Genomic DNA, 72,089 nt, shown 5'->3' with positions numbered 1-72,089 from the left:
GTGCAAGCTTTGGACAAGTTCACACAGAAACAAACACATACACTAGGTTTATTTCTGAATGGCACCTAAGGAGAATATATAGGAACCCTCTTTATCAGGACAGGAGCCAAGGTCTCTTACCATTTGTGCTGCTGTTTTCTTTAGAACAGCTGGCAGGGTCTCTCTGGTTATGTTCTTAATGACATGATGAAGGCCCTTCATCTGGGGGACAGAGGAGAGTTTTAAGTATAGTATGGGTTGGATCTATATCAAATTATTTCTGAGTTCTCACCAACAGCAATTTGAGTTTAGGTGCTTAGAAATAGGTCTCACTAAGGGAGATTCTCCAGCCACACTCATCACTGTCTATGCCAATGATGCTGAGGACAGGGTGAAAAATCCACAGAGGCCAACAGCTCTCGAGGATGCCTAGGTAGGAACGTCCCATCCACCATGGCAGGGATCATAGTGAAGACTTTGTAGAGAGCTGCGAAGTGCCGTGCCTTAAAGATGGCACTGGTTTCTGCCTTCCACCTTCCCGATGGTGGTAAACAAATCCTTATTTGGCTAAGCCTGTTCAGCTTGCTTGCTTCCATATAAGAGCGACCTATCTGCAGGGTCCACATGGCTCACTAGGGTTGGTCAGCGCAAGGGGATTTAAGCCTGTGCGGGCATTTCCCCAGGGTTGCCAAAAGAAGATTATTCAAGGATCCTGATTAAACTGCTAGAAGAAGATCTCCCCTAAGTTGCGTTTTCCTTGCTGGTGGAGGTTGGGCGCGACAAGACCTATGGTACTGAAGATCAATCATAATATTCTGATGCCCACTGAATACCTACACTATTTCTTCATTTCCTATCTTATCTCAGGATGCAATGTTCATTTCAGAAGAAACTGGATATGAACATTAGCCTATCTTGTTCTTTTTGGTGTACTAAAAGGACACCAAACCATGGGTATCAGCTAACTGGTTTGAACAGTAAGTACTGGCAATCCCACATTCTGGTGACCAGATCCTCCAAAGTACACAATTCTCCCAACCTGGTTGATAGCCAGAATCTGTGCTTCAGTCTTCTTTCGTAGGCAGTGTACCAGGGTCTCTGAGTCCTTGGCCTCACATTTTGATAGGTTGGTCACTGTCTGTAAATGGAACAGGTAATGGTTGGCTCATCCCTACCATCAGGGAGCAGAATTTCCTTGATTTCAAGTAGATGCCTTTAACCCCAAATACCACATCCTACTGTTTGTTGTGCATGAAAGGTCTTAAGTGGAGGTGACAAATGGGGCATGGACTGTTTTGCCTGCATATTTGTTTTGTTGTTATTGTTGTTGTTTTTCTTTCTGTGTGTGTGGTGTTTGTAGGCACACAATGGGAATGGTGAAGGTCAGAGAAGACCCTTGGTATTACATGTTACCTTACCTGCTATTTGCATATTTCTGCACCAGTTTAGCTGGACTATGACATTCCAGGGATTCATTTGTCTCTGCTTCCCATCTTTCCATAGGAGCACTGGGTTAACTGTGTTACCACATCTAGAATTATGTGGGCTCTGGGGATTTGCTGTGGGACCTCATACTTGCACAGCAAGAATTTTTACCATCTGATCCTTTCTACCAATCCATGTGTCCTGATTAGCCTTTTTTTTTGATCAGCTTGACACAACCCCTGCTAATATTTAAAGAGGACATTTAAAATGCCTTATCAGATTGGCCTGTAGGCAAATCCAGGAAGTTTCTTAATAAATGAGTGATGCAGGAGGGCCCATATTACTGTAGACAGTGCCACCATGGGCAGGAGTCCTGGGCTATATAAGAAAGCAAACTGAGGAAGCCAATGGTGACAAGTCAGTCAGCAGTGTTGCTCCTGGCCCCTGCTTCAGCACTGGCCTCCAGATATTTGGCTGAATGCCCAATTTGACTTCCCTTCATGATGGATTATGAACTGGAAGCTGCTGGGCATAGCTTTGTTTTCATATAATACACTCAGCATACATAAAGCAAAAGGGGGGGGATTCTAAATTTTATACCTCTCAGAAATCACTGGGAAAAAACCTATTTCCCATGATCCTTGTTTTCCCCACTTAACAGAATAACAGAGAACCACAGGCAAGGACTGAAGCATCAAAGTAGGCGCTGGTGCTGTGAAGGCACTCACTGTGTAGACCACCTCGGACTTCTCAGAGATAAGGTCAGGCAGCAGGGCCACTCCACTCTGCATAATGGCTCCATGGAAGAGTCCTTTGGACATGGGGGACACACTTGTGCCTCCTGCTGACCCACCAAAAATATTGACCCAGCCAAGTTTGCCTCCAAAGTAGGTGATATTCTGTTGGACCCAGTGTAGGGCAACCACTTGGTCCAGGTAACCCCAGTTGCCTCTGACATACTCGTCTCCAGTGTTGTGAAGTAATCACAGGGCCGTCCATATTCTACTTAGACACCATTGTCCATATGAGTCCCAGTATTTCCTGAAATAGCCAAGGATACCCAAACAATACTGGATAGAGACAATAACTATTTCCTCAGTAGCTGCCAGTATGGATCTATCATTCATGGAAACCATTCCCATTACCAGAGAACCACCATGGATCCACACCATCACCTGGAGATATCCACACAGATGCCAGGAGGTTGACACAAAGTCCAAGCTCAACTGCTAGATTATCAACTGCTTTTTCCTGTGTGCAGGTCGACTTACACACAGATCTCAGGATCTCAGGACACAGTCCACAGATAGGGTACTCTAGGCCTATCAACACATATTCATTCCACTTTTTTTCTTTTATTATTATTATTTCTTATTTTACTTATTGATCCCAGTTCCCTCTCCATCCCATCCTCCCATACCCCTGAACCCCTTGCCCACCCTCTCCATAGGAAGGGTGATGCCTTCCAGGAGGGATCATCAAAATCTCTCAAGTCCTTTGGAGTAGGGTCTAGGCCCTCCCCCATGTCTCTCGGTCAACAGAGTATCCCTCTATGGGGAATGTGTCCTTTCATGCACCAGGAATACATCCTGGTTCCACTGTCAGAAGTCCCTTAGATTGCCCAGGCCTTCTAATTGAGACCCATGTTCAGGGGGTCTGAGTTGGTCCAATGCTTGTTTCTCAGCTATCAGTCTGGGGGTCCATGAGCTCCTCTTTCATTTCCACTTTTCAACAGGAAGCCTCATGGATTAATGGCTCTAGATTAAAGTAATCTGATCATCAGTCTCAAACACATCAAAGTGTAGAAAATAGGATTGTCTCCATGAGTGTCTTTTTTTTTCTTTCTGATCACTAATCAGAAGGGACATCAGATACCATTGGTACAGCAGATAACCTGCAACTAGACATTTTCATGATGTCAATATGCAGCCCTTGAGCACTCTCCATAGTGGTTCTGACAGGTTCAAGTTGGTAGAATTCCTGGTTTAACCAAAGACCTAGAGCCTCTTACCTCTACAGCCCCATGGCTCTGAGTCATACACCCTGGTTTAAGCAGTTCACCAAGGCTGAGATTACTTGTTTTTTTTTTTTTTTGCTTTTGTATAATTATCAATCCCTTTTTATTTACTTTACATATCAACTATAGTTTCCCCTCTATCCTCTCCTCCTGTTTCGTCCTTCACACCTCTCTTTTATCCCACCCCTCATCCACTCCTCCTCTGTCTCCACTCACATGGGGTATGGCATCCATTGGGAATGGGCAAACCAAGCTCCTCCACCCTGCATCAAGGCTGAACAAGGTATCCCACCATAAGGAATCTATTCCAAAGAACCAGCTAAAGCACCAGGGACAGGTCCTAGTCCCAATGCTAGGTGCCCCACAAAAGGCTAAACTACACTGCTGTCACTCAGGTGTAGAGGGCTCAGGCCAGACCCATGTCAGCTCCCTAGTTACCCATCTAAAATCTGTGAGTTCCCACAAGCTCAGGCCAGCTGTCTCTCTGTTTTCCCATCATGATTTTGACCACCCACACTTGTTCATGTAATTCCTCAGCTGTGGATCTCTAAATCTACTTCCATGAGATGATCTTCTGGAACCAGATAATAAAGGTCTCAACTACAGAAAAACTCATAATTTCTTTGTCTCTTCCAATCTTCCAGAGAAAGAAATATCCTCTTCTTCAGCTGATCACAGCCTGACACTCACAGGTAAGTTAGAACTTTTGTGGGCATGAGCTAGTGTGTAGATGTTGAGATACAAGCAGTCCTCAGACATAGAAGTAGGAGGCACCATCAGATTCATCTTCTTTGAAATTTCTGACTTCATCATATCAGTCTGAAGACACCTGGAAAAAACGAAAGACAGTTAGTCCAAGATAAGTGATGATCAAACCTAAATCTTAGTTTGCATTTTCTCTCAGCCACCTTCAGCTACTACTCTCCATGATGCACTGGCAACATATGTAAAAATGTGAATGGAGCAAGATTTTAGGGAAGACTCTGGTTGGATAGTAATACCCTGAGAGCTAGTATGACTGTCTTCCTGTACTGATGTTCATCACTTCTGCACTATTTAAATCTTGGTGTGGTGGTTAGTTTTGGCTGTTGATTGACACACTGTGGAATCACCTGGGAAATGAATTTTAATGAGTGTATTTCTAGATCAGTGGTTTTCAACCTTCCTATTGCTGTGGCACTTTAATACAGTTCCTCATGTTGTGGTGACTCCTAACCATGAAGTTATATTGTTGCTACTTCATAACTATAATTTTTCTAGTGTAATCAATAGTACTGCAAACATCTGTTATGCAAGATATCTGATATGTTACCCCTGGGGAGTTGTGACCCAGAGGTTGAGCACCACTGGCCTGGATCCTGTTGGTCTGTTAGTGCCTGTGACAAATTATCTTGATAATCATTGAGACAGGAGTACCTGCCTGTTGCATGAAGCACCATTCCCTGGGGAGGCGCTTCTGAATTATATATGAATGGAGAAAGTAAGTGAACCATTAGTAGGCATGTGTGTGTCTGTAGTGATTATAAGTAAAGCCCTTATATCCAGGTTTAAGCAAAATGTATAGTAAAGCCTTTGTGTCTGACTTTGAGAGAAATGTTTCAGCAAAGCCCTTTGCTATGTTTGGGCTAACAGGTAGAGGCTGAGAAATAGTTTTGAGACTGTTTAAACCTTGAAGAAATGTTGTTTCTCTGGAGTCTGCACTTGGTGCTACATGAGAGCTGCACCAACCTTGGTCCTAAGACTGTCCTGGCAGACCTGGAGTTCTTCATTTGATTATGGGTTGCAATACTCAAAAGGGCCTTGTGTAGTTTTGTATGTATTGGTTGCTCTTATGGGCAGCAAGAGCAAGATGATTTTGGTAGTTGGAACCTTTCCTGGCCCCAATAACTTTGTGTATGTTTGAATAAAATAACTAGAGTGAGGAAGCTGAGTGGTAGTCTTTTCCAAAAAGGCTGTACCTCTCAGCTCCTTCAGAAAATGAAAGCTTAACCTTCTGGTGAGCTTCTCTCTCTACTGTGGAACCTATAAGACTACATCAAACAATGTGTGGCCTTCAAGCTCTATTCCTGATTATGGATGTGATGTGATCAGCTCCTTGAGTTTCTGCCTCATGGTTTTCTGTCTATAGTTGATTATAAAATGAAATTGCCACCCATTCTAAAATCTTTCTTCACTATGTTGCTTTTATTAGTGTACTTTATCACAGCAACAGAAAACAAGCTAAGACATCGAGATATCGGGGTGGTGGGCCCACATAAGAACTATAGGAATGAATGGACAATACCATAGGGTAGTGACATATTCTTCATCTCAGTTCTAGACTTTCAAATTACCTCTTTCTTCCACATCGTCTCTTCATAATGAAAGCATGTGTAGCTGTTCCTTAATCAGTGGCACCTGGACAATGGATGGTCACAGCGACTGGACTGTAAAGAATGGACTCATTCTCTGCTTCTCACTGCAGTACCTGGAGCTAAATCCCTACAGGTGTCAAGCTCTCATCTAGGAGCCTGGTGCAGTTCTTCTCTAATCCTTAGCACAGTCATTGAGAAATGCTCTAGAGATTGTCCTTAGCACAGACAGAAAGCCGCTATAGAGCTGAGATGGAGAGAACACTGCAGTGTGGCCTAGAGATCAGGCTTGAGGTGCCCTGGGTAGCAGAACTTACATGGCTGGATAGGAGGTCCTGTCTCTCACACCACTCCATGGCTCAGGGGGCTCAGGTAGTGCAAATAGCAGTGGTCTTACAGGTGGCTTGGCGAAGGGAATTCCCAGGAAGGTATGGACATCAACATTACTGCCTTTCACATGGACAAGGCTTTCTCTAATCTGTCCTGTGTGTGTTCCTGATGGGGCTGACTGAGTCCTGGCCTGTAAGTGGGGAGATGCCATCAGCTGTCATAACTCTTAGGAATTCCTACCTCATTGTCACCATGGTACATAGGGAAAGTAACCAGGGTCCTCTCAGTACAGCTCTGGGATGTGGAGATATGGCCTTCTGCATTGCCTACAGCCAGAATCTTTGTCCATTGGCCCTGTTGAGAATTGACAGGGCACTTCTCTAGTCTACAAGGAGACAGGCTCATAACTACTTGACATTATGAAGAAATTATTATCATTGTCCAAGGTTAGTAGGAGCTCTAGGCACAGCCACACACTGAGGAAGGACATGTCTCTCCTGTTCTTCTGTCCCTGCTGGCTCCTCAGTACATAGCAACCTTACACATCTCTAACTCCCCCTGTGCCACATGGCCCATCCTGTGGGCTTTGGAGGGGGCATTAGAAGGTGCAGTTACTAACTCTCATCTGTCATCTCTACCAGCTCCTCTATTCCTGGTGCCTTCCCTCCCACCAGCTCAGCCTCTGACAGCAGAACTGGGCAGTTATGACCTGGTCTGTTCTGCTCACTTAGTCTCACCATGCACATGGAGGAGGAGAAGCAGGAGCCCACAGGACACAGCATACAGCCAGCCATGAAGTCCATCGAGTGTCATGGTTGAATCCCAGGCCTGAGTCTGTGCTGCTACAAGATGACAGTCTCACAATAACAGGAAACAGAACAGGTAGGCCTTGCCCAGGCAGAAATTTGTAGCTTTTAGGGTGTAGGTGTGGAAATTTGGTTGAGTTCAGCAAAGTTCCTATTGTTAGAGAACTGATAAGGTAAAAGCCACAGAGAGCTAATAGTCAGCAGGCAGGGCAAAGCCATCTCTGTGATTTCTGCCCCTTCTCTGGTCTCTTGGATAGACCCAGTATGGCACCTAAAGTCCTTCTGGAGTGCCAGGATCCCTGTCCTTGAACATGGAGTCACCATAGTGCAAGGACAAGGACTCTGGCTGTGATTTTCCTCCTTACGATTCCTCTGTGCTGTCCAGACTCAGGGAGTATTGAGTCCCCCCTCAGGGTTCCTTGTTCTTAAGGGTATAAGAAGGGCCCCTCCCTGTTAGGTTATGCTGGGTTCTCTGAAAGGCACTGAAATTCTGGCTTCCCTGCCTGTGTGTGAAATACTTAGGCCTTAGTTTAATTATCCTCCACCTTCCTAATGCCATGGCCCTTTAATACAGTTCCTTATGTTGTGGTAACCACCAAAGATAAAACTTTTTGTTACTACTTCATAACTATAATTGTGCTACTGTTGTGAATCAGAATGTAAATATCTATGCAGGATATCTGTTATACTACCCCTTCAAAAAATGTTCTTCAACCCCAAAAGTGGCCATGACCACACAGGTTGAGAGCCACTGCCCTAATGGAAATCCCAGGCCTCACCTCTCCTGCACTCAAAGGAAGGTCTTTTCTGTCTGCCCAGCTCCTGAGCCCAGCAGAAACTCCTCCTCAACTCTCTGTTTCCTGTGTTGATGGCACAGGTTTGTCTTATGTAGGGCAATTGAGAGCATCAGGATCTAGAAAATAAGGGAATGAGCCCTTTAATGACATTGAGAAAATAATTTAGAGGATCACAGAGGCTATTTATCACCCTTGTATAGTACAGCATAATATAAGAGAAAAAAATTAATAGCAGGCTACAAAAAGTTTAGAGAAAAAAATCAAAAACAAAGTCACAATATAAATTAATAATGTGGGAGATGAAGGAGAATTACTGTTTCCCAGATACAAAAAATTTACAGGTATCTGTGAAAGTTAGAAATCTCCTTCTATACATGGACAGGTACTCAGGGAAACAGGGATAGGATGCCCTGAAATTTCTGAAACTTCTGATGCTTCCATCCCACTTCCAGGACACATCTCACGGTCAAACATATTCACAGATGTCCTGCGTATGAAACATGAACCTCATAGTGTCTCCAGGCCCTGGGGGATGAGGAGAAATTTAAACATGCTCCAACACACACACACACACACACACACACACACACACACACACACACACACACCATCATCTGTGCCAGCACTGACATGAGGGCTGCTGAGGGAAGCAGAGCTGTGTCCTGCACACAAAGTGCCAGCCTGCTGTGGTGGGGACCAGGAAATAAGGAGATGACACAAAGTCACCCAAGGACCTAAGAAACCTACATCCTCTATGTCTGGATGAAGGTGTTTGGACACCATGTGATTGCTATCTCTTCTTTACCTCAGAAAATGCCTGCTTTGGGTGCTGTTCAGTCTTAAGCTGTCCTGATTCTCTCTGCCTGGGAGTGCAGGGAAGTGACCAGTGAGAGCATCCTTCTGCTCTATGTGCCATCCCTACCAGCTCCCCACTCTCTGGCAGCTCCCCTCTCACACTACCATATTCTGACATTGTAGAATTTGGCAGACCTGATGAGCTGCATCAAGAAAAGTTAAAAGTCCCAAATGGGACCAGCGAATCTTCTGTTGCAGCCCTCCTCCATCCAACCCACATGAATCCGCATCTTTGGTGCCACCTTGGTGGATGAGGCCAGGGCAGCAACCACTCACAGTGACTTTTCAACATCTTTCTGAGTCTATGTGCTCATGCTGCCCCTGTGGCTTGCTGCCTAGAAACAATGGTCTACCAGACAGCATCTTTGTTCAAGTATCTCACCAAGAGCACATGGCTGTGATGACTGACAGTTATTTCAATAGTCAGAGCCTATGGAAATGGTCCTTCTTAGAGCCTGCCTGTACCCTCAAAGCTTTATCTTCAAAGAAAACCTCTCCATAAAACTCTGTGTAATGGAACAAAATGTCCTTCTGGCTGGAAGCTAAAAAGCCACACTCCAGAACAGGAGTCATTGGTGAAAATCAAATTAGGTGAACATATTTCTTCCCTTTCTGCCTTTTGTTTTTGTTTTGAGGCAATATATTGTATGTAGTACATACTGACCTATTATCTCAGCTTCTCAGGTTCGGGGTTTACAGGTATGTTACAAAACATGCACCTAATACATCCCTTCTAAGTAATCTAAGGCATCATCTATAAATTCCCATCACTTGGATCTTCTGTGGATGACAGATCAGAATGGACAGAAGAGGACAGGTACACTCCATGCCTCTTACAGTTGTCACCAACTCTGAGCCCAGAAGTCCAGACAAAGAATACTATAAAGAGTAGCCATGAGTGAGTCAGGCAAGTCTTCCTGCATGGAGAACCCTGGCGACCTCCCAGAGCCTGGTGACCCACAGCAGGGGTCACAGGTGAGGTGAGTTCAGTGGTTATGACTGGGAGACTCAGGAAGAGGTCAACAAAGTTTACACTATCAGATTGCAGAGGCCCAGGAGGAGGTTAAGGTGTTCATACTAGGAAAGTGCAAGTGTTAAACACACACACACACACCCTGGGCATGAAGCCATTCTGGCTGAACTTCAGATAAGAGCCTGAGAGTTGCTGATAAGCCCAGAGCACACAAGCCCTTTGCTCTGGAATCCAACCTGCCCTTACCCCAGGGTAGGGACATGATGAAGGGAACCCAGGGACCATTAAGGTCAACTGAGGCATGTGGGGCACCAGGAGCTTCTGTTTGCAGCAATAACTTTGTGCCTTTTGAAGGCTGACAAACCACTGTTCTTTCCTAGGGTGTGACAAACTAAGAGATATCTGGCAGCATGAATGTTTTATATTATTATTATCCAAAAGTCCAGGATCAGCTACATCTACAAAATCACTGAGGGAAAAGATCCATCTGCTCCTCTATCCCCTTACCTGCATGCAGGTCCAGCACAACTCAGATCACCTACTACTGGGCTGGAACCTCAGTATGAGTGACCTCCTCCTGTGATGCTTTGCTTGGAAGAAGACTGCTCTGTAGATTTTGGTAGGGGCCCTTGGAGTCAGTTCTCTCCTTCCATAATGTGGGTTCTGGGGTTGAACTCTGGCCACCAGCTTGGAGGCAGGGATCTTTATCTGCTGAGTCATTTCACAGGTCCTGGTAAGGGAATATGGAGACACATGTTTCCTACAATGTCTTTGTCTATGAGTTACCCCCTTTCTGAAGTCTCAGGAGCTGACTCTGCAGAATTTATCAGGTTTATCTAAGGTTCCCTATGTGCCCCGTAAGAGTCTTGCTGTACCATTCCCTATAGAGGGGTACTATTTCAGCCCAGATACATGGAGGATGGCCTAGGCCCTCCCACAGATGATGTGACAGACTTTGATAATCCCCAATGGAAGGCCTCACTATCCTTGGGGAGTGGGTAGGGGATTGGTTGGGGGGTCGGTGGGGGTTGTGGGAGTAGGGGAAGGAGAGAGTAACTGGGGAGGGGGATTGACATGTAACACAAGATTGCTTCTTAAAAAAAAAAAAAGAGTCTTGCTCTGCAAATCCTGCAGCAGAGGGAGATTAAGGATTGTAGGAGCCAGAGGGCTCAAAGACACCACAAGTAAACCCACACAATGAAATAACCTGATTTCTCAGGAGGCCTTAGAGACTGAACCAACAACCAGGGAGCCTGCATGGGATTTACCTAGGCCTTCTTCATATATGTGACAGTTGTGAAGCTTTGTCTTCTTGTGGGACTTCTAGCAGTGGGAGCATGGGCTGTCTCTCATCATTCTTTTGCAGACTTTTGGGACCCTTGTCCTCATATTAGATCACGTTGCCCAGCCTTACTACAAGAGAGGTACTTATCTTAGTGCAACTTGACATGCCATGTTTTATTGACATCCATGGGAGGCCTGCCTTTTTATGAATGGAAACACAGACGAGGAGTGGATGGATTGTGGGAAGAAGGGGGAGATGTAAGGAAGAGATTGGGAGGAGAGGAGAGACAGGAAACTGACATCAGAATATAAAATGAATGAATAAATAACTAAATAGGTAATTTAAAAAAATCCTAAAAGTAAAACTAGTAATAAAAATAAAATGGATTTAGAAAACAAAAAGAGCCTTGTCTAGAGTGAGGAGAAGAAGCAGGAGCCCATAGACCACAGCACTTAACCAATTAGTAGTTAGTCTGGAGTGATGGACTCCCACACTTGAGTCTGCTTTAGTTTGTGTAATAGCAAGGTACACTGTGGGCCATTGACAGGAACAGAGTAGGGGGACCTTGCTCAGATAGGAATTTGGATCCAAAGTGGAGTAGGTGGAGTGTATACTGGAACTGGACAAGGTCATTGAACTGAACTGAGAAGGCAGAGGTTCCTTGTACCCACAGGAGACAGTGGGAAACAGATATGGCCAAGGTAGTTCCACCATTCCTGTTTCACCTTTAGCCTCTGTGGAAGGCACAGCAGGGCTCCCAAGTTCCTTCCAAGATACCAGCAACCCTCCCTTTTACCTGGAGTTACCACGTTCACAGCCCGTTCAGTAACAAGCCCACCACAGGTGCTGGGATGGAAAGGAGGCTGCAGAAAGGTGTAACTGAATAAAAGCAGGAGGGCTTCTCTAGGAGATGCATGCTGGGATGTCACAGGTGGACAATGGGACACAGCTCTGAGAAAGGTGACATGGATAAAAGAGAATTGCATGTGCATGCCCACCCCCTGAAAACTCTCCCTGCTTCCAGGACTTATGGTTTCCTGAGTCCACATTCAGGATCCCTCATTCATTGCAGTTGTGATTTCAAATCTACATAATACCCTCCATGCTCAAACACAGCTGTTTCATTGAAACACACTGCAAATTTGGCACCTCTGAAGTACATATCCCCTACTACTCCATCTCTATACTGCCTTACTCCATGGCTGGCTCAACAAATATTCAATGGGGATATCCTGGTTCTAGTGCTGGCACTAGTTAGACTTTCAGTGCCTATAATATAGGTTTCTCTGTGCAGCTTCAGAATCAAAGAATCCTGCGGGTTACATCCAAGATTACATACAGATCAGAAGCAGCTTCCTCCTAGCCCAGCCTGACTTTCTGGAGGGTGTGGTGTGGGGATCAGTGTCAGACAGTCTGGGATACCATTTGAGGATCAGTCTTGCCTTCACCTTTCCAGTCCCCAATATTCTTGGGTACTCACACAGCCTGGCACAGCAGAACTTTCTCCTTTCTCCTTGCATGCCACAGCGATGGTTGTCTTGCCTCCTCCAATCAGCAAAGTTTACTGTCATTTCGCTGTAGGCCCTCCAATGACCTCTTATCTAATTTGTTGTCTCCAGCCTTGCTGGTAGATGTTCTCTCTACTCTGAATTTTCTGATGCAGGGAATTGGTAGTCTGTGGGGCTGAGACACACCCTGAGAGATGCTCCCATCTCTGGATAAAGGCAACATCTCTTCCATTTTCTGGATACCCTGGTGCTTCTTTCAAAGCTGGACTCTGTCTTCATGTTAAGGGGAAATGTCATCTATCATTTACAGAACATAATTCAAAGGATATGCATTGAAGATTTCCCAGATAAACTATTCCTTTGTGCATTTCTGTGTGTATGGAGTGGTTGTGGAAATTTCCATATACATAAATAATCAATGGACAACAACAACAAAAAATATAGTTCTTTTGCAGCCCCAACCTCAACACTTGAAATACTTATGGACATGCCCAAATAAGATCTGTTTCATATTTTGAGGCACCACTTATGAACAAATAAGTAGTAGATAAACCAATAAGTAGTTTTGAATACCAATTATGGTGATATTTAATTTGCAGATGTAGTCGGTGGATACATTATCAGGTTTTGATAGCTTTATTAGTTGATTCAGGGACCTTAGGTTTATTCTAAAATAAATAATAAACAAGCCTTTAAGTGCTTATTCTGAAATTTTCTATGCTTCATACTTATATATTGAAGCCCAGTGACCAATGTGATGATATTAATGATTTGGGATCTTTAGCCTGTGGCCTTTGTAGGGTAAAAGGACCATCCAAACAAACCCACTTTGGCCATGACACCAGAGTCAACTCTGCCCCTGACCAACTGAAACACAAAACCAACCAATCACTGAGCCCTATAATTCTGAACTAAGAGCCAGTGAAAGAAATACACCTAGAATTTGTAACTGGACCCAGTGAATGCAACACTTTATCCCTGAACCCAGAACCAAAACAAACATAACACTTTGACTTCGAAACTAGTCCCCCCCCCCCCCGCAAAAAAAGACACACTTTGTCCCTAGAATCAGAGCCAGTGAAAGAAACACATTTTGCCCTAAAATCAGAGCCATCTCTGCCCCTGATCCATTATACTAACCAATCCTTGAGCAGGAAAACTAACCAATCCCTGAGCAGAAATACTTCTCCCTGGGAAAACTCCACACCTAAGAAGCTCTATATACACTCTTCTGCCTGTTCAGTTGCTGACTGTCCTTTCCCACCCTGACAGAGGCAGCCACCCTCCTGGACACCTCTTTCCCAAATAAATCACTTTTTCAAAAGCAACTTGAGTGAAGAATGTCATTCACCTGCACAGAATAGAAGAACTTGCTGAGATGTTCTCTTAGGGGGAACGAGCAGAAAAACCTTGTTGTGATGTTCCCTTAGAGGGGCTGAGCTGAACAGAAAACCAGAAGAAACTTGATGAGATGTACTCTTAGTGGGTGCAGCTGTAATGACTCTCTAGGAGAGGGGCAGGATTGCTATATCTTGTGGGGAGACCATCCCCCACAGCACCCCAGCCTCAGGTATCCTGGTTTGTAGACAAGTCAGGATACCTTTCTCTTCAGGGCTGAAATGTCCTGTTGTGGCTCGTGGTAGCCTGGCTTCCAGATAAGTCAGAACTCTTTTGCAGCCCCAGAGCTCTCACAGGTACATTTTGGTGCTGAAACCAGGCACTCACACTCACCTGCAGCCATGTCCTAAGCACAATTGTCTCTTCTGACTGGGGACCAAACAGCAGCAATGTTTGAGCCAGAGTTAATCTTCACCACATAGTAAATATGCTGGCGTCATAACCCTGAACTTCATGGTCACCAACACTGGGTGCAAAATTCTGTTTATAACACACACAGCTCATGCTTCATATTCATACATGTACATGTTATACTCATATATTTTCAGATACAGCATCTGTATAGATCAGATTTACTTGAGCTCATGAAAACTTCCGGCCTCATCTCCCTAGTGTTTGGGACTACATCCATCACAGCACTGAGAATGCAGCTAATGATAACTTATTTATGGTATAGGGGATTTATTAAGACACCGGGGCTGTGATTAATGAGTTAGGTGTTCCATAAGCCACTTACAAATATGAGAAATAAGGGATTTGCTGAGAGATAGACATGGGACATTGACACTCACCTCCTCTGGTGTAGTCAATATTCTCTAAGATTCCTGATTCATGTGAAAAGTCATATTGTTTCACACAACACATTCATCAAAGCAACCAAAACCATCCACCCTACCTCTTGGGAATGTGGGTATCATGTTCTCTAACTGCTTCCTGTTGTCTAAGGATAATGGCATCTTTAGGGGACCCTGAGAAAATAAGATAATGGTCAGTCCTGGATGTACTTGTTTAGTCTTGGTGTGGTGGGAAAATATAGTACTTATCTGAAGTGTGGCTGGAGTAGTGTATGAGGCTGGACTATCTCAGCTCGTGCTTTGAAATTGTTCTGAATGCAGAATTTTGAGGAAACTGTAACAGAGGTATTCTGACAGGCTAGATCATCTGGGCTAATTATATTGTCTTTATTGCTATCTGGTTTTTTTTTTCTGAAAACACACAAGCTTTTAAAAGTAACATTTTTATCTGTATTAATACAAGAATGGAATGTGTGGTGTGCACAAGCCAGGTAAAGATAATTTTTTTGTTTTATGTTTGAGCAGGTAAAAGGCATCTTATCCTTTATTAATCTGCTTGGACTATACAAACAAACTGTAATATAAATATTTTATATATTCATTTGAAAGGATAGCATGTAATAATAAGTCATAAGAACTCTGCAGCCAACAAGATTTATCATGTCTCATCCAATCCCAGAGTTATTCCCATGCAGAGGAATCAGCATATATGTCATCTGTCCTATAGACTTTTTTGGTTTCTTTTTTTAATGCCTAGAGCCAACATTTTTAGGAGGTCTCCCCCAATCAATCTGATCTCCATTAATTTTGAAGAGAACCATAACTTATTGTCCTTCCCCCAAAAAGCACAACCTCTCCCCCAATGCAACATATTTTCTGATTTTTGTTTTGAAGTTAAGACTATTTTTTAGCCCACCGGGAAGATCCTTGACCCCTAAAGCAGGGCCTCTGCTAAAAAAAGAGGCCTCAGCTGGAGAGTGCCAGTCCCCAGTGAAATCCGACTATCTGTGCAGAAACTTCCCCAGTATCAGCCCAGCCTTTGTCCTCTTCTGCCAGCCATTGGCTAGAGGTGAGTCTGGGCCCAATTGGGGCGGCCTCTCCCCTACAACCTCCCCCCCCCCTGAACTCCCTGGGTTGGCCCCTGATCCCACTGCTCCTGTATCCTGTCCCCATCGAGAGCACCCTTGGAGCTCTGATACACCCCCACACATCCCCACCGAGAGCCTGCCACCCCTACCCTGTGCCCGACCCTACCCACTGTCCCACTGCTCTGGTTGAGCACTGGGACAGAGGGTGGAGCCAACAGTCCACCCTACTTCGGGGACTTCTCAGAGCAATTCTGAACAAAGGAGACCTGCCTATCCATTCAGGATCACCTGTAATTTCCACGTGCTTGGTCTCTGACCACACCTCCAGTACTCTGCTGGAGTCCTGGGCCCCTCCCAGACACCCGCCTATCTCTGCAGGACCATTCTGAGTTCCTGCAGGCATCTTCTACTGGATCCTCATCCCTGATCTCATCCCTGGGTCCCTGTCTGCAGAGAGACCTCCTATAGAGCTTGGACCACCCAGAGCTACAGATATTGAATCTCTGACCCACATAAGCCCACCGGGGAAGTACCATAGAGAAAGACAGAGACCCCACCAACACCTACTGGAAGAAACTATGGAAAGACAGCAATACAAGAAAACACCTAACAACAGAAAGACAAGCATGACACCACCAGAATCTAGGGAATCTACACCAAATAGAACGGAACAGAACAACAAAGCAGATGAAGCAGAAGGGAACTACTTAAAAATTACCGTCATAAAAATAGAGGCCCTTAAAGAAGATGTGAGAAAATCCCTTAAAGAAATGGAGGAAAAAACAAACAAAAAAGTGGAAGAAATGAATAAATTCCTTAAGGAAATTAAAGTACAGAAAGCCAAGAAAAAACAATTAATCAGGTGAAGGAAACAGTTCAAGACTTGAAAACTGAAATAGAGAAAATAAAGGCAACACAAACTGAAGGAATGCTGGAAATAGAAAAACTGGGCAAATGATTGGGAACTACAGACACAAGCATAACCAACAGAATTCAACAGATGGAAGAAAGAATCTCAGGCGCAGAAGATAAACTAGAAGAAATAGATTCATCAACCAAAGAAAATCATAAATCCAACACATCCTTAACACAAAACATCCAGGAAATGTGGGACACCATGAAAAGGCCAAATCTAAGACTAATAGGCATAGAGGAAGGTGAGGAAGCCCAGTTCAAAGGTGCCGAAAACATATGCAACAAAATCATGGAGGAAAACTTTCCAAATCTGAAGAAGGACATGCCCATGAAAGTACAAGAAGCATACCGAACACCAATTAGGCAGGACCAAAGAAAAAAGACCCCTCGACATATAATAATCAAAACACATAGCATACAGAATAAAGAAAGAATATTAAGAGCAGTGAAGGAAAAAGGACAGGTAACATATAAAGGTAGACCTATCAAAATTACACCTGACTTCTCCATGGAAACCCTCAAGGCCAGAAGGTCCTGGATAGATGTTCTAAAAGTATTAAGAGAGCACGGATGCCAGCCTAGGCTACTATATCCAGCAAAACTCTCAATCACTGTAGATGGAGAAAACAAGATATTTAATGACAAGACCAGATTTCCCCAATATGTATCTACAAATCCAGCACTACAGAAAGTATTGGAAGGAAAACTCCAACCCAAGGAAGGTAACAACGCCCACAAAAATGTACACAACGGATAATCTAACTACACCAGAACCCAAGGGTAAAGCAGAACAAATATATTCACAATATCACTGCCAACAACAAACCTAAAACAAACAAGCATCAACAATCAATGGTCCTTACTCAACCTCAACATTAATGGTCTTAACTCACCTATAAAAAGACACAGGCTAACAGAATGGATACGAAGACAGAATCCATCCTTCTGCTGCATACAAGAAACACATCTAAGCTTCAAAATAGACATTACCTCTGGGTAAAGGGTTGGGAAAAGATTTTCCAATCAAATGGACCCAAGCAGCAAGCAGGCGTAGCTATCCTAATATCTAACAAGTTAGACTTCAAACCAAAATTAATCAAATGAGATGAAGACGGTCATTTCATCTTCATTGCAAGAGAAATCCATCAACACAAAGTCTCAGTTCTGAACATCTATGCCCCTAATACAAAGTCACCCACATTAGTAAAAGAAACACTACTAAAACTCAAAGCTCATATAAAACCTCACATACTTATAGTGGGAGACTTCAGTATACCACTCTCAACACTAGACAGGACCACAAATCAGAAACTTAACAAAGAAACAAAAGAACTAACACAAGTTATGTCTCAACTGGGGTTAACAGACATCTATAGAACATTCCATCCAAAGACAAAAGAATATACCTTCTTCTCTGCTCCACATGGAACCTTCTCTAAAATCGACCACATACTAGGTGACATAACAAACCTCAACAGATACAAGAGAATAGGAATAGTCCCCTGTATCTTATCAGACCACCATGCTTTAAAACTGGAATTCAACAACAACACAAATAGCAGAAAACCTGCAAACTCATGGAAAGTGAACAATGCACAATTGCACCACTCCTGGGTCAAAGAAGAAATAAAGAAAGAAATTAAGGACTTTCTAATATTCAAAGAGAATGAGGATACAACATACCCGAACTTATGGGACACCTTGAAAGCAGTGCTACGAGGGAAGTTCATTGCACTAAGTGATCATATGAAGAAAACAGAGGATAGTCACATATGAAAATTAACAGCCCAACTGAAAGTCTTAGAACAGAGAGAAGCGAACTCACCCTGCAGGAATAGACGCCAGGAAATAATCAAGTTGAGGGCTGAAATCAACAAAATAGAAACCAGGAAAACAATACAAAAAAATCAATGCAACAAAGAGTTGGTTTTTTGAGAAAATCAACAAGATAGACAAACCTTTATCCAAACTAACGAAAAAGCAGAGAGAGAACATGCAAATTAACAAAATCAGAAAGGAAACGGGGAACATAACAACAGACACAGAGGAAATCCAGACAATTTTCAGGTCATACTTTGAAAATCTGTATTCCACAAAAATTGAAAATTCAAAGGAAATGGACAAATTTCTGGAAAACTATCACTTACCAAAATTAAATCAAGAACAGACAAACAACTTAAATAGACCTAAAACCCGCAATGAAATAGAAGCACTCATCGAAAGCCTTACAACCAAAAAAAGTTCAGGGCAAGATGGATTCAGTGCAGATTTCTACCAGACATTCAAGGAAGTACTAATACTACTACTCCTCAACCTGTTCCACAAAATAGAAACAGAAGGTTCATTGCCAAACTCTTTTTATGGGGCCACAATAACCTTGGTACCGAAGCCTCACAAAGACACAACTAAAAAAGAAAACTACAGACCAATTTCCCTGGTGAACATCGATGCAAAAATACTCAATAAAATACTGGCAAACAGAATTCAAGAATACATCAGAGAAATCATCCACCATGACCAAGTAGGCTTCATCCCTGGAATGCAGGGATGGTTTAACATACAAAAATCTATCAACGTGATCTACCATATAAACAAACTGAAAAAGAAAAACCATATGATTATCTCCCTAGATGCTGAAAAAACTTCGATAAAATTCAACACCCTTTCATGATAAAGGACTTGGAGAGGTCAGATAACAGGAACATACCTAAACATAATAAGAGCAATATACAGCAAACCAACTGCCAACATCAAACTGAATGGAGAGAAACTTAAGCCAATTCCTCTAAAATCAGGAACAAGACAAGGCTGCCCTCTCTCTCCATATCTCTTCAATACTGTACTAGAAGTTCTAGCTAATGCTATAAGACAACAAAAGGAGATCAAGGGGATCCAAATTGGAAAGGAAGAAGTCAAACTGTCTCTATTTGCAGATGATATGATAGTTTACATAAGCGACCCAATAAATTCTACCAGGGAACTCCTACGGCTGATAAACACCTTCAGCAAACTAGCAGGATACAAGATAAACTCAAAAAAATCAGTAGCCCTACTTTTTTCAGATGACAAAGAGACAGAGAAAGAAATCAGAGAAACACTACCCTTTACAATAGCCACAAGCAACATAAAGTATCTTGGTGTAATGCTTACCAAACATTTAAAAGACCTATATAACAATAAATTTGTGGCTTTAAAGAAAGAAATTAAAGAAGATACCAGAAAATGGAAAGATCTCCCATGTTTCTTGGATAGGTAGGATGAACATAGTAAAAATGGCTATCTTGCCAAAAGTAATCTACCATTAAATGCAATCCCCATTAAAATCCCAGCACAATTCTTCACTGACCTTGAAAGGATAATAATCAACTTTATATGGAAAAACAAAAGACCCAGGATAGCCAAAATAACCCTATACAATAAAAGAACTTCAGGAGACATCACCATTCCTGACTTTAAGCTCTACTACAGAGCTATAGTCCTGAAAACAGCCTGGTATTGGCATAAAAATAGACAGGTAGACCAATGGAATTGAATTGAAAATCCTGATATTAACCCACACACCTATGAACACCTGATTTTCGACAAAACAGCTAAAATGATGCAATGGGGTGAAGACAGCATCTTCAACAAATTGTGCTGGCACAATTGGATGAGGGTGTGTAGAAGACTGCAGATAGACCCATGTCTGTCGCCATGCACAAAACTCAAGTCCAAATGGATCAAAGACCTCAACACCAATCCAGCCACATTGAACCTCTTAGAAGAGAAAGTAGGAGGTACCCTTGAACAAATTGGTATAGGAGACTACTTCCTGAACATAACTCCAGGGGCACAGACACTGAGAGAAACAAGTAATAAATGGGACCTCTTCAAACTTAGAAGCTTCTGTAAGGCAGAGGACACAGTGGACAAGACCAAACGTCAGCTCACAGACTGGAAAAAGATTTTCACCAATCCTATATTCGACAAAGGGCTGATCTCCAAAATATACAAAGAACTCAAGAAACTAGTCAACAAAACACCAAATAACCCTATTTTAAAAATGGGGTACAGAACTGAAGAAAGAATTCTCAATAGAGGAAATCAAAAAGGCTGAAAGACACTTAAAAAAATGCTCCACATCCTTAGCTATCAGGGAAATGCAAATGAAAACAACTTTGATATACCATCTTACTCCTGCCAGAATGGCTAAAATTAGAAACACCAATGATGACTCATGCTGGAGAGGATGTGGTGAAATGGGAACACTTCTCCACTGCTGGTAGGAGTGCAAACTCATACAGCCATTTTGGAGATCAGTATGGCGGTTCCTCAGGAAAATGGGAATTGGTTTACCACAGGACCCCTTCTTAGGTATATACCCAAAGGATCCACATCCATGCAACAAAGACATCTGTTCAACTATGTTCATAGCAGCACTATTTGTAATAGCAAGAACCTGGAAGCAACCTAGATGCCCCTCAATTGAAGAATGGTTAATGAAGATGTGGCACATCTACACAATGGAATACTACTCTGCAGAAAAAAATAATGGTATCTTGAAATTCTCAGACAAGTGGATGGCACTTGAAGAAACCATCCTGAAGGAGGTAACCCAGTCACAAAAATAGGAACATAGTATGTACTCACTCATATATGGATTTTAGACCTAGAACAAAGGATCACCAGCCTATAATTCATACCACCAGAGGAACTAGGATACAAGGTGTATTCTAAGAGATTCATATAAAGTCCCTCACAGAACCAGGAAGGGACAAGTCCCCCAGAGCTCAGGGGAAGTGGGTGGGGGCAGGGAATGGAGAGAGAAGTAGGAGAAAACGAGGGGGAGGAAAGGAAAACATGTGCGACCAGGGAGATTGAGCCTGGTTAGGAATAGAAGACAGGAGAGAGAGAGAGAGAGAGAGAGAGAGAGAGAGAGAGAGAGAGAGAGGGAGGGAGGGAGGGAGGGAGGGAGGGAGGGAGGGAGGGAGGGAGGGAGGGCAGGGGGGGGGGGGGGGGGGGGGGGGGGGGGGGGGGGGGGGAGAGAGAGAAGGAGAACATAAATGAGGGAGCCAATATTGGTTTGAAGATAACATTGAACACAAAGAAAGGTCTAGAGAACTACAAGACTGCTTCCAACTAACAATTTGAACTTCCGTGGAAAGGCTACCATAAATGCCCTTCCCAGAGAGTGAGATCAACAACTAACTTATCCATGGAGCCCTCAACTAATGCCTGTTGGAATCAGGAGCAAACATCCATACATAAACATTGAGTCGAAGTAGAATCCAGATGCAGATGGAGAGGAAAAGACCATGTGGCAGAAACATGTAGAGACAGCTTACCTGAACAAGGAGGAGCTAAAGGGCCCCCAGACTGATAGCTGGGAAGCCAGCATGGGACTGACTCAGGCCCCCCTGAATATGGGTCTCAGCCAGAAGGACTGAGCAGTCTAAGGGACCCCAGACAGTGGAGCCAGGATGTATCCCTGGTGCACAAAAGGACCTTGTGAACATATCCCCCATGGAGGGAGAACTGCCTTAGTCCCTACTTCACATGACCTATCAGATCTACATGACCCCAACTGGATGGCATTCCCCTACATATGGAATTGGGGTGGGGGGATGGGAGGGGAGGCTGGTTAGTGTGCATGTGAGAGGGCAAAGAGGGTAAAAGTGTAGGAGGGAGGGAGGGAGGAAGGGGGGAGAGGGAGCTGGGATCAACATATAAAATAATAAATTAAATTAAAAAAATGCTTTGACTCCAAAAAAAAAAAAAAAGACTTTTTCCTAGTATATAGGTTGGTTTAATCCAGCAGTTTCCATAATTCAATGTTACCCAGAAGCTATTGTTTTTTGTATACTAGAATTTAAAAAATCAATGTTCGCAAATATTATATAGGATCCAGATACCCTGGATATTTCCAAGTTTTATGTGGTTTATTTTTTATATTGCTTTACACTCTCTTTAAAGGCTCCATTATTTTTAAACTATTCATTTTTTTTTCTGTCAATATCTATTTTTTTTTTTTACTGTATTTGTTTATAGGTTTTCTCAATCTGTACTGCTTTACTGTGTACCTTAAATGTTCTCTGGCTGTGAGACAAATCTGAAAGTCCATGCCAGGCACTGCTTGGCTCAGCTTAGTGCATGGCACTGGCACAAGGTGTTGGTGGCCGGCTCCAGCTGTAAAGCAGCCGCTGGGAGCTGTGCCCCTGTACACTGCTGAGCACCAGACTGCCTGAAACACTGCAGGAGTAGGAAGGAACATCCAGCTCCTTTACCAGAATTTTTCTTAGCTTTCTCAGGCCCTATGTTTGGATACTTGAGCCTCCACTTTGGAAGTCATATGTAGTTGAACTTTCGTTTGTGCTGCCAGATCAAAATAATGACACAGAGACTTACAAATTATGAAAGCTCAGCATTAGCTTGGGCTTATCCCACTAGCTCTTATAAGTTAAATTAAATCAATTATTTAATTAAATAAATTAAATTAATCTGCTTTTATTAATCTGTGCTTTACCAGGTGCTTTTTACCTTTCTTTCCTTTTGTATGTCCTACTTTCCTCCATGTCTCATTGCTCTCTCTCCTGTACCTCATTCTTTCTTCCTACTTCCTCTCTCTGCCTAGAAGTTCCATCTATATCTAATGCCTAGCTATTGACTATTCAGCTCTTTATTAAATCAATCATAGCAATATATCTTCACAAGATGTACAAATATCCCACAACAAGCAGTACCTGTATCTTAACATTCAGCCTGCTGTGTGCTGTGCCATGAAGGAAATTAAAAGGCTGCAATTCTGGGCCAATATTCTGTCCCAGAAGACCCAGGAGATAAAGGGGGCTCTGGACCAGCACACAGAGCTATAATGCCCTGTGTCCTGATTGGTGTGTGGACTTGAGTACAGGTAAAATCAGCCTAAGAGTCCTAAATACCATTGAGGAGCCCGAGTTAAAAACCTATAAGTTTGTTCATAAACAACATGCATGAAAAACCCTGTGCATGCCATTCTTTACTCAAGCTTCTACGTCATCTATACTAAACCCACTGGACAGATGCTTTGATAATATTGTGGAGGTATGAGCCCCCAATGACCCCATCTGTTTTAACATTCCATTGGGCCAAGGGTTCTTCTTTCTTCATCTCCTTTTCTCCAAGCTTGGACTCTAATAAAATAATTCAGAAGCTTTTAAGGCCATTGACTTAATGTAGTGGCATTCAGCAGACCCATGTCCTTTTAATCTGAGGGTGGATAAGCTCAGTTCACAAGGGGGTCAAAATATGACCAATATGTAAAAATAAAGATAAGTACAAACATTTACCCAGTTTTTTGTTTGTTTGTTTGTTTGTTTATTTCTTTGAAGCAGAGCTTTCATTTCTTGGGTGACCAATGAGTTCACTGGGGTATGGTGTCTGAGTGAGAGGTTGCTTACAGGAACATGGAGAGCTCAAAGGCCACCCCAGCTGCATCCCTAGAGGTCTATGGTGGTTTTCACATAGCTCCACAGGTCCAAATGTCTCAGATCTTTTGCACTCTATTATTTCAAAGTTGATTATCGTGGGTTACATGGAACAGGTGTGAGTTCATGCGGGTCTATTGAAAGAAAACTCAGAGACACTTAAGAATGAATTTAGCCATTGCAGCTGCAGGGGACATCAGCTTTGAGGAACTGCCATGCATTCCCTATGTCCAGGGCATTTTTTCTCTATATTTACACTTTAGCCAGCTGATTACCATATCTTAGAACAACTTGAATGAGGCTTCTAAAAAAGACAATGCCATGTGCAAAGACTCTATTCATAGGTACCACAGGTTTCCTGAACCACGTTTTGCATAGGCCTTTGTCTCCTTGGTAAATTCCCAAATAAGGTTCACATAAGGAGGACAAAAGGTATCCTGTCAACAAATAATGGCTTAGGCTAGTTGCTAACTCGCCAGAGCTAGGCCAGGTGTGCTCAGCAGGTGGTTAGTATGGCTGACACACCAGGCCAGCAGGATCCCAGGCTAGAGGGTACTGCTACAGTTGACATTTGAAGAAACAGATGTTTACAGATTTGGGGCACAGGGTTAAAGAGAAACACCCAAGGAGAGGACAAGACACACTCAAGCATAGAGCATTCCCTTAACAGTTGCCATACTTCTGGAGTTACATGCTAAAAAATCTCTTCTCTGTTGTTGAATGGGATCATGTATGGTTGTTGCTTATGTGCACTGGATAGAAATACACCAGGGATATGCGATTGTAAATATGGTTCACTGTCTTCCTTATGACACCCTTTAAGAGGGTTCGACATGTTGTGGTGACCCCCAACAATAATTTTTTGTATTGCTACTTCATAATTATAATTTTGCTAATATTATGGATTGTAGTTTAAATAGCTAGTATGTGAGACTTGTGATATGTGACCCATGTGAAAGGGTTCTTTAACTCCCTAAAGTGGTTATTACCAACAGGTTAAGAATCACTGATCTGTCTCCTGGTCCTGAATTGTTGATGCTATGGGGTACACTATGTTTTACAACAGGAAGCAGTTGAGGGCCTTACCCAGGTAGGAATTTGAACCCAAAAGGTATAGGTGGCAGCTCTGTGGGACAGTGCAAGATAATGTCACAGAAGACCTGCACTGACAAGGCAGAGGTGAGGAGAGCCTGTGCTTATCAGGCTGATAAAATCACCTCATTAGTTCGCTTTTTTATTGTACCCTGCCATAGCCACAGCATGGACTCTGAGTCATTTTGAATATCTGTAAGCCTCACCCCAAACCTTACCCCAAACCATGGTGACTTCCTTGTCACAGACCCAGCATGGAGGAAGGAGCGGGGAGCAGGAGCAGAAGGCTTCACTAGAGCTCCTGAATCTCTAAGCAGGTGTGTACAGATGTAGAAACCACAGGTGGAGATGGGCATGGACACTTGAAATTTATACCCAGGAATGGGGGCTGCAAATGTCTACCCTGCAGACTGCAATAACTCCCACAGGATTTTGCAATTTGTCTTTTGATTCTCATTTGTTTTCTTTTCATTTTATTTTATTCTTGGAATTTTAATTTCCCTTTTTTATTTCTTCAATGACATATTCAACATTTAATACGTTTTTTAAACTCCATGGGACTATAGTTTCTCTTGTTGTGAGTAGTGAGTTTTATTTCATTGTAGCAAAATAGGAGAAATTATTATAATATTTCTATATTTGTAAGACATGTTTTGTATCCTATTATATGACCTATTTTATAGAAAATCCCAAGGGCTGCTGAAAAGAATGTGTATTCTATAGTAGTTAGATGTAAAATTGTGTAGGGAACTGTTAAGTCCATTTGTTGTATGATAGCACTTGTTTATTTTTCTGCTTTATTTGTGTGTGTGTTTTCCCTAATTACACATCTCCTATTCGTTCCTTTGCCATTCTGTACACACACACAACTGGCAAGCTCCCATTGAGATCAAATTTAGACAAACATTTTCAGGCCCTGTTGTTTCCAACACTAGGACTCTCTGAACTCTGAGATCTGGTCCATGAACAGGAGTTTCAGAATCCCAGGGAACTCTGCCAGGATACATAAAAAATACAGGTTAACAATTCTGAAACAGCTCAGTATGAATTCCTGGATGAGAAAGTAAGCAACATCACACTTCAGAGACAGCTGAAGACTAGCTTACCTTGGCTCTTTCTGTTCAGCTCCCAAGTCTAATAATACATTCACAACCCAGAACAGCAGGCTTTTTCTTTAGTGGTCTGAAGCATCCCACTGGCATGGTACAGCCATGGTTTCACCTGCTTCCTACAATTAGTAAAGAATTCTACAGATTCAGAGTCTCTATCCAATACTCTGTGTTCTTAGCCCTTACCAGGAAAAGAATCTCTCCGTCTCTCCGTCTTTCTCTCTTTCTCTCCTCTTCTTCCTTTCCCTCTGTCTGTCTGTCTCTTTCTCCCACCTAAGGAATGACTGTACCAGTAGCCATGTCACAAGAACAGTAGATGGCAATTAAAATTCAAGGTGTCAGCCCACCAGGAGGAAAACTAATGGGAAACCCTCATTAAGCAAAGTCATGAGGCTACAGATTCCAGAATATCTTCTGTTTTTGTTGTAACTTTACATGTTGCTGCTACAATCTTCCCCTAGTGGATGTGGGGAGTCCCTCACTGCCTGTATTGTGTGTTTATCCCATGAACACGTCCCAATCTTCTGGGCATTTTTATCTGTGGGTTGTCAAGAAAACGAGTCCTTCTTAACTTGTATTGTCTAATTCATATTGATAATGTTAGCTTATAGAATTTTGTTGAACAAAAATGAATACAAGGAAATGCTACACAGTTGGGGCCCATGAATTCCCCCAGGGTGCAGCTTTAGATCACAGCTCTGGTTATCAATCAAGGTTGATTGCTGGCCATTTTCTGTGTGGAGATAGATTTGGCTCTATCTGCAATCTTCCACATGTCAGCATCCAGTTATGCCAGCACCATTTGTTGAAGATTCTTTTTTCCATTGAATAATTTTAGCTTCTTTGTCAAAAATCAGGTGTTCATAGGTGTGCGGATTAATATGAGGGTCTTCAATTTGATTCCATTAGTCTGCCTGTCTGTTTTTATGCCAATACCAAGCTCGAGCAATGGATGGGTGTGCTGGGCGGTAACCTAGAGGAGGGCTCCTGGAAGCTGAAAGATGGTTCTAGTGCATGCCATGGCTGTAGGCGCTGCATGTAGGAGGCATGTGGGAAGTGAGAAAAAGCCATGACAGCTCCAGGAAATCAGGGAAAAGCTGTGGTAGTGGGAATGGGCCATGCGAACAAGGTTGGGGAAACAGTAAGGCCGGTACCTACCAAACATGCTTGGCAAGAAGCCACAAGGAAAAGGGCGAGGGTGGGGAATGTAGGTGGGGGCTGGGAACAGGGCAGGAGTGCAGTGACCAGTATGATCAGTCTCACTAACAGGAAAATCTTGCCTGCCCACAGTTCAAGGCATCTACTGTTCTTGGAATGACATTGTTTACACATTCTGCCAGCAGAGGGCACTTGAGACCTCTAGCCAGACACCTGTTTCTCACCACACAGCAGACCTGTGGGTATCTGGACCCTGGATTTCTCAATCTACAAAACTAATTTGTTACTGTTTGTAAGTTACTGATGCTATGTTTTGTGTTTGTTTTTGTTTTGCTTTGTTTCAGAGATGTGGGTCTTGTTATCTTGCCCCATCTCAGCCTCCAAACATCTCAGGCAGCAGCCACTAAGAGTTTAGTTTGTAGTTTATTATCTACTGGGAACATCATTGTGAACTCATGAAGGCAATATGGCTTGAGGAAATCAGGTTTCTATTGGCAACTTAGATATATGAGAAAACCTGAGTTTGCTGAGAGAGGTCATGAAATTTCCTGTAGTATCAGTACCTGAAGCTACTGCTTTATTTGAAGAAAGTCTGAGGCTTGGGGAAGAAGAGAGAGGGATGGGGAGAGGATGACGGGAGAGAAGAAAGGAATCTAAGCCAACTGAAGTCTTAAAGAAGATGGGGACACTTTGGGCTTTTACATGCATACATACTGTCTGAGTCTAATCAAAGTTTTCCCAGAAGGATAATCCCATAGAGGGTTTGTCATACATGACTGAAAGGGCAAATGCTGAATTAGCAATACTTATGTGGGTGAGATGGACACACACACACCTGCTCAGAGCATCCATGGGCCTATTCAGTGCTATTAAAATACTGAGAGGCTGGACTGGTATGCAAATATATGGTGCAGCATGGGAGGAAGAGAGAGATTCATGTCCTTTAGAGAGAGATAGATGTGAAGAACAGGCTGAGGTGGGAGGCCTGCTAGCCACCAGGGGACATGGGGTAATCTGGTTCTGGGCTGCTACAAGTGCCATGTGTAGGTAAAGGCCCTACTGCAGCCCCATGTCAATGTCCATGGCCCTGTTACAACCAAGGCCCATGAGGATGCCTGGGGTTGGGGCTGTCACATGTGGTCAAATATGTGGAGTGCCATATTTCATAGGGACTATTCTGATCAGAATAGAGTCATCTAGGCTTGAAATGCATCCAGGGACCATGCTCCTACAGCAGCTAGGGTCTATTTTTATGTCCATGGTCCTCTTTACCATTGGGAGTGGTATGGATGACCACAGTTCACGCCTCCACCTGGGGGCCATGTTGGTGACTGAGGGTCACTCTGAAGCCAGGCTGATGCATATCTGAGTGGCCTGTGCAGCCACCTGAGGGCATGGTGACATCCAAGCTAAGGATGCCCCCAAGGATCATATCTGAATCAGTGCTTCTATGGCAACCTGGCTCTATGGTGATACCTATGGCCCACATTGCCACCAAATGCCTCAAGAACCCCCAGACCTTGAGCTGTACCTGTGGCAAGTCTGGAGTCTGAGTGACATGTTGCTGCTGGGGCCATGTCAGCAATGTTAGTAGCCTGAGCTGTCACCTGTGGCCATAGTGTTTTCCAGGCTCAAATTGTTACTGAGGGCCATGTCTCAGTCTGGAGCCCCACTGAAGTCAGGGTCTGCATCAATGTCAGAAGATCTAGCTACCCCTGAAGGCAATGAATGTCCAAGCCCTGGGATGGGTAAGCTGGATCCGCCACTAACAGGAGAGCTAGTGTCCCACACTTGAGAAAGCTTGCCCCTCCCCTTCACCATGCGCCTAGGAGAGCTGCATCAGCCGCTTAACTGAGAGGAATGTTCTGAGCAGCCAGGACCAAGGGACTCAGCTGCCAACCAGGCACACATCCAAGGATTAGATTTGTTACACCCCAAAATCTACACCATCTATGATCTACTGCAGTGTTTGAAGGAACCAATAATGTGGAACCATAGCCCCAGGATCCCCATGACTCTGGCCAACAGCAGGACATTGGAGACGAATGGCAGTGGGGATCCAGTATTGATGGTGTACCAAATCCAGTGGCTGTGAACCTGACCAACAACTCATTATACAACGAGCACGTGCAAGTACAGCTGTATGGACAAGAGGGTACACTGCATGACACACAGCAGCTCCCAGTGCCGCTAAGATGAATGCACAGGCCATGCAGAGGCCAGAAAGAGGACTGAAGTGTTTTTCCATTTAAAAAACTTTATTTATTTTTACCTATGTTTTGCTTTTCTTTACCTTTCCTTTGGAGAAGGGATGCTGCAAGTGTGAGAGGAAGATGTGTAGAGACTGGGAGATGAATGGAATTCAATTGTATGGTTTGAGGTTCTCAAATAATCAATTAAACATAATAAAAACAAAAGAAAAAAGAGAAATGCTATCTATGCAAATGTTTGAACACATAAAAATGCACAAATGGGCTGTGTAACAATAGGATGAACACATTCTCCCTCAACCCAGTGTGTTTCCAGACATCGAGCACTAAAGCTCTGTGTGCTTTTTCTGAGCCCCCTTTAGCTCCTGGATATTCTGGGGTAGAGTCTTCATCCAGAACTGCAGCTTTCTGACCTTCAGGGCTCGGCCCACAGCAGGATGTATGTCCAGCTCCAGGTACTGCTCATCATGGACCAACTCAGGCCAGTAGGGTAGACCATTGCTGTTGGGGTTCCTGTGGATATGCCACCAACAGGAAATGGTGATGAGCCAGGCCAAAGACCCAAGGGAACAGGTGTGCTGGTGTACTGATATAGAAGACAAGTAATACTAACCAGTGATTTCTCCATATGGAGCAAGTGAAGCTGTCTAGTTTTGTGTCTCCCTCTTAGAGAGAAAACCTAAAGAACAGTACAATACTATAACTCACCCACCAGATCTCTATGGGTTGAGCAGTAACTTAAAGCTAGTCTAAGTATGCCCTGGGTTAGAAAAGACTATGGTACAATTAAGGACCATGCATGCTAATGAGTCACACCCACATGGGAGTCCTGGATGGAGGCCCAAACATAGGAGGTTGAGGGAGGGGCATGCTCTCACCCATGTCTTGCAAAGTTGGCCCAGTACTTCATCATCCTCCTGTTCAGCAGCTTCTCCTCCTCAGTGAAGTCAACTGTAGACAGACAGAGACAGGACCAAAGTCCTAGCCACCTCATGCAGGTGCAACTCATGCTCTCCTATAGCAACAACAGCTGAGCCTGGATCATAGGCCTGGCTTATACTCTCTTCCCTCAGCACTAAGAACCCAGCATCCATCCAAGACTACTTGAATTCTGTCTGGTTCACTCCTACCCCAGTGTGCTGCCATTACTTCTAGCACAAGCTAGACTAAGAAAGGTTCATATCCTAACATTGGTATAGTTTGTTCTTTTCAGCTCAGGAATGGTGAACACTTGATCCTTTCTTTCCCAGAGCCTCAGTTTCCTCAGCTGGACTGAGAGCTCAGTAATCCTTCCAAATGCATTAGGGACTCTATTCAGCTCAAAGAAAACAAGCAAGACTCACCTTTCAAGCCCCAGAAGTAGGAGCCAAAGATAAAGGCAACATGATCACCATGGTCAGCCCTCACATGGGATGGCCTGACATCCTTATGCTTGATGTAGCTGGGCTGGTGCTGGAATTCATAGAAGTAGACAGGAGCCTGTGAGCCTGGGAGTGAGAACACATGTTGACATGATGATTTCTCACATGCAGCTTTTCTGCCTAAACTTTGATGGCAAGAACCCTTGCTCTAAAGTTATCTGGAATCACAGTTGAGTGATGAGCTCCAAACTGAAAAATTGACTATGGGAAACGTGTTAAACAGTGACTCTGGTATTCCTAGATGAGTAATTTTGACAAGTCTCTAAGTATAACTAAATGTTTCTTCCTCTCAACCTGGATAAGATGTAACTCATTTACTCTAGACATAAGTATTTACTGAGGTAAATATCTTCAGAGACATGATGATGACATGAGTCAGGCCTGGACACTACAGAGCTCACCTGGGACTCACAACTCCCCCAACCCTTGGTCTTGTTACAGATGTACTCACGCTGAAAATGTGCTACTTGGAGTGCAGGGATCACAAACATGAAGTCTCCCATCATCTCTGTGAACCGTGCTTGGAGGGTCTGGGGGGTCCTCAATGTGCCCCATGTAGTCATCCATTAGCAGGTCACTACACTCAGGAGGCAGCATCTACACCAGGAGGAATCAGGAAGAGAGATGTTAGACAGACTCTTGGATAGGTATGCAGCAGTCTTCTAGTAAGGAATGTTGCCAGAGATGGGATAGGATATAGGTGGAAAGTTACAAGCTTTGGGTGAGCCCACACAGAAACACACACAGACACTAGCATTTATTTCTGGGCATGACATCTGAGAACAATATATGGGAACCCTCTTTATCAGGACAGGAGCCAAGGTCTCTCACCATCTGTGCTGCTGTGCTCTTCAGAACAGCTGGCAGTGTCTCTCTGGTTATGTTCTTAATGACATGATCAAAGCCTTTCATCTGGTGGGGGTGGGGGAGCAAAGGAGAGTCTTAAGTATAGGATGAGTTGGACCTAGATTAGAGTGTCTCTGAGTTCCCACTTCCAGCCATTTGAGTTTAGGTTACCAGGGGCTTAGAAATAAGGCCTTACCAAGGGGATTCCCCAGCCACACTCGTCACTGTCTACACCAATGATGCTGGGAACAGTGTGAAAGTCCAAAGAGGCCAACAGCTCCCAAGGATGCCTAGGTAGGAACGTCCCATCCACCACAGCAGGGATCAACTTGAAGATCTTTGGGGCATTAACGGTCAGTGTTGAAGATTATTCATATGAATATTATGATGCCCACTGTATACCCACACTATTTCCCCCATTTCCTATCTCATCTCTGGATGCTGCATTAACTGCAGAAGAAACTGGACATGAAAATTAGCCTATTTGTTACTTCTGCACACAGTACTGGAAGGAAACCTAACCACCGGGATTGGTTAACTGGCTCCAGTAATAAGTACTGGCAATCCCACTTTATGGTGATCAGGTGTGCCCAGCCACACAATCCTCCCAACCTGGTTGATAGCCAGAATCTCTGCTTCAGTCTTGTCTCGTAGGCAGTGTACCATGGCCTCTGAGTTTGCCCCAATAATTATGTGCCTTTTGAAGGCTGACAAGCAACTGTTCTTTCCTAGGGGGTGACAAACTAAGAGAAATCTGACATTGTAAATGTACTTTATTATTATTCAAAAGTCCAGGAATAGCTACAGTTACAAAATCACCATGCAAAAAGATCTGCTCCTCTATCCCCTGACCTGCATGTCCAGCACAAATCAGATCCCCTACTACTAGGCTGGCTCTTTAGTATGGGTGGCCTCCTCCTGTATCAGTGATGCTTTGCTCAGGAGAAGGCTACTCTGTGGGCTTTGGTGGGGCATTTGGAGACAGTTCTCTCCTTCCACAATGTGGGTTTGGGGGTTGAACTCTGGCTACCAGCTTGGAGGCAAGCACTTTTATCTGCTGAGTCATCTCACAGGACCTGATAAGAGAATTTGAGGACACATGTTTCCTGCAATTTCTTTTGACATGTCTATGAGTTACCCCCTCTCTGTAGTGTCAGACTCTGACTCTGCAAAACTTACCAGGTTTAACTAAGTTTCCCTCTGTCTTATTGAGAGTCTTCCCTGAATGCAAAGAAGAAGCAGGAACCCACAGGCCCCAGCATTTACAGGTTTAAGGAGTTGAACCTGGGAAAGTGGGAACTTACTGATTCCAGACTGACAGCTGGGGAACCTGCATATCATTGAACTAGACTCCCTGAATGGTGTGACAGTTGGGGGGCTTGGGAAGTTTATGGGGCCACTGGCTGTGGAACCAGTATTTATTCCTAGTGCACGAACTGGCTTTTTGGAGTCCATTCCTTATGGAAAGACACCTTGCTTAGCCTAGACACAGGGGAAAGGGTCTAGATCCTGCCGCAAATGATGTGACAGACTTTGATGACCCCCACCATGGGAGGTGTCATTCTCCCTGAGGAGTGCATGGGGGTTGGGATGGAGAGATGGTGGGGAGAGCGGGAAGACCTGAGGGGGGCACTGGGATTGGCATACAAAATAAGACTGTTTTAAAAATAATAAAAATAAATATAAAACAGAAAAAAAAAGAAGTAAGTCTGGAGGCATGATGGATTCCTAGGCTTGAGCCTGTGCTACAGTGGGGTGCTCTGTGTGTCATTGATAGGAAACAGAATAGAGAGACTTTGCTCAGACAGCAATTTGGATCCAAAGTGGAGAGTTTGCTGGGACAGGGCAAAGTCATTGACTTGAACTGACAAGCTAGAGGTTACAAGAGCCAGTGAGCAGGAGAGAGGGCCAAGCCAGGTCTACTATTCAAGCCTCACCTTTAGCGTCTGTGGAAGGCACAGCATGTCTGTCTTAGGATACCAGCAACCCTCCCTTAACCTGGAGTCACCAAGTTCACAGTCCTTTCAGTAACAAGCCCAGGGCAGGTGCTGAGATGGAAAAGAGGCTGCAGAAAGGTGTAACTAGAAATCCCGTGAGGTCTTCTCTAGGAGATGCATGCTGAGGATGTCACTGGTGGACAATGGGACACAGCTCTGAGAAGGTTGACATGGATGAAAGAGAATTGCATGAGCAAGCCCACCATCCTGAAAACTCTCCCTGCTTCCAGGACTTATGATTTCCTGAGTCCACATCCAGGGTCCATGCTCCATTGTAGTTGTGATTTTTAAGTCTACACATCACCCTCCTGCTCCAACATAGCTATTTCATTGAGACACTGCAAACCTGGCACCTCAGAAGCACCTCCCCTCTACCCACTCCAACTCTATACTGCCTTACTTACCATGGCCAGCTCCTACAGAGATTAACTCACAGTTCTTTACCTTTTCAACAAACATTTAATGGGAACGTTCTGGTTCTAGTGTCTTGGACTAGCTTGGTTTTCAGAGCCTGTAATACAGGTCTCTGAGTAGGAGCTTCAGAATCACAAAGAACCCTATAGGTTACATCCAGGAGTGCAGGATCAGGAGCAGCTCCCATCTAGCCCACACTTTCAGGAGGTGTGGTGTGGGGTTCAGTGTCAGTCAGTCTGGGGTACCATCTGGGGATCAGTCTTGCCTCTACATTCCAAGTCCCCAATAGTCCTGGGCACCCACAGCCTGGCACTGCAGAATTTCCTTTCTCCTAGAATGACACGGTGGGTTTCACTTCTCTCTCATTCTGAGTGTATGACTTGTTCCAACTCTTCATGGAATCTCCTGTGTGCCTCTATTATCCTCTTCCTCTCTCTGCCCAGAAGTCCTGCTCATTATGGGTCAGGACTATATAGAATATTTTCCCCTCCTGTCAATGGCAGGCTCATGTACACAAAACCAGTGTGGGTTTTAGTACTTTGGACAACCCACTTATGAGCACTGGGAGATGACTAGTGATTGATACCCCAAAACTACCATTGTCTGTCTGAATCTAATCTGGCCTTGGGTCACATGGTTTCATGTGACTAAGGATAGATGCATATAAGGTATGCATGTGAAGCTACCACAGACCACAGACCAGGCCAGTCATGGAGAAGTGAAGGGAATCATGTCTATTCTCCTATGTCATAAACAGTTGACCCAGTACTTCATCACCATCCTACTCAGAAGTTCCTATTGCTCAGTGAGGCCAGCAATAAATAGAAGTAAAACAAGGTTCAATGTCCAAGTCACACCATGTTGTTCCCCTCTCATGTGCCACACTTACCATCCTGAAACTGTAGTCTAACTCAGGGGACAGTACTGATTCCCACTAATGCCATCTTCCAGGCTCTAGGTTCACCCCTGCCCATTCTGCCTTTACCCATTTCAGCCTGTAATTTAATCTTCCCCAGGAGGCACCGTCTTCATAGTGACATAGAGGCATCTTCCTCTGACATAGTGACACCACTTAGGAAAATATAAAACCTACAAACTGAGGTTCTCTGATCCATGGCCTGACAGCACTGTCATGGTGGGACAGGAAAGTGGAACACACTGTGACCTGTATTTTGGGGGGTTTCTAGGACCTCTCTGATCCACTTCTATGGAGGGATCTCATACTTGAGGCTAGGAAGCATGTGTTATAATCCACTATTTCTGGGAGTCACAATCTAGTAACAAAGGGTAACATCCTTCAGTCCCTCTTTTGTATTTTATTTAGGTTACAAGACAGTGGAATCCACACAGCATCTTTATATCTCTCTATCCCACCAAATTGCCCCCCCCCTTCGCAACTCCTATCTTCTCAATCTTCGATCTTCCTTCCTTCTGTATGTAACCTTACCATACACAATATGCCCCTCTTTACTTTCTTTTTGTCTATGTTACTCTATCATCCCCTTAAGAAACTCCCCTATGTCCTCTCCTGGTTTTTCCGACTTCCTGATATGTTCCATGATAAACAATAGAACTAAGAAGCCAAAGATATAATTGACATATCAAATAGTAATATGGTGTTTGTCTTTTTGAGCTTGTATTAACTCATTCAGTGTAGTTCTTTTCCAGTTCAATTCATCTCCCTGAAAATCTCATAATTCAGGTATCTTTAGAACTGCATAAAATTCCACAATGTAGGCAAGTGGTGGTGCACACCTTTAATCCCAGCTCTTGGGAGGCAGAGGTAGGTGGATTTCTGAGTTTGAGACCAGCCTGGTATATATAGTGAATTTCAAGATAGCCAGGAGGACACAGAGATACCCTGTGTCAGAAGAAAAAAATCCCACCGTATACAGTTATCATATTTTCATTATTAATTCACCAGATGATGGACATCTGAGCAGCTTCAATTCCTTAGCTTTTCTGAACTTGAACACACAGTTTTCATTATAGAGGATATAATGTCCAATATGATACATACAGATCATGATCACATAGTAGTTTACAATTTAGTCTTTTGAAGAACATCCAAACTGATTTCCAGAACTGCTATACCAGTTTGAAATCCCAACAATACTGAATAGGAATTCCTCTTCACTAACATCGGCATTTATATTTGTTGTTACTTTTATTCTTGATGATAGCCATCCTAACCAGGGTGAGATGGTGTCTTAGTTCTGGTTTCTACTGCTGTGAAGAGACACCATGACCATAACAACTCTTACAAAGGAAACATTTCATCTGGTGGTTTGCTTACAATTCAGAGGTTCAGTCTATTATCATCATGTCAAGGAGCATGGCACCATATGGGCAGTCATGGAGCTGGCTACATCTGCATCAGAAGCAATAAGAAGTGGCTGGGACACTGAGTGTGACTTGAGCATATATGAGACTTCAAAACCTGCCTCCAGAGTGGCACACTTCCTTCAACAAAGCTGAGCCTACTCCAACAAAACCACACCTCCCAATATTGCCACTCCCTTTGAGAACCATTTTCTTTTAAAACATATTCCACCTCCTGGTCCCCAATGGCTTATAACCATATCATAATGCAAAAAAAAAAAAAAAAAAAAAAACTCATTCAGTCCAATTTTAAAAGTCCCCATAGTCTATCACAGCCTCAACAATGCTTAAAGTTCGAAGTTCAAAATCTCTTCTTAACTGCAATCCCCTATAAAATAAAAAACAGATCATGTGCTCCCAATGTATAATAGCACAGGGTATACATCAAAATTATAAAATACATTGGAAAGGAGTACAGTTTGAATATACTGGACCAAAGCACATCCAAAACCCAAATGAGCTGGGAAACTCCAAATTGTGCATCTCCATGTCTGATGCCAAAATGCTCTTCAGATCTTCAACCCCTTTCAGCCTTGTTGACTAAAACACAGTTCTCTCTTGGGCTGGTTTTGCTCCCTGTCAGCAACATTCCTCAACAAGTATCACATGGCTCTTGTGGTCTCCAAAGCAATCTAGCCTTCAACTTCACAGCTTCACAAAATGGCCTTTCTGGGACTCCATTCATGGAAACCCCTGAAACATTCCTGGCTTTATTTAGTTACTGAGGCAAATTGTATAGCACCTTTCTTCTATCCATAACTTCAGAACCACATGGCTGAAGCTGCCAAGTTCTTCTTCTTGCTGGGCCTGGAACATGACCCGCTCAATTAATTACATCTTCACCAGCTTTCTGTTTTCCTTCTCTGCTTAAGCTTGGCTGTCCTGAAACTTTCTTTGTAGACCAGGCTGGCCTCAAACACAGAGCTCTTCCAGTCTCTGTATTCTGAGTTCTGGAATTAAAGGCATGTACCACCACAGCTGGTCAAAGCTGTTCTTCAATTCCTTTTAACAAGTTTGAAACTTAACTGAGTGGGATCTTGCCCTGAGGTCATCACTGCCTTTATTCAATTTCTGAATTTGTTTATCTCCTTGAACACAGGACTTATCTCCATTCTACTTCCTAGTGCCTGTTTTCTCAATCTGTACATTTTATATTATTATTTGCTCAACCTGTTCCTTTTCATTATACTTTTTTTATTAGAGTTACCACTAATAACTTCACAACAGAGTTTATACTAGGGTGTTTTGAGTTTTTTCCTAACAACAGAATTAAACCAAAACTCCACTTTAGCCTGAGGCAGACTCTTGGGACAAGAGCAAAAAGCATCTAAAAGCATCCACATTTTTCATCAATATATCACAAGATAATAAAGTCTAATACTTGCTGATGCTGTGGATTCCTTTCAAGCCTTGTGCTGCTCGAGGCTGGCTGTCCAGGCAGCCATTCCTGGCATACCCAGAACATGGATATTGAAAGGATAAGCATTTAAAAAGATGTTCAGGGCATAACAGCAGTTCTTCTCAGATATTTCCAAGATACAGGCATCTCCTGGGTATAGGGGAAACTGTCAGCCTACCCAAGCTGTAGTTGCCCTTTCTGGGTGCTCAGGCAAGCCCACATGAGCATGCTTGGCAGGCACTTTCTTCCTGAGCCAAGCGTGCCTCTACATCCAAGGACTTCTGATAAAGTGACACCTGACTGGAGACACCATGGAGGAAAGGAGATTGCAGCAGAGTCAATGTGACTTTGGGAGGGGCTACAAAGGCAGGCCTAAGTTCCTTAATAAACGAAATAAATGAGTTTGCAGCATGCTCTGCTACTCACTGACTCCCTGAGTCATTAGTACTGTGTCTTCACTGACCTTGAAAGGATAATACTGAGAAAACAAAAGACCCAGGATAGCCCATAAAACGCTGTAAAATAAAGGAACTTCAGGAGGCATCATCATCCCTGACTTCAAGCTCTACTATAGAGCTTTAGTCTAGAAAACAGCTTGATATTGGCACAAAAATAGGTAGACCAATGGAATCGAATAAAAAATTGTGATATTAATCCACATACTTACGAACACCTGATTTTTGACAAAAGAGCTAAACGTATACAGTGGAAGGAGGAAAGCATCTTCAACAAGTGGTGCAAACACAACTGGATGATGGTATGTTGAAGACTGCAGATAGACCCATGTCTATTGCCAAGCACAAAACTCAAGTCCAAATGTATCAAAGACCTCAACATAAATTCAGCCACACTGAACTTCTTAGAAGAGAAAGTGGGAGGTACCCTGGAAAAATTCGTACAGGAGACCGCTTCCTAAACATAATACCAGTAGCACAGACACTGAGATCAACAATTAATAAATGAGACCTCCTCAAACTGAGAAGCAAAGGACACAATTGCCAAGACCAAATGGCAGCCCCCAGACTAGGAAAAGATCTTCACCAACCCTACATCTGAAAGAGGGCTGATCTCCAAAATATACAAAGAATCCAAGAAACTAGTCAACAAAACACCAAATAACCCTATTTAAAAATGGGGTACAGAACTGAAGAAAGAATTCTCAATAGAGGAAATCAAAAAGGCTGAAAGACACTTAAGAAAGTGCTCAACATCCTTAGCTATCAGAGAAATGCAAATCAAAACAACTCTGAGATACCATCTTACTCCGGCCAGAATGGCTAAAATTAGAAACACCAGTGGCAACTTATGCTGGAGAGGATGTGGAGAAAGGGGGAACATTCCTCCACTGCTGGTGGGAGTGCAAAACAGCCAATTTGGAGATCAGTATGGCAGTTCCTCAGGAAAATGGGAATCAGTCTAACAGAGGACCCAGCAATCCCACTCTAATGCCTATACCTAAATGATCCACACCCATGCAACAAAGACATGTGTTAAACTATGTTCATAGCAGTATTATTTGTAATAGCAAGAACCTGGAAGCAACTTGGCTGCCCCTCAACTGAAGAATGGATAATGAAGATGTGGCACATTTACACAGTGGATTATTACTCTGCAGGGAAAAACAAACAAAACAAAACAAAAACAAAGGAATCTTGAAATTCCCAGGCAAATAGATGGAACTTGAAGAACCCATTCTGAATGAGGTAACCCAGTCACAAAAAGAGGAACCTGCTATGCACTCACTCATATATGGATTTTAGACATAGAGCAAAGGATCACTAGCCTATAATACATACCACCAGAGGAACTAGTATACAAGGAGGAACCTAAGAGATTCACACAAGGTCCCTCCCAGAAGGGGAAAGGAACAAGATCTCCTGAGCACACTGGAGTGGGTGGGGGGCATTAAGCAGAGAGGGAGTTAGGAGAAAGAGAAGGAGAGGAGAGGTGAACATGTGGGACTAGGAAGGTTGAGTCAGGGAAGAATCGACAAGGGAAAAAAAAAAAGAAGAAGAAGAGGGAGAGAGATACCATGAAAGAGGGGGCCATTATAGGTTTGAAGAGAAAACTGAATCTAGAGAGATGTCTATAGACCTACAAGGATGACCCCAACTACCCATCTGAGCAACAGTGGAAAGGCTACCTTAAATGCCCTTCCCTGACAATGAGATTGATGACTAACTTATCTACCATTATAGAGCCCTCATCTAGTAGCTGATGGAAACAGAAGCAGACACCCCCAGCTAAACACTGAGCTGAACTCCTGGAATCCAGATGCAGAGACGGAGGAGTGATAAGAAAATGGGGACAACATGGATGCTAGCCCGGGCTATTATACCCAGGAAACTCTCGGTCACTATAGACAGAAAAAACAAGATATTTAATGACAAAGCCAGATTTTCACAATACGTATATACAAATCCAGCCCTACAGAAAGTTCTTCAAGGAAAACTCCAACCCAAGGAAGGTAACTACACTCACAAAAACAGGCAATAGATAATCCCATTTCACTAGAAACCAAGGGTAAAGCAGGCAAGTATATTCACAATACCACTGCCAACAACAAATCTAAAACAAACAAGCATTAACAATCAATGGACCTTACTTTCCCTCAACATTAATGGTCTTAACTCACCTATAAAAAGACACAGGCTAACAGAATGGATACAAAGAGAGAATCCATCCTTCTGCTGCATACAAGAAACACATCTAAGCTTCAAAGACAGACATTACTTCAGGGTAAAGGGCTGGGAAAAGATCTTCCAATCAAATGGACCCAAGAAGCAAGCAGTTGTGGCTATCCTAATATCTAACAAGTTAGACTTCAAACCAAAATCAATCAAAAGAGATGAAGACGGTCATTTCGTATTCATCACAGGAGAATTCCGAACATCTATGCCCCAAATACAAAGGCACCCACATTCATAAAAGAAACACTGCTAAAACTCAGAGCTCACATAAAACCTCACACACTTATAGTTGGAGACTTCAACTCTCCACTCACCGCCAGACAGGACCAGCAGTCAGAAACCTAACAAAGAAACAAAAGAACTAACAGAAGTTATGTCTCAATTGGGTTTAACAAACATCTATAGAACATTCCATCCAAACACAAAAGAATATATATTTTTTTTCTCTGCTCCACATGGAACCTTCTCTAAAATTGACCACACACTAGGTGGCATAACAAACCTCAACAGATACAACAGAATTGGAATAGTCCCCTGTATCTTATCAGACCACCATGCTTTAAAGTTGGAATTCAACAACACAAATCACAGAAACCCTACAAACTCATGGAAAGTGAACAATGCACAATTGCACCATACCTGAGACAAAGAAGAAATAAAGAAAGAAATTAAGGACTTCCCAATATTCAACGAGAATGAGGACACATACCCAAACTTATGGGACACCTTGAAAGCAGTGCTACGAGGGAAGTTCATTGCACTAAGTACCTATATGAAGAAAACGGAGGTTAATCACATTAGAGAATTAACAGCACATCTGAAAGCCTTAGGACAAAAAGAAGCAAACTCACCCTGAGGAGTAGATGCCAGAAAATAATCCATTTGAGGGCTTAAATCAATAAAGTAGAAACCAGGAAAACAATACAAAAAAATCAATGCAACAAAGAGTTGTTTTTTTGAGAAAATCAACAAGATAGACAAACCTTTATCCAAACCAATGAAAAACCAGAGAGAGAACATGCAAATAAGCAAAATCAGAATTGAAAGGGGGGGAATAAAACAATGGACACAGAGGAAATCAGAGATTTTCAGGTCACACTTTGAAAACCTGTACTACACAAAATTCGGAAATTCAAAGGAATGGACAAATTTCTGGTTAGCTAACAGTTACCAAAATTAAATCAAGAACAGATAAGCAACGTGAATAGATCTATAACCCCTAACGAAATATAAGCAGGCATCAAAAGCCTATGGTGGAACATAAGTTAGTTATCAATCTCATTATCAGGTAGCCTCTGCACTGTTGCTCAGATTGTAGGTTGGGGTTGTCCTTGAAGGTCTCCGGACATTTCTCTAGAGTCAGTTTTCCCTTCAAACCTATAATGGCTCCCTCTAGTATGGTATCTTTTTTTTTTCTTGACTATTTGTCTCCAGACTGAATCTTCCTAGTCTCACATGTTCTCCTCTCCTCCCCTTCTCTTTCTCCCCTCTCTGCTTACTGCCTCACCCACCCCCTCACTCCAGTGTGCTCAGGAGATCTTGCTCCTTTCCATTTCTGTGAGGGATGTTGTATGAATCTCTTAGGCTCCTCCTTGTATACTAGTTTCTCTACTGGTGTGAATTACAGGCTGGTGATCCTTTGCTCTATATCTAAAATCCATATCTGAGTGAGTACATAGCATATTCCTCTTTTTGTGACTGGATTACCTCACTCAGGATGGTTTCTTCAAGTTCCATCCATTTGCTTGTGAATTTCAAGATCCCCTCTTGCTCCTACGATCCTTAGTCTCTCTCTGCTGCAGGATTCCCAGGGAAGACTCTTAAGGGGACAAAGGGAGCCTTGGATCAAACTGGTAAATTCTGCACAGTTAGAAGCTGAGACTACAGAGAGGTATTAACTCATAGACACTTCAGAAGAAATTGTAGGAAATGTGTCCTCAAATTCTCCTACCAGGCTGGTGAAATGACTCAGCAGATAAAAGTGTCTGTCTCCAACCTGGTGACCAGAGTTCAATCCCAGAATCCACATCGTGGAAAGAGAAAACTGTTTCCAAATGTTCCACCAAACTCCTGGAGTAGCCTTCTTCCAAGCAAAGCTTACTGATACAGGAGGAGGCCACACATACTGAGAGGGCAGCCCAGTAGTAGGAGATCTGAGTTATGCTAGACCTGAAGGTCAGCAGATAGAGGAGCAGATGGATCCTTTCCCTCAATGGACTTGTAGCTATAGCTGCTCCTGGACTTTGGAATAGTAATAATAATGTAATACATTCATGCTGCCAGATATCTATCTCTGAGTGTGTCACCTCCTAGAACAGAACAGTGACATGGCAGCCTTCAAAATTTACAGAGTTAATAGGCATATAGGAGTTCCTGGTCCCCAACAAAATTCAGTTGACTTTAGTGGTCTCTGGGCTCCCTTCACCATGGACCTAACATGGGTCAATGACAGATTGGATCTTGAGCAAAGGTCATGTGTGTTCAGGGCCTATCAGCAACTCTCAGGCTCAACCTGAAGTTGAGCCAAAATGGCTTCATGCCCAGGGTGTGTGCAGCAGTTACACTCTGCTAGTGTGAACCCCTTGACTTCCTCCTGGGCTCTGCAATCTGATAGTGTAAACTTTGTTGACCTCTTCCTGAGTCTCCCCAGTCATGCCCACTGAACTCACCTCCTCTGTGACCCTGCTGTGGGTCACCAGGCTCTGGGAGGTCGCCAGGGTTCTCCATGCAGGAAGATTTGCCTGACTCACTCATGGCTACTGTTTATAGCATTCTTTGTCTGGACTTCTGGGCTCAGAGTTGGTGACAACTGTAAAAGGCATGGAATGTACCTGTCCTCTTCTGTCTTACCCTGATCTGTGTCATCCACAGAAGATCCAAGTGAATGGGACTTACAGATTATGTGTTGTATTATTTAGAAGGGATGTATTAGCTGCGTGTTTTATGACACACCTGTAAACCTGAAAAGCTGAGATAGCAGGCCAGTATGTATTACATGCAACATACTGCCTTAAAACAAAAACAAAGGGCAGAAAGGGAAGAAATATGTTCACCTAATTTGATTTTCACCAATGACTCCTGTTCTAGAGTGTGGCTTTTTAGCTTCCAGCCAGAAGGACATTTTGCTCACTTACACAAGGTTTCATGGAGAGTTTTTTTTTTAAGATAAAGCATTGTGGGGGTAGTCAGGATCTAAATAAGACCACTTCCATAGGTTTTGTCTGTTGTAATAACTGTCAGTCATTACAGGCAGTTGCTCTTAGTGAGCTACATGGACAAACATGCTGTGTGCTAGGCCATTGTGTGTATGCAGCAAGTCACAGGGACAGGGTGAGCACATAGACTCAGAAAGATGTTGGAAAGTCACTGTTTGGTGGCTCTGAGTGGCTGCTGCCCTGGCCTCATCCACAAAGATGGCACCAAAGATGTTGATGGATGTGGGTTGGATGGAAGACGGCTTCAACAGTAGATTCACTGGTCCCATTTGGGGCTTTTAACTTTTCTTGTCTACCAAACTCTGCAATGTCAGAATGTGGTGCTGTGGGTGGGGAGATGCTAGGTAGGGGGAGCTGGTAGAGATGACACACAGAGCAGAAGGAGGGTCTCACAGGACACTTTTCTTCACTCTCAGGCAGAGAGAAATCAGGACAGCTTAAGACTGCACAGCATCCAAAGCAGGCATTTTCTGAGGTAAAGAAGAGATAACAAATCTCTGGTGTCCAAACACTTACCTCCACCCACAGTTACAGCATGTAGGTTTCTTAGGTCCTTGGGTGACTTTGTGTTATCTCCTCATTTCCTGGTCCCCACCATAGCACTTTGTGTGCAGGTCACAGCTCTGCTTTCCTCAGCAGCCCTCATGTCAGTGCTGGCACAGATGATGCTGTGTCATTTTCTCCTCTCTCTCTCTGTCTCTGTCTCTCTCTGTTTATCTCTCTATCCATCTCCTCTCTCTCTCTCTCTCTCTCTCTCTCTCTCTCTCTTTCTCTGTGTGTGTGTGTGTGTGTGTGTTTGAGTCTGTTGAAGTTTCTCACCACCCCCTGAACCTGTAGACACTTGAGTTTCATATTTCATGCTCAGGGCATCTGTGAATATGTTGGACTGTGGGATGTGTCCTGCAAGTGGGATGGGAGCATCATAATGTCCAGAAATGTCTAGGAGAAAAGCATCCTATCTTTGCCTCCCTGAGTACCTTTCCATTTAAAGGAGGCTAGTTCTATCTTGCACTGATCCCCAAGAACTCTTGGGTTCATTGTGACACAATCATTCTCCTTCATCTTCCACATTATTTATTCATATTCTGACTTATTGTTGTTCCTAAATTTTTCTAGGCCATCTATTAAAAATTCTCTCATCTCAGGTAGATCTCTGTGAGTTTGAAGCCAGCCTGATCTACAGAGTGAGTTTTAGGACAGGCTCCAAAGCGACATAGAGAAGCCCTGTCTCAACCCCCCCCCCAATTCTCTCATCTTTAATCCATTATACAAAGGTGACAAATGGTATTCAATCTGCCTCTGTGTTCCCATAAAGTATTCTATCTCTGTTGTTAAAAAGCTCTATTCCTCCCTCTCCAAATCTTGATACCCCCAAACTACTGAATACAAAACAAAACAAAACAAAACAAAAGAAAAAAACCAAACCTTTGCCAACCTAGGACACTAGCTTTTACAGTTTCACTCATTATCTTGAAGGTCAACCATAGGACATCACCAAAATGATGATTCTTTTAATGCCAATCTTCAACACAGGAAGCAGAGAGCGTTGAGATGAATTTCTGCTGGGCTCAGGAGCTGGGCAGAGAGAAAAAACCTTCCTTTGAGTGCAGGAGGGGTAAGACCTTGGATTTCCACCAGGGCAGTGGTTCTCAATCTGTTGGTCATGCTTGGGGATCAAATGACCCTTTCACAGGGGTCATACATCAGAAACCCTGCATATTAGATATTTACACCATAATTCATAACAGTAACAAAATTACTGTTATGAAGTAGCCACAAAATAATTTTATGTTTTAGGGTCAGCACAACATGATGAACTGCTGCACGAGGGTCTGAAGGCAGTATTGAAGTGCTGCACACAGACACAGAGGCAGACGTGGCAGAATTTGTGTCTTTCAGTGAAATTGCCATGACCTAACATGCCGTAAAACTGCAGATACTAAGATCAACAGCAACATATGTGACAAGTGACACTGAGAGTAGACTCACTACTCTATGAGTCTTGACAGCACATGGGAGTCTTTTTCTTTCTGGTTCTTCAAGACAGGATCTCTGTGTATCTTTGAGGCCTGTTGTGGAACTCCCTCTGTAAACCAGGTTGGTCTTGAACTCACAGAGATCTGCCTGCCTCTGCCTCTCAAGTGCTGGGATTAAAGGCTAAACTGCCATCACCTGGCCAGAGGAGTGTTGAGGATTACTTAGTTCATACATAGAGCTCCTGCCCATTCATTTCTTAAATGTGTATCTACTCACAGAAGCCCCTTGTCCCTTCCTGTTACAGCTTTCTGCACCCCAGTCTTCACTTCCACACCCACATTGTGTTGGTGAATAAAGGACCAGGGATCATGGTGACTCCATGTTCAACACCAGGGATCCTGCTATTCCAGAAGGACTTCTTGTGCTATGTAGTGTCTATCCACAGGGCCAGAGAAGGAGCAGAAACTGCAGAGTGGTTTTGCCCGTCTGTTGGCTATTGGTTCCCTATGGCTTCTGACTTATCAGTTCTCCTGCATTAAGAATTTTGTCCAGCTCAAATTTCCACACCTATACCCCGAAAGGTACAAATTGCTGCCTGGGCAAGACCTACCTGTTCTGTTATTGTAAAACTTTCATATTGTATCAGCGCAGACTTAGGCTTGGGATTCAACCATGTTACTGGATGGACTTTGTGACTGGCTGTGTGCTGTGTCCTGTGGGCTCCTGCTTCTCCTCCTCCATGTGCATGGTGAGACTAAGTGAGCAGAAGAGACCAGGGTCAGAGCTGCCCTGTTATCTTGTCAGAGGCTGAGCTAGTGGGAGGGAAGGCACAAGGGATGGAGATACAGATGGATATGACAGATAAAAGCGTGGATGTGTGCACCCCCTAACACCCTCACCTAAGCCCACAGGATAGCCCTGTAGCACATGGAGAGTCAGATATGTGTGAGATTAGTATTACCAATGAGTCAGCACTAACAGAAGAGCAGCAGGGACATGTCCCTCCTCTGTGTGTGGTTGTGCCTGGAGCTCCTACTGACCGTGGACAATGGCAATAATTCCTTCATAATGCCAAGCAGCTCACAGGCTGTCACCTTGATGACTGGAGAAGTGTCCTATAAATTTATAGAGGACCAACAGTCAAGGTTTCCACTATTAGGTAATCCAGAAGGCCTCATCATCACACACCATAGCTGAACTGAGAGAACCCAGGTTACCTTCCCCATGTACCATGGTAATGATGAGGTAGGAATTCCTAAGTGTGGTGACAACTGATGGCATCTCTCCACCTACAGGACAGGACTCAGCCAACCCCATCAGGAACACACACACAGGCCAAGTGAGGGGAAGCCTTGTCCATGTGAAAGACAGTGATGTTGGTGTCCGCACCTTCCTGGGAATTCCCTTTGCCAAGCCACCTGTAGGATCACTGTGCTTTGCACCTCCTGAGCCCCCTGAGCCATGGAGTGGTGTGAGAGATGGGCTCTCTTATCCAGCCATGTAAGGTTTGGTACCTAGAGGACCTCAGGCCTGAGCTCTGGACCATACTGCAGGACTTTCTCCATCTCAGCTCTATAGCGGCTTCCTGTCTGTGCTAGGGGCAGTCTCTAGTGCATGTTTTTTTCTGATGGGTGTGCTATTTCCTTTAAATAACTGTGCCAGGTCCTGACTGAGAGCTGTACTGCAGTGAAGAGCAGAGACTAAGGCCATTCTTCAGTCACTGTGACCATCCATTGTCCAGGTGCCATTGACTAAGAAACAAGTACACATGCTTTCCACTGGGGACTATGTGGAAGAAGGAGGTACCTTGAGAGTCTGGGGTGATATGAAGAATATGTCACTGCACTATTCATTCTTGTAGTTCCCATGTGAGCACACAATCCCAATACTCATTTGTCTTCATTTGTTTTCTGTTCCTATGCTAGAGTACCCTGACAAAAGCAATGTAGTGAAGAAATAGTTGTACCATAGCTCATAATTCCTGGTTATAATCAACCGTAGGTGGGAACCACAGGGGCAGAAGTCTAAGGAGCTGATCACATCACATGCATAACCAGGAACAGAACCTATGGGTCATATGTGTGCCAGCTAATGCTCACATAGTCTCTCCATTCTCACATAATTCAGGCTCTCCCTAGGGGGATGGTGCATCCTACTTTAAGCAGGTATTCCTAAGCAATGAATATAATCAAGATAATTTTCCACAGGCAAGCCCAGAGGCCAACAAGATCTAAACCAGTGGTTCTTAACATGTGGATTCCTATATCCTGCATATCATATATCTACATTACTATTCATAACAGTAGCAAAAGTACACTTATGAAATAGCAACAAGATAATTTTATGGTGGGGCTCACAACATGACAAACTGTATTAAAGTGTCACAGCATTAGTAAGGTTGAGAATCATTGATCTAGAAAACACTTCATTAAGACTTTTTACCAGGTGATTCCACATTGTGTCAGTCAAAAATCAGAACTAACCACCACACCAGGAGTTAAATGGTACAGAAGTGATGAATGTCAGTACAGGAAGACAATCATTTTCATAGAAGATGCCAGTGGTCTCTGTATACTAGCCTGATTCGGGGTATTACTATCTAGCCAGAGGCCTCCCTAAAAGTATTGCCCAATTCCCATTTCTACAGAGCTGTTGGCCTCTACATTGGTAGAAAAGGAATGTAGAGAGGGGTCAGATGTTGGCAAGGCATCATGGAAAGTAGTTATTGAAGGTGGCTGAAAGAAAAAATCAGACTAAAATTTAGGAATTTTTCTATCGACTTGAACCTGGCAGACCCACTCTGGCATATTGACATCACCAAAATTTCTAGCTGCAGGTTATCTGTTGTGCCAATGGGATCTGATTGTTCTTCTGGCTAGCAATCAGGAAAGACACTCATGGAGATACTCCTATTTGCTCCACTTTAATGGATCAGAGAGTGATGATAACATTACATTAGACCTAGAGCCATTAATTCATGCTGAGAACTCCTGATGAGGAAGTTGGAATGGAAATATGCTTATAGGCCTAGAGTTCCCATCTGTGGACCATTTCCTGAAATCCTGCGATCTGTATATATGTTGACCTGAATAGAAGCAAAGCAGTTGATAATTTATTAGGCAGTCCTGTTAATCTTTGGCTAGTTGTGAGCCTCCTGGCATCTGTGTTGATATCTCTAGGTGATGGTGTGGATACATGGTGGTGGACTGGTTATAGGGATGGCTTCCATGACTGATGGATCCATACTGGAAGCTATTGAAGATATAGTAATGGTTGCTATCCAGTATCGTTTGGGTATCCTTGGCTTCTTCAGGTGAGTCTAGGGCTGGGGTATGTAATGGGGTCTGAGTAGAACATGGACAGACCTATGATTCATGTCCCTTTCACTTCACAGCAATGGAGATGAGCATGCCAAAGGAAACTGGGAGTACCTGGACCAAGTGTCTGCCTTACACTGGGTCCAGCAGAATATTGCCTCCTTTGGATGCAACCCTGGCTGGATCACTATTTTTGGTGCATCATCAGGAGGCACAAGTATGTCTTCACTTATTGTGTCCCCAATGTCCAAAGGACTCTTCCACAGAGCGATTATGCAGAGTGGAGTGGCCCTGCTGCCTGACCTTATCTCTGAGAATTCCGAGGTGGTCTACACAGTGAGTGTCTTCAATAGCACCAGCCCCTACTTTTCTAACCCAACCCTTGTCTCTGCTACTCTGTTACTCTGTTAAGTAGGGAAAACAAGGTTCATGGAAAAATCTTCTTTCCATTATTTCTGAGGCATAAAATTTAAAGTCCACCCACTTTGCTTTAAGTCTGTTAAGTATGCTATATGAAAGCTAAGCTGTGCCCAGTAGCTTCCATTATTGCTTCTTATTGCTGTGATAAAGGCACATGACCAAAAGCTACTTAGGTAGGAAAAAAAGGTTAATTTCAGCTTACAATTTATAGTCCATCTTGAGGGGAAGGTAGAGAAAGAACTCTGGTGGGTACCTAGAGGGCAGAACTGAAGCAGAGACCAGGGAGGAGGAACACTGCTTACTAGCTTGATACCTACGGTTTCTTCAGTTTGCTTTCCTGTACACCCCAGGCCACCTGTCTACCCATAGTATGATGGGGTCTTCTTCATCAATAATTTACCAGGAAAAGACCCAGAATTGTCTATTTGCCAATCTGATAAGGCATTTTCTTAGTTGAAGTTCTTTTTCCCAGATGACCATGGCTTTTGTCATGTTGAAAAAAAAATATCTAACTGGGATGTGTGGATTGATGAAAAAGGTCATCTGGTAAAAACATTTTGTGCAAGTAGGAGGTCCCAAGTTCAAATCCCCAGAGCCCACATAGGGCTATTTGTGGTAATATGTGTCAGCAAACCAATTGTTCCTATGCAGAGAAGGGACACAGAAGAATTAATGGAAGGTCATAGTTCAGCTAAGCTAGTGTAGACAAATGCAAAGGGTGGATAAGATGACAAGTGACACCTGAGGGTGTTCTCTGACCTTCACATGCAAAATATGATACACCATACTTATTGTTACACATGAATACCACCCATAAAAAAAGAAACCAAATATGCAGGTAGTACAATCCCTCTCCCAGCTGTCCCTTCTGAGTCACAGAAAATGTGAACAATTCCACTGAAGTCCTTTCATACACAACAAACAGTAGGATGTGGTATTTAGGGGCAATGACATCTACTTGGAACAAGAACACTCTGCTCCCTGTTGAGAGGGATGAGCCAACCATTACCTTTCCCATTTACAAATGGTGGCCAACCTGTCAGGATGTAAGGCCAAGGACACAGAAGTCCTGGTACACTGCCTATGAAATAAGAGTAAAGCAGAGATTCTGGCTATCAACTAGGTTTGAAGAACAGTATGACTTGGCAGACCTGATCAACAGGATGTAGGATTGCCAGTACTTATTACTGGAACCAGTTAACTGGTCTATATGGTTTGGTGTTCTTTTAGTACTATGTGCAAAATGAAAGATAAGCTAATTTTGATGTTCAGTTTCTTCTGGAATGAACATTATATTCTGAAATAATAAATGAGGAAATAGTGTGTGTGTGTTCAGTGGGCATCAGAATATTTATGTGATTCATCTTCAGCACTGACCCTTAATACCACATAGGTCTTCACTATGTTCCCTCCTATGGTGGATGGGATGTTACTACCTAGGCATCCTTGGGAGCTGTTGGCCTCTGTGGATTTTTACCCTGTCCCCAGCATCATTGGTATCAACAGTAATGAGTTTGGCTGGGGAGTCCCCTTGGTGAGACCTTGTTCTAAGCCCCTGGGAACTTTGGCTGAAATGGTGGGTAGTTGGAACTCAGATTCTCTAATCTAGGTCCAACCCATCCTATACTTAGGACTCTCCTTTATCTGCCAGTTCATGGGCCTTGATCATGCCATAAGTAACATAACTAGAGAGACCCTGCCAGATGTTCTGAAGAGCACAGCAGCACAGATGGTGAGAGACCTTGGCTCCTGTCCTGATAGAAAGGGTTCCCATATATTATTCTCAGATGTCATGCCCAGAAATAAAGGCTAGTGTCTCTGTGTGTGTCTGTGTGGGCTCTCTCAAAGCCTGTACCTTTCCACCTCTAGCCTATCTCATCTCTGGCCACAGAAGCTGCTTCCTACAAATCCAAGAGCCTGCCCAACATCCACCACTCTTCATGATTCCTCCTGGTGTAGCTGCTGCCTCCTGAATGTAGTGACCTGCTAATGGAAGAGTACATGGGAGACACTGAGGATACCTAGACCCTCCAAATGCAGTTCAGAAACATGATGGGGGTCTTCATGTTTGTGATCCCTACACTCCAAGTAGCACATTTTCAGCTTGATTGCATTTGTAATAAGACCTAGTACACTGGGGAGATCAGAACTGTGGGTTCTAGATGAGCTCTGTAGTGTCCAGGTCTGACCCATATCATCATGAAGTCTCTGATACCAGGCAGTTGAAGATACCTCAGTAAATCCTTATTTACAGAGCAAATGAATTGCTATCTTACACAGGTTAGAGGAAGAAACATGTTAGCTACACTTGGTGTCTTGCCAAAATTGCTCATCTGAGAATGCCAGGGTCACTGTTTAACAAAAGATTTCCCACAGCCAATGATCCAGCCTGGAGCTCACCACTCAACTGCAATTCCAGATAATTTAGAGCAAGGATTCTTGTCACCAAAGGTTAGGCAGAAAAGCTCCATGTGAGAAATCATTGTCAACATGTGTTGTCATTCCCAGGTTTCATGCTCCCCTCTACTTCTATGAGTTCCAGCACCAGCCAAGCTACATTAAGCATGTCAGGCAATCTCATGTGAGGGCCCACCTTGGTGATCACTTTCCCTTTGTTTTTGGCTCCAACCTCTGGGGCATGAAACATGACCTGCCTTGTTTTTTGTGAGCTCAATGGAGTCCTTGATGAATTCCTAAGGGATTACTGAGCTCTCAGTGCAGTTGAGGAGCCTGAGGCTCTGGGAGAGAACAGATCAGGATAAAATAAAAACAATCAAACAAACCAGCAAAAACTCTACCAGGGTTAGAATATGAACCTTTCTCAGTCTAGATTTTGCTAAAAAGAATGAGAGCACACTGGGGTAGGAGATTTCAAGTAGAGTCTTGGATGGATGCTGGGTTCTGAGTGCTGAGGGAAGAGAGTATAAACCAGGCCTAGGATCCAGGTTCCGCTATGATTGCTATAGTAGAGCATGAGTTGCACCTGCAAGAAGTGGCTAGGACTTTGGCCCTTGTCTCCTTCTGTCTGCAGTTGACTTTACTGAGGAGGAGAAGCTGCTGAACAAAAGGATGATAAAGTGCTGGGCCAACTTTGCAAGACATGGTGAGAACATGCCTCTTCCTCAATCTCCTATGGTTTTGTTTCCATACAGGGCTCTCATGTGGGTGTGCCCCAATAGCATGTATGGGTCCTTAATTATACCATAGTCTTCTCTAACCCAGAGCACACCTTTGAGCGTTACATTACTGCTCATCCCATAGAGATCTGGTGAATAAGTCACAGTACTATGGTACTGCTTTTTAGATTTTACCTCTGAGAGGGGGATGCAAAACCAGTTTCTCTTGCTTCATATTGACCAGGCATTAGTGAATGACACTTGTATGCTATATCAGTAGACCAGTCCTGTATTCTCAGGATCTTGGCCTACTCATCCATTGCTCTGACCCAAATCAAAGGATCAGGTCTTGGATAAGACCCATCTCACCCTTTCCTGTTGGTGACCTATCCACAGGAACCCCAACAGCAAGAGTCTACCCTACTGGCCTGAGTTGGTCCATGATGAGCAGTATCTGAAGCTGGACATCCAGCCTGCTGTGGGCCAAGCCCTGAAGGCCAGAAAGCTGTTGTTTGGATAGACTCTGCCACAGAGTATCAAGGAACTAAAGGGGGCTCAGGGCAAGCACACAGAGCTATAGTGCCCTGTGTCAGGAAAGGTTGTGGGGTTGAGGCCAGATGGGGTCATCCGAGATTACAAAGTACATTTTTTAATCTTTATTTGTTCCAACACTCTCATAAACATTTCTAACCTCAGGAGTTGCCCCCTCCGTCATGTATGACAAACTCTTTCTCTGTTACTCCTTATCCTTCTGGACACATTTTATTAAAAATAAATACTCTCATAACCTAATGGATATGTGAGCCCCAAATTTCCCCCATCTGAATACTTCACTGAAATTAGGCTTTTCCTCCTTCCTCCTATCCCTCCCTCCCTCCTTCTCTCCTTCCCTCCTTCCCTTCCTGCCTCCCTGCCTCCCTCCCATTATCTTCTCCCCATTCTCTCTCTCCTCTTTTTTTAAGTCTCAGACCTTCTTCAAATGAAGCTTCAGGCACTGTTGACTACAGGAAATCTCATGTCCTCTCTCAGCAAGCTCAGGTTTTCTCATATATCTAAGGTGCCAGTAGAAAACCTGATTTCTCCAAGCCATATTGCCTTCATAAGTTAACGATGCTATTTCCAATAGATAATAAATTACAAACTGAACTCCTAGTGTCTTTGGTCTCAGATGTTTGCAGGCTGAGACAGGAGGATTATATAAGCCCAGGGCAAGATAACAAGAACCACATCTCAGAAGCAAAACAAAGCCATAGCCTCAGTAATTTACAAACAGTAACAAGTTGCAGTTTTGTAAATTAAGAAATCCTTGCTCAAGATGCACATAGATCTGCTGTATGGTGAGAAATAGGTTTTTGTCTAGAGGTCTCAAGGATTACATCTTGTGCTCTCTGCTGGTAGTATGTGTAAACAATGGCATCCAAGAACAACATTAGGTCTCTACTGACTTGACCAATTTTCAGGGAAGATTTTCCTGTTAGTGAGACTGACCTTGCCAGATCTTGAATAGCATTAGTTATTCGAATATTCCCCGTTGAAGACACAATCTTTGGCATAGAGAGCTATCCCTCACCACATAGCACACATGCTAGTATGTGCTTCATGGTCTCCAAAACCGTAAATACACTTTTATTTTTTATAATCCACACATGTTGGCAACGGGGAATATTCGAATAACTAATTCTGTTCAAGATCTGGATACATTGTGTTCATATGTGAAGTTACCAAAGAATAAATAAAACCTCAAGGTTCTGAGAAACAGCTCAGTGGTAGAGTACTAATCTAGCTTGTGCAAGAACCTAGATCCAATTCTCTGTCCTAGCTTATTTTATTTTATTTTATTTTTTTTTTTTTGATTTCTTGGTCACCTGTGATAACTTCTAAAGACCCAACAGTTACTAACATCCCATAGGAGACTAGGTTTCAACATAGGCACATGATACATAAACTTACAGAACAAAGCACCTAGAGGTCCCCATATCAGCCACTAAGGTTGTGAATGCTGGAAAATGTTGCTATCTGTTGTTTGCAAATCAAATGTCACCTATAATCTATATTTAACATAACCTATCAATATAATCTATTTCTGTTCCAAGGTGTCAAGTGGTTTAAGTTTTATGAGAGATAGGTCTGGGTATCTATAAGCTTTATGAGCCTGAAGTGTGTGTGTGTGTGTGTGTGTGTGTGTGTGTGTGTGTGTGTGTGTGTGTCCAGAAGAGTAGGGCTGGTTCCTTTGTGTTTACTGAGGTTTGTTCTTAACACCAAAGGTTGTACTGACTCTGTTAGGCCCCTACTTGCAAAATCACAGCACATCCCTGAAGATGTTTGACTGTAGGGCATGTCACACTAGTAGGATGAGGATGTTAGAAGGTTCAGACATGTCAAGTAGAAGAAATTCCTGTCCCAGGTCTTCCAGAGAACCTGTCTTTGGATGAATTGGTCATCCTGGTTCTGTTTTTCAATTCACTGGTCCCCTGTGACACAACATTCTCAGTGATAAACCATATGCATGACTTTCATTCTTAACTAATTTTTGTCACTGTATTTTTTTTTTTTTTGGCCTGACTAATAAATGTCATGGCTTGTACTTTATATCATTTTCTGAAGGTGCAAAATTGTGTTCACAATGTATTCCTCTGTGAAGAATTTTCTGTGTATTAGGCAATGAATCCTTCATCCTAGACACTGAGATACCCTCGGATTCCTACTTCTGACCAACTTGACTCCCTCTCTCTCTGCCCCATACACACAGATTTTAGTCTTTTTCATTCTACAAGTTCTCTATGATCTTCACCATCACCAACAAAAGACCTCTGAATGATGGTGCAGAGGGTGACAGAGCACATGGGGACCTTTCCTCAAGTCATGCTTGAGGTTAAGAGGATACACCAGGCTGTTCAGGTAACATAAAAACTACATCCATAGTTTTGAACTTGGAGGACATACTATTACCCTGCAATTCCTTAGGTTGGAGACAGACAGACAGACAGACCCCCCCACACACATACATGGAGAGAGAGAGAGAGAGAGAGAGAGAGAGAGAGAGAGAGAGAGAGAGAGAGAGAGAGAGAGAGCACATCTTTGTTAGGGACTGGGAACACAATATATTCTGGAACACAGAGAATATTGGACAGAGACGCTGAATCTATAAAATTCTTCACTGATTGGAGGAGTCAAGTGAAACCATGCCAATGAGAACACTGCAAACCACTAAAGAGAAGAGCCTGCTCTTCTGGGCTGTGGGTGTACTAGACTTGGGAGCTGGACAAAAGGAACCAAGGTAAACCAGTCCTCAGGTGTCCCTAAAGACTGAGATGTTTACCACCACATCCAAGAATTTATACTGAGCTGTTTCAGAATCTTTATGCTACATTCTGTGTGTATCCTGACAGAGTTACATGGGACTCTGAAACTCCTGTTCATGATCCAATATATCAGCTTCATCATAGGCTCTGAGAGCCCAGAGAGTCCCAGTATTGTAAACAAAAGGGTCTGAAAATATTTATCATGTGGATATGTGTTTCTAAGTTTGATATCAATGGGAGTTTGCCACTAGTGTGGGTACAGAATGGAAGATATATAAATAAGAGATTGGCACTTGAGGAAACCACACAAACGTAAACAGAGAAATATGATTTAAATGATATCATAGAACAAATGGACTTAATAGCTACCTACATAGAATTCCATCCAAACACTACAGAATACACATTCTTTTCAGCAGCTCCTAGGACTTTCTATTAAATAGGTCATATAATAGGATACAAAACACATTTTGACTAATGTAGAAAAATTGAAATAATTTATACTGTTTTATTATAATGGAATAAAACTCCCTACTCACAGCAAAAGAAACTATAGAATACACACAGTCTCATAGAGATCAATCAATACACTTTTGAGTGATAAATGTGTCATTGAAATTAAAGGGGAAATTAAAATTCCAAGATTTAAAAAAAATGAAGAGAAAACAAATGAAAAATAAGACTGTAGTGGCATCTTGTTTTTCCATTGAACTTGAGGTGGTGACCACTCCCTAAGGTCATGGCTTCAGATGTGCAGACCTGACCACTTATAAAATAGAAGGAGCTGCTTCCCTCTCTTGGGTTTTGGTGAGAGGATTGATAAGGCAAAGACTGTATCTTCTGGAACAGGAAGACCATGGCAGTTATTTACTATTATTTGTGTGCTTCCCGAATAATTACCTATTTATCATTTATCATGGGTCTGGTGGATTCATTAAAACCTTGCCTTCAAAAGACAACATAAAAAATACCATGGGAGATATAGCAGTCCATGGGGTGGGCATTTGCAAGCCTGGGTATAAATTTCAAGTATCCATGCCCTTCTCCATCTCTAGTTCCTCCATCTGTGGGATTCTTTGCACACACCTGCTTGGAGATTCAGAATCTCCAGTGCAGCTTTCTGCTTCCTGCTCCCCACTTCCTCCTCCATGCTGGGTCCGTGACAAGGAAGTCACCATGATTTGGGGTAAGGTTTGAGATAAGGCTTACAGATATTCAAAATGACTTCAGGGTCCATGCTGTGCCTTCCAAATGGGAGAAAAATAAAAGATGAGGTGGCTTTTTTTTTCGCCTGATAAGCGCAGGCTCTCCTCACCTCTGCCTGTCCAGTGCAGGTCTCCTCTGATATTACCTTGCACTGCCCCACAGAGCTCCCACTTATACTTTGTTGGGTACAAATTCCTACCTGGTGAGGCCCACACTGCTTCCTGTTGGGAAACACAGTGCATCCCTTAGCAGCAAAACTCAGGCCCAGGAGCTAGCTCAGCGGTTCCTAACCTGTCAGTAGCGACCACTTTGGGGGAACAAACAACCCTTTAACATGACTGGCATATGCAATATCCCACATATATTCATAGTATGATTCATAACAGTAGTAAAATTACAGTTATGAAGTAGCAACACACTAGTTTTATGGTTGAGGGTCACTACAACATGAGGAACTGTCTTAAAAGGTAGCAGCATTAGGAAGAGTGAGAACCACTAAGCCAACTGATCATGCCACTGGATCAACTTCCTGACTTTCCTGAAGACTGTGGTCTGTGGGCTTCTGCTTCTCCTCCTGTGTGTTCAGTGTGAGATTCTGAAAAGGGAAGGTGGGAAGAGAGTCAGAGTTGCCAATCTCTGCAGAGTCAGAGACTGAGAGGGCAGGTGGGAATGGTTCAAGGAGGCATGAGTCAGACGTGGTGGCACATACCCGATAATACAGCATGCCTGTTGAGGCAAAGGAAATAAGCACCTGAAATTCAGAAATCTGGAAAGAATATGTTCATACAACAAAATCTTGAGATGTTCAGGCAATAAAGGGTTGCTAGGGCACAGAGGCTCAGGAGGCCCCATCCCTTCCTCAGCATCTCTAGATGGGTGATGAATACTGAGGAGGAAAGAGACAGTTCCTTCAGTGATATTGCTAGCAGCAAACCACCTATACTCCTGTAAATAAACCTTCACTTAATTAGTACTCTATTTGTATTTGTAATTAGTACTCTAATTGAATTTATTGGATGATCAACCATGATTAAAAAGACAATAAAGTAGAAGAGGGACCAGTTGACAACTGAAAGGAAAAGGGGACAAATGAAAGTAATAAGGGAATGAGAAGGAACAAATACCCCCTTTCACATGTATGAAAATGTCATAATGAAACCCATTATTGTGTGTCATTAGTATGTAATAAGAGGAAACACAGTAAGAACTCCAACACAATCATGTCAACTGTGCAAATTATTTACATTGAGAAAGCATTCCTTTTATAATGTTTTCAAGTCAGGAATGGTGATGCCTCCTGAAGTTCTTTTATTGTATAGGGTTGTTTTGGCTATGCTGGGTCTTTTGTTTTTCCATATAAAGTTGATTATTATCCTTTCAAGGTCAGTGAAGAATTGTGTTGGGATTTTAATGGGGATTGCATTGAATCTGTAGATTGCTTTTGGCAAGATTGCCATTTTTACTATGTTTATCCTACCTATCCAAGAGCATGGGAGATATTTCCATTTTCTGGTATCTTCTTAATTTCTTTCTTCAGAGCCACAAAGTTCTTATTATATAGGTCTTTTACTTGTTTGGTAAGCATTACACCAAGATACTTTATGACGCTTGTGGCTATTGTAAAGGGTGATGTTTCTCTGATTTCTTTCTCTGTCTCTTTGTCGTCTGAAAAAAGAGGACTACTGATGTTTTTTTTTTTTTTTTTTTTTTTTTGTGTGGTTTTTTATCTTGTATCCTGCTAGTTTGCTGAAGGTGTTTATCAGCTGTAGGAGTTCCCTGGTAGAGTTTATTGGGTCACTTATGTAAACTATCATATCATCTGCAAATAGAGACAGTTTGACTTCTTCCTTTCCAATTTGGATCCCCTTGATCTCTTTTTGTTGTCTTATAGCTACCTAAGGAGTACATAGCATCCAGTGCAAACCCAGTCTGAGACAGAGAAGAGTTAGCATACTCATGATGTCAATCATCAACCTCACTCAAATCAGAACTTGCACAGCCTAGGTTTATTCGGATCAATAGATGAAAATGGTGATTCTTACATGTTCTACCCTGGACACTAAGGAGTAGACAAGGATACAACACAGCCTGACTTAGGTGCTAGGAGCGGGGAAAGCAATTCCTCTAAGTGCAGGAGGATGGATGTCTGATATTTCCACTGTAATCCTAAGGCGTTGTGGAGCTCCTCTTAAGTATAGGTGAAGAATTAACTTTTTATATATAAAAAAACATAAAGTCAGGTCTGGGACCTGATTTTATTCCATCACCTTGAATGGCCTCACCTCCTCAAGGCCAACCCTGAGTTTGGTGACCTGCTGACAGAGGAGGCCATGATGTATTGAAGACCCCCTGACTCTCCAACTATAGTTCTAAGAGACAATGGCAGAATTCACATTTCTGACCCTGCCCTGCAAGAAACATATGTCCAGGTGTAAAAAGAGTATCAAGGAGGTTGGGATCCAGTGTGAAATGTTTTATTTTCATTATTTTTTTCTTTTTTATTTAATTTAGAAACAATCTTATTTTACATATCAATCCCAGTTCCCTCTCCCACACCCTCCAATCCGCCTACCAATCCCCCCCATCCAAGAACTACTGTGGGCTAGAACTCAAGCTCCTCCTACCCCAGCCTGTGCTCCCTCCTCCTGTACCCACCCCATGTGAGCACAGTAACAAGAGCAGGTGTAGAGGGATATGCTTTGTTACTTATTTATTCATCTATCTATGTTTAGTTATGTATTCATATATTTATTGATTGATTTTTAGAAAGGGCCTTACTACGTTGGACAGACTGTTCTAAAATTAACTTCACAACCAGCATGGTCTGAAAACCAACCCTTCTGCCTAGCAACCTGAGATTAAAGTGGTATACAGCTCCTCCCTGATCTGGAAACTAATATCCAGTCGTTTCATTTGCTATTTTAAACCAAAAGAGCGTCATCATCTGTGACAATTCCTGCAGTGCCCTCTCTGAACATAAGGGGGTAGAAGAGAAATGAGAACTTTCACCTGGACTTCTGGGCAGAGAAAAGAACCCTTCTGTTGAATATTGCTGAGCTGTGCCTGATATATTCAGGAGCCTGAAGGCATTACTGAACTATTGCTGTAATAGACCTCTGTGAGGTTTGCATTTCTGATGATGTACAGGACAGTTCATTGAGAGATTTTTAGAAGCTGGCCACTGAAAAGAGTTTTTTGTTTGTTTGTTTTGTCAAATGATTTCTATGCAATCAGATTTACATTTTACCATTACATCTTTGTAAGTTGGCAAAAGAATATGTGATATGCAACAACACAGTTCAAATATAAGAATAATTCTTTCAATGGAAAATTTAGATCATGGTCCATTATATTAATCATAATTTTGTCTCTGCTCCCTATAAACCATTGACTGATTTCTGGGGGAATAGTTTGAAAACTCAATAGCATTTAAAATCATCATGGCACTGGCCCCCTATCTTAGTTAAGATATCTATTGCTGTGAAGAGACACCATGATCACAGCAACTCTTCTAAAGGAAAGCATTCAATTTTGGTGGCTCACTTATAGTTCAGAGGTTCAGTCCATTGTCATCATAATGAGGAGCATAGCAGCATGTAGTCATGATGCTGGCTACATCTTGATCAGAAGGCAACAGGAAGTGTACTGGAAAACTGAGTGTGGCTTGCACATACATGAGACCTCAAAGCCTGCCTCCACAGTGACAAACTTCCTCCAACAAGGCCACACCCACTTCAACAATGCCACACCTCCTAATTCACTCCCTTTGGGGGCCATTTTCTTTTAAAACATCACACCATCTTATCATGGAAAAATGAATCATCTGTGACTGTTCCTAATACTAGGTACAAGTTATTCAAGGGTTTTGTCTCTTGATTAACAGTGTCATTCCACATATGTAGGCAACACATTTTATCTACTCTCCAGTTGATGAATACCTGAGTGATCTGACTTGACTACTTTTAATCAAGCCCTTATGAACATCTCAAACATAGGTTTATGATTAATATTTTCTCTCATTTGGGCTAAGATCTGAAAGCAGAATTGCTGAATCATATAACACATGTGTGTTTAACTTTTAATGATGGTGTCAAATTGCCTTCTTTGACTGTATCATTTTGCATCTCTTCAGACATGTATGAGGATGCCAGTTACCCCATATCTTTGTGAACACTTGGCCTCATGGCTCCTAAGTCTGATTGTGTTGAATGGGTGTGATGGAGTGTCTCATTACAGATGTTTGAATAAAAATTCTGCTTCCCACCCGGTGGTGGTAGTGCATGACTTTAATCCTAGCACTTGGGAGGCAGAGGTAGGTGGATCTCTGTGAGTTCAAGACCAGCCTGGTCTACAAGAGCTAGTTTCAGGACAGACTCCAAAGCCACAGAGAAACCTTGTCTCGAAAAAACAAAAAACAAAAAAAACAAACAAAAAAAAAATTCTGCTTCCCCCTCACTTGTTTCTGTATCCACTTCCTGCTTCCTTTATAGAAATTCACCTCAGCATCTTCATTCCACACATCTGCTTTGACCTTGGTGATTACCAACATAGGGTCTCTGAATGAAGTGCAGTGAATAACAAAGCACATGTGTTCCACCCCTCCCTCCAGCTGTCATAGTCACTGTTCTATTGCTGTGCAGAGACACCATGACCAAGACAATTTGTAACAGAAAGCATTTCATTGGGGGTTTCCTTATGAGTTCATGACCACAATCCAGCATGGCAGCAGGCAGACACAGTGGTGGATCAGTAGTTAAAAGCTTACATTCTGATCCACCAACAAGAGAAAGAGATAAACTGGACCTTGTGTAGACTTTTGAAACCTAAACCCCACTTCATCCCCAAGGGCACACCTTTTCCAACAACTACACACCTCCTAAACAGCTCACCAAGGGGGTACCAAACATTCAAATATATTCCTCTATAGGGACCATACTCATTCAAACCACTATACCAACTGAGCTGAGAAAACGTTTTGTAACAAGAAGAAGCAACATGAACCCAAGGGAACATGAAGAAGCTGGTTCTTTGATCCTAAGACCACTCAATCCAATGGCTCATCAGTTCCTTTGGTCAAGAAATTGAGGGTATGGAGAGCAAGCTGCCAGTCACAGCTGGGACCACAGACTAGACAGGAATGCCATGGAGCTGCTACAGTGAAACATTAGGGAGTTTTGATTGTTGGAGAAGACAAGGAATTGCATGGCCATGCCATGCTAGGAAAAACAGAAAAACACTAAGGAGAAAGTGCTGCAATGCTATGCCATGGTCCATAGAGTTAGAGGCAGGAGGATCTCCCTGATTTGAGACTAACTTGGTCTACAGAGCAAAATCCAGCACAGCCAAGGATATCTAGAGAAACTCTGCCTGGAAAAACAAAACAAGCAAAAGAAGGAGGGAAGGAAGGAAGGAAGGAAGGAAGGAAGGAGAGGAGGGGAGCAGGAAAGAGGGAAGGGGAGGAGGGAGGGAAGAAGTCCTACCCTCACATCCCACAGCTGAACCCAGATTCCCTTCCCCATGACCCCTAGTTAAAATGAAGTGGAAAGAACAGTGTGGGGACAGCTGCCTGGACAGAGCTAACCCTGATGGCATCTCTCCACACACAGGCCAGGCCCATCCAGTCCCTTCAGGAACTCACACACAGGGCAGGTGAGAGAAAGCCTCCCTTCATGAAAAGGGTGCCATGCTTGGTGTCCACAGTTTCTGGGAATTCCTTTTGTCATGTCACTGGAAGGCCCACTGTGCTTTGCATCCTCTGAGGCCTCTGAACCATGCAGTGGTGTGATATATAGGGTTTCCTATCTTGTTGATTTATTTAGGGTTCCTATTGCTGTGGAGACACCAAGGCAACTGTTACAAAGGAAAACATTCCATTGTGGTGGCTCGATTATAGTTCAGAGGTTTAATCTATTATCATGGCGGCGTTTCTGTTGACTGGGAGTATGGCAGCATGTAGGCAGACATGGTGCTGAGGAATTCTCCATCTTGGTCCAAGAGCAACAGGAAGGGAACTGTCTCACTGGGTATGGCTTGAGAATATATGAGACCTCAAAGCCTGCCTCCACAGTGAAACACTCCCTCAAACATGACCACAATTACTGCAACAAGGCCACATCTCCCATTAGTGCCAACACCTTTGGAGCCCATTTTCTTTTCATCTTCCCAGAGATGAGGATGTGCCCTGAGCTCTGGGACAAAATGAGGTACTTCCTTCATCCCAACTCCATGGAAGTTTTCTCTCTGTGATACAAAATCTGCCATGCATTTTCAGATACATGGCTAAGACTTCTAACAGAACAACTTTGCCAGTCTCCTGGGTCAGAGTTCAGTACCTGTAGGCAGTGTGGAGCTCTTTTGCTGTGGTATGCATCAGGTGTGTGATGTGTGTGGGGAGGGCTAGGAATGCATAGGTGTGCCTAGCAGAAGACATCTCCATCCCCGTCCCTGGCACCCTGACTGATGACTTCTCCATGTATGAAAGTATCTTCCTGTTTTCCACAAATCCTCCTGAACCATAGTCACTCATCTCTATGTTCCACCTCATTAATTTTCATTTAATTTCCATAGTTAGACCTCACTTTGTTAGTGTTGTACTTAAACTTTTCATGCCCATCAATTCAACATGTCTTATATTTTGTCATTCTCAACGATGCCAAATTGTCTTCGATATGCGTTTTGTTTCACCAAAGCATTTTCTCTGTTAAAAAGGAATGTGTCCTGTGCTCTTGGACCTCCCTCTCTCTATATCTCTGACTGAGTTGCCCTCTTTGTTCACCACTTGTTCCAATCACTGCACTGAATAATAGCCACAAAGCACCATGATCTTTGTGTAAATGTCAAGACTCCTGTGTTGTCTGTCCTGGACACCAAGGCACAGATAAGAGGAATGCCAAGCAATGGCTCAGTGGCTGAGCTCATGGCTACTATCCCCTATCTCAAGAATCCCTCCATGCCCTCATGCAGTGCTTTCTGTGGCTGTAGTTTGCACCTCCATATGACTTAGGAACACTGTAGCTCTTCCTGTCATGTCCTGTAAGAGGAACCACTGGAGATTAGCTGCCATCCAGTATAATGTCCCTGAGATTCCTTCCTGTCATTGCAGTCCCAGCTCCATTTATTCTCTCAGCAGCTAGCCTGAGTCGCTTCCATATTAAGACTCTTCTTTGGTGGGAAGAGGTTGTGTTTTTTGACTTATTCATGTAGCCCAGGCAGTTATCCTTACCATCTTCCTATATAAGAAGATGACCATCTAATGCAATCATACTGAAGGTCTGTAAAATTCCAGTACAAGTGAGAATATGAAGCAGCTGGCACTGCACACAGGCTAAAAGGGATGAGAAATAACACAGTCATTTTGGAAAACAGATTTGCACAGTCTTTGCAAGTCAAACAATTATAGGTTTGTTATAAACTTCACAGTTCCTTGCTTACAAAAACATGTGGGCACACAACGTTATGCTTGAAGTTAGTCTTAAGGGTTTCATTAAAAAAGTTTAATGTGCATGTCTTTCACCCCAGCATCCAGAGGCTGAGACAGGAGTGTTAGAGTCCTAGGCCAGCATGACTACATTTCTAGATATTGTCTCAAAATAAAGAATTACAGAAACCTACCCACTTGGCCTTTGAGCTCAACTTGATCTATTTTTTGTGAGAAGCAGGATTTTTTTTTAACACTTATGGGACTCTTGTCTCTGGGCCAGCTAATAGATGTGGGATATGAAATAGTTTTTAAACACCTAATTGGGTGTGGTGAGTTTAGGTGGATTATATGGAGAGGGAGAGAGGGGGGAGGGGGAGAGAGAGAGAATGATTGGGTAGGGATTTGGGAGATAGTCTAGGTATGAAAATGTATATGTATATGAAATTATCAAAGATTAACATGCAGAGCCTGGATATAGAGCTGAGGGATATAGCATTTGTCTCACATTTATAAGATCCTGGATCTATAGCCTGTCTCTTCTTCAGTTGTTTGGGGAAACTGACACACCAGAGGTGACTAGATGTCAAAATCTCATGCCTATCTATTAATAATCCCTAAGTATTCTCATCTATATAAGTAGTTTATAAAACATGTGATTTGTCACACTCCTGGCATCTTAGAAATTTTATTTGACCATCACAAAATCACCATAAGCTGCAAGCTCAGGTCCATGGCAGACATATGTGGCCCAGCTACTTGGAAGATCAAGGTAGGTGGCTTTTATGAGCTCAAAAATTAAAGGGTCAGCCTGTAATATATACACACACTGCATCTCAATTGCATATATGCATAGATTGATACATGTAACATTCATACATGAGTTTGTATATATGATAACCTATTTGGCTTATTACCAATATGAATTTGTTCATAATTCTGGATACCATTAATTCTAAAGTTAAGGTACCATCAGATGTCCTATATATTGAGGGTAGCTTTCTCATCCAAATATCATTCTTTTTCATTACAGTGGGCTGATGGAACAATCATGATGCCTGTGACCTGAGCTTCCTATGGGGCCCAATTCTTAATATCCTCATTATAGAGTACAGGTTTGAGTTGACCTGATAAAAGATGCCATAGAGGCAAAGGACAAGGTCAGACAGAGAATGGAAAAGCTGTACTGGTAATTCAAATATATCAACAGGAGTATATTTACTGAGCCCCAGGACAAGTATGCGCTTAACAGTTCAAGAAAAAGTCAAACTATCTTTCATTATGAATACACCATTTTGCATCTCTTCCAGCCATGTGTGTGTGAGCGTGCCAGTGGCTCCATGTCTTTGCCAACACTGAGTATTTGCATATGCAGTAGTATCTCCATAAAGAGGATTCTGTAGACTCTACTCCCACTCTCACTTCTTGCCTACAAATGAAAGGGTCCAGATCCACCCCCTACACCATACACACAGAATTTGAAGGTCTTCCTCATTCTACATGTTTATTATGGTCTTCACCATCATCCAATAAAGTCAGAGCACATGGGGACCTTCCCTCAAGTCATGCTAGACAGCAGCCCAGGTTTAAGAGGATAGACCAGGCATGTTATCCAGGTAATACAAAGAAACCACTTCCATGTCTTTGAGCTTGGAAGAACCAGAGGACGGTGGATAGACCTTTCAGCTCCCAAGTCCCAGATGTTCACCAGAAAAGGAATTGAGGAGAAAGAGAACATCTGCCTAGGCAGGGCTTGGAAGTACAGAGGGTGGAGGGGAGACACTAAATCTATAGCATTCATGGATGGGATGATTTTTATATTCCCCATTGCAAACACCAGGGGACAGATGACTATCTTTTAGCCTTGGCTCAGCAGCTGGGCAGAGGAGATCCCTTCCTTTGAATGCAAGAGGATTGCTGCCTGACACTTTTATTGGAGCTTCAAGGTGTTATCGAATTCCTGCTGCACACATGCATCAGTGAGGTCTCCATTTCTGCTTACGTACAGGACACTTCACCAAATGGTCTTTAGACTTTCAGTAGCTGTGTCATTGTATTTTAATAATGTCTGATCTTAAGTGATTTCTGTGCAATCAAATTTGCCCACTTACTAGCATAGATGGGTAAATTTTTCATAAAAATATGAGCTATGCAATCGCTTTCAGGTAAGTGTGAGTCTCCTTCTTTCACTGGAAGAGGTTACCTTGACTCATCTCTGTCAATCATTGCCTAGTCTCTGCTTCAGGGCAACCACTTTCTGATGCTACAGTTAAGAAACTGCAAACATTTAAAAACATCAGAGTCCTGGCTATTCTATCTCAGAAAAGGACTCCTATGTACTGATACTGTTACTAAGTAAAACATCATTAAGATTCAAGTGTGCTACAGCCAAGCACTGGGCTGAGCTCAGGGAGTCTTGCTGAAGAAAGGGGAAGGATTGTACAAGCCATGGGGTCATGACAGGGGAACTCACAGAGACAGCTGACCTGAGCTCATAGTAGCCCATGGACCCCTGGCCAACAGTTAAGGAGCTTTTATGAGACTGACCTAGGGCCTATGCATGTGTGTGACAGTTGTGTAGCTTGGTCTCTTTGTAAGGCTCCCAGGAGTGAGATCAGGACCTGTCCCTGGTAATTAGCTGGTTTTTGAGAACCTGTTCCCCATGCTGGATTACCTTGCCCAGACTTTGATGCAAGAGGAGGTGCTTGGTCCTGTCTCAACTTGATGTGCCATGCTTTGTTTAAGCCTAAGGAAGACCTGCCCCTTTCTGAATGGAGACAAAAGAAGCTTGGAAGGGGGTGGCAGTTGGGATGGGAAATAGGAGCAGGGAAGGGGCTGCCAGGAGGAGAGGAGGGAGGAGAAACTGTGGTCAGTAGTTAAAATAAATGAAAAATGTTATTTCAACTAAAGAAAATGTAAAAAAGAAAGAAAATTGAAAAAGGAAAAAAAAGATTCAAGTGTGCTAGTGTGCTATATTTGGTTAACAGTGTCATTCCATATATGCACACAACAGTTTACCCAATTCCTAGCTAACTTGCATCTGAGTGACCAGATTTGAATACGTTTAATCAAGCTCTTATGAACTTTAGAAGTATGCATTTTTGTGTTTGGTATTTTTAATTCCCTGAACCAAAGATCTGGGAGTAGAACTACTCAATCACAGAGTGTTTTATTTTTTAAATTTCATTTTACATTCCAACCATAGTTCTCCCTCCCATAACTTCTCCCGTCCCACCTCACCTCCTCCCACCCCCCTCACTTCCTCCTTAGCCCACCTCCAGTCCACTCCTTCCATGAGGAGTCAACACAGTCTGCCACAATAGGCTGTCCAGGTCCCTCTCCCATGCCTTAAGGCTGAGCATGGCATCCCACCATAGGGAGCGGGCTCCAATAAGCTAGCTATTGTAACAGGTTTGTATCATGGTCCTACTACCAGGGTCCTCTCAGATAGCTCAAGTTTCACAACTGTCTCCCACATATGGAGGGCCTAGTTGGTCCCCTGGGGGCTCCACAGTTGTAGGTCTAGAGTTCATGAGTTTCCACAAGCTTGGTTCAGCTGTCTCTGTATATTTCTCCATCCTGATCTTCACCTCCCTTGCTAATATATTCCCTCCTACCACTCTCTTCAACTATAGTCCCAAAGCTTGGCCTGGCTCTTTGTTGTGGATATCTGTGTCTGGTTCCATCAATTACTGGATGAAGGCTCTTATGATGATAGTTGGGGTATTCACCAATCTGATTACAGGGGTAGGCCAGTTCAGGCATCATCTCCATTATTGCTATCTTAACTTTTAAGGGAATGAATTGCCATCTATAATGGCCATATCATTTTATATCTCTTCCAGCAGTGTATGATAGTACCAATAGCTCCAGGACTTTGCCAAACTTGTTTTTATGGGTTTTAAATCTGGTTGTATTGAACAGGAATATAGTAGTATCTTTTAAAGGAATTTTCATGGACTTAAGCCTCTACAATCTTCTCTTTTTCTATCATCTCTTTTTCTACCTTTCATGCTCTCCCTACTCACTCTCTGCCTCCCTCCACACAACAGAATCTTGGGTGTCTTCTTTAATTTTTATACTGAGGTCATGACCGTCATCAGCACAGGGCCTCTGAGTGATGCTAGAGTGAGTAACAGAGCACACAGGGATTTCTGTAGATGAGCTACAAAAATTACTGGAATTAAGAAGCTCAGGGATGCCCAGGATTCATTGGGAATCTGGTTCCTTCATCCCAGAATTGGAGGAACTGGCAACTTTTCAGCTATCAGATCTTCCTTTGTTTGGGAACTTGGAGTAGAGAGAACACCTGCCAAGAAAGGCTAGTACCACAAACAAGACAAGAGTGCATTGGGGTGGCAGTGATTAGAGGAGGAAAGAAAAGCTGAGCTTCCATGTGTCAGGGAGACACCGAGGAAGAAGTCCCACAGTGGATGCTGTTAGGCTATAGATTGTTATTTCAACAATAAGATAATTTAAAGCCAAGACCAATGCTTGGAGGTACTAAAGGCTGTCTGATACTGATCCCCACACCACTTCCTGTAGGAAGTCAGTCTGGACTGAGTATGGACTCTTGATCCTGCATTCTTTGATATATCATGTCAGCATTTTATTATGATTCTGAAACTTCTATTTATAGACTTTTATCTCAGATTTATCATAGGTTCTGAGACCTCACATTGACCCCAGTGTTGGAGCCACCAAGGCATAGTAAATGCTTGTCTCATGTGATATTGATCAAGAGGAGGTAAGAGACCTTTCCTCCAATTCTGATGACCAAAGTTCCACTTTGGGCTCCATGTGGTAGAATTAGAGGATGGGCTTACACAAATCGTCCCTTCACCTACATGTGAGAGCCATGGCCAGGGAGAATTCATACACATATGTACATGAGCACAATAAATAAATAAAAGAATAAATTCAAACAACTAAAAATATTTGTTAAATGGATCAATGGGTGTGAAATTGATCTTGGCAGGAACTGGCTGCTACAGGACACATATCATGAAGTGTGAAGTGAATAGGAGCTGTTGATTTTAAAAGCACCAAAACTGTACTGTTTTGATCAAACTGTGGCATAATAACAGGGAGGTGTCCAAGTATACCCTAAGATCATTGCAAGGACCAGGAACCCTGGAAGCAGGCTCAATAAATTGAGTCTTCAAAACACAGTCTTGAGGATTTGATCACACCCAGACTTGTCTCTCTCCTGTGACATCTTGAGTGTGCACCTACTTACAGAAGCTCTCTGTCTCACCTGTGACATCTTGAGTGTGCACCTACTTACAGAAGCTCTCTGTCTCACCTGTGACATCTTGAGTGTGTACCCACTCACAGAGCCCTCTGACCCTCCTGTGACATCTTGAGTGTGTAACTACTCACAGAAGCCCTCTGTCTCTCCTATGATATCTCGAGAGTGCACCTATTCACAGAGCCCTCTGTCTCTCCTGTTACAGCTTTCTGTCAAGGAGGACAAAGTTTCAGTTAACCCAAAAGAGCTTCAGAATCTGGACTGTGCCTTATCAGAGGGCCAAAGAAGAAACAGAAATAGCAGAGGTGACTTTGCCTTGCCTCCTGGCTGTTGACTCCTTTTCATTTCTGACTAATCACTTCTCCACCAGTGAGGACTCTGCCCCACCACACCAAGTTCCCGCCTACATCCTTTTGATATAAATTCCTGCCTGAGCAAGCCTTGCAGTTTCTGCTTCCTGTTTGTGGCCATCCTATATAGCAGCACAGACTCAGGCCTGAGAGCTGATCATGCCACTGAACCAACTTCATAGCTGGCTGAATGCTGTAGTCTTTGGGCTCCTGTTTCTCCTTCTCCATGTGCAGGGTGAGGTTCACTAACCTGGTAGTGGGGAATGATTAGAGTCAGAGCTGCAAAATTGTGCAAAGTCAGAGGCTGAACTTGTGGGAGGGAAGGCATAGGGATGGGGGCTGGTGGAAATGATAGACTCTAGCAGACAGATAAAAGTGTGGGAAATGTGTGTCTCCCAGTCTCTTGACCAAAGACCACAGATTTTGTGGTTCACTGGCACACAGAGAGTAGGAGATATCTAAGACCATTCCACCCTGGGGGAGACAGTACAGAGAAAGATGCTCTGGAGAGTGCTAGACAATTCAAAGAAAAGTGAAGGGAAGGCATTTTCCCATCCTCAGTGTATGCATCTACTACTGACCTTTGGGTTAAAAATGACAATAACCATAAATTTATGTGGACAAATGGCTCAGAGTGTGTGACCTCATTGGCCAGAGAAATGCTCTGACACCCTTCAAAGAGCAATAGGAAAGGTTCCTGGCCATGAAGGATAGGGAAGCTTCCATACTCACACTCCACAGCTGAACTAGGAGGTCCTGGGTTCCCTTCCTGTGTGCACTGGTAACAGTGAGGTGGGAGCTCCCACAATCTGCTGGCAGCTGACTGCACAAAACTAACCCTGATGGCATCTCTCCACACAGGTCAGGACTCATCAGAGACCAGCCCCATCAGGAACACACACACAGGCCAGGTCCGAGGCAGCCTCATCCAAGTGAGTGACACCAACATTGGTGTCCACAGATTCCTGGGAATTCCCTTTGCCAAGCCACCTGTAGGATCACTGCGCTTTGCACCTCCTGAAGCCCCTGTACCATGGAGTGGTGTGAGGGATGGGACCTCATATCCAGCCATGTAAGTTCTGCACCCAGAGGATGTCAGGTCCTAGGGTGAACAGTTGCTCTGAGCTCTGAGCTATGGTGAGAGGTTTCCTCCATCTTAGGCCAATAGCAGCCTTCTCCCATTGTGGGGATACCCCATGCATTGTTCTAACACATGTGGTAAGGTTGAATAGAACAACCTTGCCAGTCTCCTGGGTCAGAGCTTGGCACCCATAGGAAGTTCGATGCCTACACTTTAGAGAGAAACAAAGATTAAATTGTTCACAGATTCTAATTGTGCCCAGTGTTCACTGACACAATGGCAGAGATTCTAGGCATTAGTTATGTGACCTATTAAGCAGAGACCATCCCTGAATCTAGTGAACTATACTTCAGGTCCTGAGGAGTGTAGCAGTGATGGATACTTGCTAACCCTACCCTTACAGTCACTCTGACAATCTATAGGGCCAAGCAACATTGACCAAGGAATTATATGTAATTAAGTCATTCTAGAGACACCATAAAAAAAAAAAAAAAAGAAGTTCCCTGAGAGCCTGTGCATGGGATGAAGGATTTCTCACTGCTCTTTAGGACAGGATTGTCCACTGATTCCTCTACTACCCAAGGAGTACAACACTCCAATACAGCCATATGTGGCTGTAATAAAGTACAGTAATAAAGCAACTTAGGGGAGAAAAATTCCACTAAAGGCTCCAGATTACAATCCATAGTAAGAGAGAAATCACATTGAAAGAGAATTACAGGAGCTGATTGCATTATGCCCACAAACAGGAACAGA

At 43.2% G+C, this 72,089-nt stretch overlaps 2 protein-coding genes and 2 pseudogenes across 2 annotated transcripts in view; 2 read left to right on the top strand and 2 right to left on the bottom strand.

Moving 5' to 3' along the window:
* The window catches only part of LOC127234725 (liver carboxylesterase-like), a 9,107-nt pseudogene extending 2,187 nt beyond the window's left edge, over positions 1 to 6,920 (bottom strand).
* A 22,938-nt stretch (positions 6,921 to 29,858) lies between these two features.
* Positions 29,859 to 43,435, bottom strand: LOC127234724 (liver carboxylesterase-like). The gene is given in 9 exon segments (XM_051201820.1): positions 29,859 to 30,045; positions 30,411 to 30,483; positions 30,876 to 31,019; positions 31,405 to 31,489; positions 31,491 to 31,550; positions 31,785 to 31,865; positions 31,996 to 32,136; positions 32,412 to 32,527; positions 43,351 to 43,435. Coding segments are annotated over 9 exon segments (972 nt in total).
* A 3,110-nt stretch (positions 43,436 to 46,545) lies between these two features.
* LOC127234723 (liver carboxylesterase-like) lies at positions 46,546 to 53,306 on the top strand (annotated as a pseudogene).
* A 16,995-nt stretch (positions 53,307 to 70,301) lies between these two features.
* Positions 70,302 to 72,089, top strand: part of LOC127234561 (acylcarnitine hydrolase) — a 7,077-nt gene continuing 5,289 nt past the window's right edge. The window contains exons 1-2 of the mRNA XM_051201552.1: positions 70,302 to 70,487; positions 71,114 to 71,324. Coding sequence (XP_051057509.1) covers positions 70,412 to 70,487; positions 71,114 to 71,324 — 287 coding nt within the window. The 5' untranslated portion in view covers positions 70,302 to 70,411. The remainder of the gene's footprint in view (positions 70,488 to 71,113; positions 71,325 to 72,089) is intronic.

This window comes from Phodopus roborovskii, unplaced genomic scaffold (genome assembly GCF_943737965.1).
Source record: "Phodopus roborovskii unplaced genomic scaffold, PHOROB, whole genome shotgun sequence".
NCBI lineage: Eukaryota > Metazoa > Chordata > Mammalia > Rodentia > Cricetidae > Phodopus > Phodopus roborovskii.
The sequence above is the reverse complement of the archived record's forward strand: the minus strand, read 5'-3'. Positions and strand labels throughout refer to the sequence as shown.